The sequence below is a fragment of the Vitis vinifera genome, chromosome 19, assembly GCF_030704535.1.
Source record: "Vitis vinifera cultivar Pinot Noir 40024 chromosome 19, ASM3070453v1".
Taxonomy (NCBI): Eukaryota; Viridiplantae; Streptophyta; class Magnoliopsida; order Vitales; family Vitaceae; genus Vitis; species Vitis vinifera.
Window position 1 is genome coordinate 923,948 of NC_081823.1, and position 56,635 is coordinate 980,582.

The window sequence follows — 56,635 nt, forward strand, 5'->3', positions numbered from 1 at the left end:
TCCAGTTATGGAGGAGGCCAGCACTAGTGGCTGGGAAAGAAACAAATTGATGAGGGGTCCAGTCCAGTTGGCCAGGCGGGGTAGAGCTTAGAAAGTATCTGCTTAAATTCCTAAATGGGATGAACCAAAGTGCCATCCTGGGGCCAATTTGCAGGCATCTCATGTCATCATTGTTCCCCTTGACTGGACTTTAATTGGACACCATAGAGTAAGGCACTCTTTCAAGAGAGATTTCGGTCAATAGGAGAGTGGAAAGGGTGTTCAAAGACGACATAACCCTGTAGCAGTATTCCCATTACTAGAATCACAGGGGCATTATAGTAGTGGTGTGGCCCACACTTATCGTCTTTGTCTACAAAGCACTTCAAATTTTGTACATTACACTTCATTAGTAGTAACAGACACCGAAAAAGCAGAAAAGGGGAAGTGGAGTGGAGTGGAGATGACATGCATCCCATATAACAATGTCAAAAAACATACAAAAGGTAAATGGTAAAGGAAGTCTACTCTATCCAAATTTGACAAAAGGTTTAGCCATTGGGGTACATTCCAATTCACTAGAGTTGTTGACAATTACTTTCAAAGGCAAACCGGGCAACAAAGGCAGCCAATCCATACATGTATATCAGTTCTTTCAATAAAATTTGGATTAAAAATAGGAAAGAAAACACATGAAAGGGTTGTGAAACCACCCCACACTTTGAAGGACTATATATGATTCAAAAATAAATTAAAAAAAGGAAAGGAAAAAAAAAAAGGAAGGGAGAACAACTCCCGAACTCACCTTGAATCCCCTCTGTTACTCTTTTCTGGAACATCATAAATATGGACTCTCTTTTTAAGAGAGAGAGAGAGAGATGGATAGCATTGAGCTTTTTCACTTATTCAATCCCTTATCTGCAAAACAAATTGTTTAATTTAGTTAAAAAGGAATGGTCCCTTTTATTTGATAACCAAGATTCTAATCAAATATCTCTGTCAATGTACCTGGTCCTCGAGCTCCCAAGAGTGAGCTCTAGATCATCTGAGCCACACTCCTCATGGATCCTCTCTCCTTCCCATGGCTTCACTAGTCCCACTGTGTTACATCCAAATGCAAACTCATCTGAAATTACTTCAGACATTGGAACATCTGCAGTATGATCAGAGCCTGCTGCAATTGCAGGTGAGCATGTTCCACTTTGCCCTGGAGTCCACATGCGAGAACCACTGGCACTGGCAAGCATTTCTTCCTTGAAGCCAAATGGGTTTGAAGAGACAAGGCTGAATGTGGGAGAAGTTGGCCCACCTTGAGGGATTCGAATCCCAGCAAACCATTCTGAATCAGGAAGGATCTGACGGCCAGGGCTTGGTGGTGTCGAAGAGGGCAGGAAGGAGTAGTGGGCTCCAGCCCATCCAGGGCGAGCTGATTGGTCGTCCCAGTCGGTTTTGATTCGGGGAGTCCGAGCAGTTGGAGAGCTCAATGGAGGAGTAACTGGAGCACTGATGGAGCCACTATGGATGTATAGATGGGGAAGCTTGGAGGAAGAGGCTGATGAGGATGCAGATGAGAGATTTTTGAGCCATGGTATGAGGGAATTGCCATCAGCATTGGGATTAGCAGCATACGATGATGAAGCTGGGCTAGGGAAGGAAGAGGAGGCTGGGCTGGGGTTGTAGGAAGCACAAGGGCTTGGGTGATAAGATGAGCACGGGCTTGCTGATGCGGATCCACCCACAATGTCCATGCGTTCAACAGGCTTGCATCCCTGCAAAAACCTTGAAAAGATGATTATTGCATGAAAACCAATAGGCTTTCTAGGATGGCCCAGCAACTTGACTGGCATTTGCATAAGGTCACAACAAAAGTTCCGTGACTAGCAATCATATTTAAAAATTAAGTACATACAAGATAACAATGATGTTTCTTCAGCCCTACGTACCCAAAGTTTATGATGAGTTTCCCCTCATCTAACTAGAAACTCTCCTCCAGCTTTTCTCATGATCATATTAAATGGGTCTCTGCAACCAAGAATTGTGTCACCTCTTGCTTTTTTTTCTTCAAATTGATCATAATCTCCTTGCTCATCAATTTCACATGCAGAGAAATCCATATATTTACAATCTGCACTCAACTCCCCATCAATTTCAAATTGACTATTTAAAGAGCACTTCCTTGGCTTATACTTAGTAGGTTGATTGTTTCTAATAATACCATAATGTTTTGTGCACAAAGCTCCTCATCTCAGCTAAACTTATGAACACATGTTTCTAAATTTACCAACACCTTTCTCCACTATCCCTACCTAGTTGATTGTCATGTTCTAGAACCTTTTCTTTACTACAATAATTGTTCCTTGAAATATAAAAATCACCCAACTCTAATTTCACAGACAACATTAGTTCTAATTTCACAGACAACATTAGTACCAGCCGCTTCCTACCCAGTGATTAACAAGCTGAGACCATAAAATGTCACTCTGAACCATATACCACCTTAATTTTGGTTATGGCTTAGTCGCCCTCAGTATACAATTTAACAGTTGTGAATAAAATTTTCAAAAGGACAGTCTAGGGCACAGAAGGGGAAAAGCAGCTGATGTGGTCCATACTAAATAAACATCTGCAGATTGAATCATCCATGGGGAATTAGCTAGTTCATGTGTGGAATCCAAATTAATGACACAGAAAAAACACTTATTTCCCTGTTTCACACAATGCGACAAATTAGAACTTCACCTGTAAGGATGTAGAAACCTCTTTGTTAAAGGGTCAAGATGTAGCTACCTCCCCAACCAGTGACAAGCTCATTTTTCCAGGCAGTATCATGAGATGTAATCTGTGGTTAGCCATTGTCCTAGCATTGTAGCTAGTAATGGCAAACCATATTATTCTCGGATCAAGTGCAAGCCATGTAATGTTGACTATAATAATATCATTCTCCAGTGGTTTTGGGACGGATAGGAAGTCCAGAGGCACAAAATTTCTATATAACTACATACTCCCTAAGCCCCCTAATAAAGAAAATGCCTCAACCCCTACTGCAAATAACATACCTCTCATCCTCAAGGGTCACACGTTTCACCTTGCTGTGTGAAACATGGTATAGTTACCCAACTAGTTTGACAAAAAACCAAACCAACTTAAGCGGTATTACACTTTAGATTAATGACATGATAATGGTTATTTTGTTTCTAGGAAAGGAAAAAAGGAAAGGGCCACAAATGGATTTTCTATTTAGAGGGCAGTTTGGCAGATATTATGAAGTTGTGTCCTAAAATACATGGATAAGAATCAGGGAATTGCAATAACTAGCAAAAGAGGAATTGTGTAGGATTCAGACCCATGAAAGCACAACAAAAAGCACACCGGAACTCTTCTACCGAAATCAGAAAATCACTAAAATGGCTTTCACATCAACCGATATTCTAACTGGAAACTTTAAATAAAGGGGTGATTAATCAATTAATTAATAAATGCTCTTGATAAATGCAACTGCTTTCCACAAAAGAAGAAACTATCACGAGAGGAATGCAGTGAAGAAAGAGGGATCCAAAATAGAAAACAAGACTGAGCCATAACTGAAAAGGGTTGGTTGCAACAAACAAAGTAAGACTTCATAAAAAGGATGATACCGGGACTCAAATATCGGAGAGAGAAAAAGTATTGAACTGCCAAAACCACCCTCTGATATTCCAGGATTTCCGTATCATGAATTGGTGATTCAGAGGGACATTTGGTTGAAAACAGAGGGGCATTTTCGTCTTCTCCGGATCCCTTTCTCACTCTCTCTCTCTGCCATTCCAGACTCTCTGGGACTCGCAGTCATCGAGAGAGAAAACAGAGAATCTTTGGCTTCACGCCAGACCAAAAGATGAGAAAACAAAAACAGAACCCCCAAGAGTCCCCACCAGATCTAAACGTACGCCGGTGAGATAGAACTAAACTCTAAAAGAAAAAAAATAAAAATCTATCAGATCAGCAATCAGCAAGAACAGAAAAACATAAACACAAGAAAACACTGCCGAAGAGAAAAAGTGGGACACTAAAGTGAGCCACCGTACCCGTGCAACCTAGCGCCAGCGAGGAGCACGATGCACCGGATCTAGCCCATCCCTAACCCCGCCCAATCGCCACCGGCCACGGGAGCCGTAAGCCCTAGATAACGTGCGCCGGGAACAGGCGGGGAGCGAGTTTCTCCTCCGTGATCAGAATTATCCGCGCGATGCTAAAGTGCACTTTCAACAGCGCAAGTTAGTGCGGACGAGGCTAGACTCCTCCCGAGATCAGAATTCTCGGCGCTGATACTAACGTGTGCCGAGGACGGCTTCAATTAAAGGGAACAACGACGCCGCCGGCGGCCGGTCCCCGTCCCCTCAATCGAAATTCCCTGTGCGGATGCTAGCGTGCGCACCTAAGCGCCGGGGATCCGCCTCGGTCGAACTAGAATCTAAAATGCGCACGTAGGGGACACAATAGCAGTACCACACACCGCAAGCAGAGACGAGAAAGAAAAAGAGGTTATACGGAGTATTGAGGGCGTACCTTCCGGTAGGTGGTGCCGTCGGGCTCGACGGTCCATCCGGCCTCGTTGCAAAGGGCTTTGAGGACTTCGTTGTTGTCGCAGTGCTTGGGGAGCTTGTAGTTTCCGTACATTCTCAGTCCGGCGAAAATCTTCGCCGCGATGGCCCTCCTCCGCCGCTCTCTCCTCTTGTTGTTCTCCCTCTCCTTCCATGTCGGCAGCCTCGCCCCCGACGTCATTCCGACCACCCACCACCCCCCAAAGCGACACCGTTTCCACCTCCAAACCCTACAAATCCCACCAAAACGACGCCGTCCAGCACCACAACAACCACTCTCAATCCGCTTATTAGCTCCTCCTACCTGGCAATTATCACCAATACGAGCGACGCTTCAAGGAAAAAAATTCAGAAGTTGGCGCTGGAGGAGGAGCGATCAGATCTCTGTCCCCGGAGGAGGAGCAGCTGTAGCCGGAGAAGCGCCGGTGAGGGGGTAAAATGGGAAATTAGAGTAATTATGAGATGGGCGGATGAGTGTACAAATGGAGGAATTTGTGTGGAATGGTCAGCTAAATATATCAGAGCTTTACAATTGCCCTCATGTAGTCGATAATTTACTAGTTTGCCACTTTCTCAGGAGGGAGAAAGAGAGATGCACTTACGCCAGAAGAGTTCCTGGTCAAAGTTCGCTGTCTTTGATTATATATATAATATGTTTATCCAATGACAATATATATATATATATATAATTAGTTTAATTTTTTTTGTTAAATTAAAATTAATATCTAATTCATTAATATTTTAAAATTAATCATTTTTATTTATTATTTAAAATTATTTTCTATTTTTATACCTACTATTAAATTGTTGTACCAAATATATTTAATTTACTTAATAATTTAAAATAAATTAAATTGATTTATCAAATTTTCACTTAATTCTAAAAAAAATTCATTTCTTTATGAAATTTTAGAAATTAACCCATTATATATATATTAATTAAATTATACGATAAAGTCCAAGAAGAGAGCTACCCTGAATTAATCAAAAGTATGGAAAATAGTACATTTTGTCATTTTGACTCCTCTAGATATGGTTTCCAGCAAAGTTTATTTAACATTATTGCCAAGAAAAATCCACCTTTTGACCATCACAATAGCATGGTATTATTTTCTTATCTTCCAAACACCCCAGCGGAGAAGAAAAAATTCAAGAAGATTATGAAAATTTACCATTTAAGAATAGCCATGAAAATGGGGTAAGGAAAATAAAATAGTGACCTTCAAAGCTTAAAAATCCACCAATTTGCTTAATGGTCTAAAGATGAATTTTTAAATTATTTCTCCAATTTGCCCTTTAGGTGTGCCAACATGAAATCATATTTTTAAAGCTTTTAAAATGATCAAATCTTCATAAATTATTTTTAAATGATAAAAATTATCCTTATATTTTTAGGGACTCATGTGAAAATGTAGGGATAATTTTATAATTTATTATATTATGTTATTATTTATTTAATATTAAAATAAAATAATAATTTACTTTACCAGCCTATAATAAATAAATAAAAATATTTATACGTAAAATAAAAGTAATAATACAAAAAAAAAAAAAGATAATGTTTATTCTTTTATAATCATTTTTTAAAATATGTATAATTAAAAAAGATGGGAGGGTAGTTTAAACATTTAAGCGAAAACCAACACATGAAAAAACAACACGTTAAAAAGGTATCTGAGAGCGCATGAGTCGATGAGTGAGGGTGACGTATTCATGACACGTGGCAGATAGAGAGAGCGACACTTTGTAATCGTTTGGTGGGGGTCTACGGTGAAGACCCTGGGGCCAATGACAGGGGAGCAACGCAGGTGTCAAGGTCCAGCACACGTGTGAATATAGAGGGCCTCACACCACATGATGTGAAGTTCTCCACTGCCTCCCCCTCACGTGTCCCTGACCGTGACACAAAAACGATGGGCCAAGCCCATTGATGAAAAAGAAAGGTTCTTATGGGGCAACAGGTCATGAATGGCCTTCATGGCACAAGCCCATTTTGAAATCTTGAACCTTGGGCTTTGTTTTTGGGTCATAGTGGGCTTAGCCCAATAGGCCTGGAATAATTGGGAAATTTGGTTAGATATCATCTGTTTAGATCTGATCTTAGAAATTTTGAGCCCCAGCCCAATCCTAGCCTCTCGAATCTTGGGCTTTAATTTTAGGTCTATGTAAGCTTAGCCCAACAGACCTTGATAATTGGGCCAGTTAGCATCTCTTTAGTTCAGATCTTAGACATTTTGAGAGCCCAAGCCCAATCTTGGCCGTTTTTCAGCTCTATGCAGGCTTAGCCCAAAATCATAAATTTTATGTTCACACGCTTTTAAGGCTGCAACCGAGATGTAGAAGTCAATCAAAGCTCAATCCTACCTTACTTTAAGACCTAGGTTGGACATTTTTATCAATAAAAGTATTTATTTATTTATGCGATAAATATATATAAAATAAAGATAATGTAATGTCATATGGTGAAAAAAAATGTTTTAGAATAAGTATCCAAGTGGATATGCTTCCTATTTTCCGTTTTTAAAATTAAAAAATAGTAGTAACTTTAATATAAAATACAAGAAATTTCAAAGGCTCGTACCGAAAAAGTAATGGTTTTAAAAATTTATTAAAAAAAAATTATATCAAAAGATTTTGCTATATGAAATTTAATTTTTTTAAAGAATATATAAGGTAAATTTATATTTTTTATATAAGATGTTTTACTTTTTATATAAAATTTATTATTATTATTTATTTTAAAATAAAAAAAATAAATAAAGTATCTAAACGAAACATTGTTATATTCAACATTGTTTAGTTACATTCAATGAAAAAATGTATGCATAATTTGATATTTTTTTTTATTCATTTTTATGATTGGGCCAAAATTATATGCTATTTTATTGTTTTATGTATAGTTACACATTTATAATATTTTATATTTAAATTCAAAAATCATAGAATATGCAAAGAAATGACTTTAATCTAATAGCATTTGTAAAATTAGAAACATTAGAAATAACAAAGGATGCAACAATTATAATTATGAAAAAAAGATGTTATTGATTTATATATTAATTTTTATTGTTCCATAAAAGTCAGATTTACTAACATTTTATTACAAATGAAGTTTGATGTCTACTGTAATTTCCTTTTTATTATCAATTTTCCATTAGCCTCATTTATATCATATTACTCATCATAAAAATTAGATATTTCTATAACATTTTTGGTACATGCTTAATTTTTTATTTTTTTTAAATACCATGCCACAATTGATTTTTCTTTTAGTTTAATTAAAAGTGATTTTCTTAAAAGTTGCAATCACAGCTCATACAGACTAGGATAAAAGTTGATATATAGTGAAATATATAGCTACCAAATTATTAAAATGCTAAAAATGAATGTTAAAATATGTCATTTATGCAAGGTTTCTCTAGAATCGCATAAATGTAGTTTGATCTTTCTAATTCTAATAAAATGATTCATTTAGATCGTGGCTTGAATATTAAGACAATTATACACTCATATATCATATGATACCATAAAAATACTGACATTACAAGCATAACATAACATTGAGTCATCTTAAATAATATTTTCAAAGAAATACAACATTATAATTAGACATGAGATTTAAAAAAAAAAAAGTCTGAAACTTTTAGTGTCTTGCAAATTGTTCATAAAAGGATCAATATGCATATACAAATGCATTTTGATGTCATGTTGCTCAATCAAGAATCTTCTGAATTGATTTCACATCGTCTTAGTCATCATTTACCTAACATCAAAACACCTATCCAAAAGATAAAAATTGTGTTAAAACAAATATATTGGAACTCATATGCATTCTCAACAAAATAATAAAATAAAGATAATAAAATGTATCAATATACTAGTTCAAGCAATTTAATATATAGAATATTATATTGATATAATCATACATGTATTAAATGTTTGGATCAATGTCATTATAAGATATTTTTTCCATAGTGTGGTTTAATCCTTATGTCATATAAAATAAAAACTAATAAAATGAAAATAAATAATCACATCAATATAAGCATCTTAAAACAATGTCAATATTTATAATAATTTTCAAGGTAGAGCCACTTACACATCTTCAGAAAGAATATCTTGTACATCATATATGAAAGTAGATGATATCGGCAACTGCATTAAACCAGAAACAATAAAGAAGTTTTAGATAATGTTAACTTGATTGAACAAATATTTTCATGAAGTTACCATTGATTTCAAATTCCATTAATTAGTACCTCTACGAATGTATTTCATATATAAAATTTATTTTATAGAGAATTATTAAACACATTTATATAAAATATTTTTACCTAAATCTCTTTAAAAATTTAATTTTGTAAATGGAATAAATTTAAAGAAGTACAAATTGACAATATTTAAAAACAATAGTGATTAAATGTATTTTCACCAAATTAATCTTAGGTGTTATCGGAGAAATTAATCCATTATATAAAATGATACTAACCGTAAAAGGATTCTCGTCCGTTTGAAACGTAGTAAAGGGTTCAAATATAGATTTGGCATGAGGTGTGTTCCATTCCAACCCATCCCACCACTCTTTTTCTCCTCTGATTTGTTTGAGGGGCGGTGTTGAAGCTCGTCTTTCTCCACTACCATCGTTTATTTGCACAGAAAGAGGAAGCCTTCTAAGCTCTGGGCAATTCCATACTGTAAGTTGTAGAGAATCACAAGTCATTGTTCCCTTCCATATGCTCTTCAATTTTGGTAGATTTTCCAACGTCAAACTCTGTAAGTTGGGGAAATAGAGGATGAGATTATGCCTTTGATTAATGACTTCTTCTTCTTCTTCTTCTTCTTCTTCTACCTCTGCTGCTACTATTAGATCCTCCATTTGTCTGCAATTGCCGACATCAATGCTTTGAAGGTTTTTGAGGTGGTACTTCACTAACTCAGGCGTGAACAAGTGCTTGAGATTGTCACAGTAACTCACGTACAAGTGCTTGAGACTGGAACAACGTACAATATCGATTGGTCTCAATTTGAAGAGAACCCTTAAGCTTGGCAAATCCTTAAGAAACAACCAGTTTAATGAGGCAATGCAGTCCTCTACCGACCACAAGTATTCTATCCCCTTGCATTTTGATATCAAACATGCTTTTAAATCTGTCGCCATCTTGAGGGATTGAGAAACGTCCAATAAGCCAGTGGGAAGATGGCATTTTTCTATCTTGAAAAACTGGACATTGGTAGGGAGCACAAGCTGGTAGTCATCATTGTCTTTTCCTCCTTCCAGATTACATGACTTCACTATTACTTCTTTACAAAATTCATTTTTTTTTCCTCGAAAAGTTCCAAATCCATTTAATCCAACACAATAGTGAGTAAGTCTTCGATAGTGTTCTGTTCTCATGTAGCTATTGAAATTGTGTAGACCGGAAAACTTGACTTCAACGATCTCCAACTTTCTCAACCCACTCAGCTCCTCCACTCTTACATCCGGAAGTCTTCGATCATCAAGTCTTAGACACTGCAGTTGAACAAGATTGGAAAAAAGATTGGAAAGAGGATTGGAAAGAGGATTGGAACAGTAGGGAGATGAGGACCAATGAAAATGTTTAAGGTGGACCAATTTCTCTATACCTTCAGGTATTGTTTCCATTTCATTGCTACAGAGATTCAACTCTCTCAATTCTTTAAGCTTTGCCAATGAATCTACCCGATTTAATTTTGGACAAAAACAAAGAATTAGAGCTCGAAGTTTCACTTTGTCATAAATAGAATCTGGTAGGAATGCAATGTTTGTGTATGACAGGTCTAGAACTCTAAGGCCCAGCATGTGCACAAAGAAGGAATTTGGAAGACCTTTATCCAGAGTAGGCCGAAATGGATAAGAATACATGTTATTTTGAAGAAACAGGGTGGAAAGCTTAGGCCAGTTTGGTACGAACATCAAAGTTGAAAGCTTGCGAATTTGCATTAATGAAACTCTTTCTACACTATTATTTGACCACTCTATCTCGCTTGGGAGATCTTCTAGATTTCTTACGATTTTCACCATGAATCGAGAATTCTTTGTTGATATGTTGATAGCCATGTCCCTGATCACATCATGCATCTTTACATATTTTCCATTCTCACATCTTTCCAACAAACACACATTTTCAAGTTTGTCCAATATAGCATGCCCTCTATCACGCTCTGCTTGCCAACTTCCCATTTCTTCTACCAACCCCTCAGCAATCCAGTATCCGATCAAAGACACTCTCCTAATCTTATAATCTTCAGGAAACAATGCACAGTATAATAAACATTCTTGAAGTTTTTCATTATTCAAGCGATTGTAGCTGAATTCCAATATTTTAAATACATCATTTTCCATGTCGATTGTGTGCCCTTTAACATGTTCCCTCAACTCATTCAATGCATTCCTCCATCCAGCAATGCTATACACAACACTCATACTTCTAGCTGTAGTGACAATGGCAAGAGGCAAACCGCCACATTCCTTGATAATATCCTTGGCTATTTCTTCTTCTTTTTGACTCAGTGCATTGTACCGCTCAAGTGTTTTGTTGAAAAGCTCCCATGCTTCTACCTTAGAAAGTGGTTCCATTTTGATAATTTCTTTGCATCCCATTCTTAGGCACACATCCCTTGATCTGGTGGTTATGATTAGTTTTCCTCCATCAACTCCAATTGGAATTCCAACCTCCCGTGGGACATAAACTTCCCATACATCATCTAATACAAGAACAAATTTCTTTTTCTTCTGCAATGCTTCTGATAATAAAGCAGCTCTTATCTTTTCATCTTCCTCTTTTGAGAAATCTAAATTTATTTTTCCAGCAATAGCATCCTGCAACCTACGAATGCTGGAGTCTTTTGATACAGTCACCCAATAGACATGGCCGAAAGTGTCCCTATTTTCCAAGAGCCGATTGTGAATATGAGTAACGACAGTTGTTTTGCCAATCCCTCCCATTCCCCAAACTCCAATGCTTTGGATTTCACCTTTCTCTAAGCATGTCCAAATGTTCTTGGCTGTAGTTTCACCTATTAGCTGTGCTGTTAACAATGCATTTCCTTCATCTTGATGTACATCAATTAAAATCCCATTAGGAAAATTCCCCAACTCAAAAATCTCATCTACCTTTTTCATATTCGCTTCAAATTGGCTTAGGAAACTGAATCTTGAAAAATATCTTCTCTCTCCAGCTTTTTGTTCTATCTGTTGTGCATCGTCTTTTACAACTTGCACTTCTATCAACCAATTTTCAACTTCTCTCTTCGCCTTCTTTCGACGGTTGTACTGTGCATCTTCTAACTCAGTATTGATATCTTCTTCTCGACACTCGAGTCTTTTCCTTTTCTCTCTTAGAGTAGTGAGATTCTCGTTAACAATTTTGTGGTAGTTGAAGTAATTAGAAATGGATGACCACATATCTTTCAATAGCTCCACATACTCCATTGCAAAATACAACCTGATTATATTAAATTAATGTATCATAAATATTTAAATTAACAACATATATCATTAAAAAAACCTCAACAATAAAAGTAACAACTTTTGAGCCATATAAAACTACCACTAAGATATAATAGTCTTTAAGCTTTTTCTTTCTTTCAATTGATTAAATTGCCTTAAATTCTTATTTGATATATAATTCTTTTGAAAAAGAATTCTATATGGTACCAGAGGGTGTGAGCAGTTCTATAAAAGTTTGGAAATGAGGTGTGAAGTTCAATTGTGCAATTACAAGACTCTTAGCCTAATTCATACTTCAAAAATTCAATAAAATGATTATGAGCATATACAGATATGCCATAACTACAAATATTGCATTCTAAAGACACTTACATGGATATAAAATTCTTGAAGAATATCTTGTATTAAAAAAAATTAGCACAACTAAAAGCCTATATATTACATAATGTCACGTGAGAATAAGACAAGTTCTTTTTAGATTAAAAAAAATGATTTTTTTTAGATAATAAAATATCATTTAATTATCTGGATTTTATTTTTTTTAGCTATTTTTAAAAATATAAAAATTTTGAGAAATTAAAGGCAATCCAAATATTATCATGGCAACTCCTAGGGAAGAGGCAAGCCCTCCAAGGACACAATTCAAAGTTAAGAAGGTGAGGAAAAGTGAAAAAGTGTATGGTTTGTTTTCAAAATATAAACCTTCTTTAAGTTTTTAAAGATGTTGGAATTGTTCAAAGAATTTTTAAGATTTTCAAAGTTTGTTCAAAATGTTAAGATTTTCGAAACTTCAAGTTTCAAGTTTTAACTTTCAAGGTTCAAATTTGTAAAAAAAACTTCTATTATAGATTAAGTCATTAAAGTTTTTAATCGACAATCTCGAAAAAACTTAGAAATTCAAATACCACGAAGTTTTTTTCATTTAAAATTAAGCTCTCTAAGCCTCAATCACATCTTTTAAATGAATCTAAGTCTTAATAAGATAGATTCAAACATTCAAGTGATGACTCAAGACTAGGCTAATACCAAATAAGTCTTCAAATCATTAATACTCTTATTAAATCAAGAGTCAGGCCTGAATCTAAACCTAATGCTAAAGTTAAGACTTAGAAGTCGTTTGGTAAAACAACTTAATTACTTAATAATTTAGTTTAAATCATTAATAGATTAAGTCATATTTGATAAAATAATTTAATACCAGAACATAAAGTGAAAAATAATTTCAAATATTAAGTCAAAATAGTTTACTTATTTTTAATGGGTATTTGGTAAACCAGCTTAATGATTTAATATTACGTAATAACCTAATTTAAGTTATTAAATAAATTAAGTATGTTTGGTAAAATAACTTAATACCACAATTTAAAGTAAAAAATAACTTTATATATTAACTATTATTTATCTCAAAACTTTTTTTACCTCATTTACCTATGTTTAGTGAAAATATATTTTACGACTATGACTATATTCACAACTCATCTTTTATAGTATATATTTTTGTAGTTATATCTTGTTTCTAAAATACTTTAAATATGAATGTTTAAGAAATAAACTTATTATGTAAGATTTATGAAAATATAAATATTAATTAAAATTAATAAAGGTAAATATGTTAATTGATGATTTAGAATAAAATTCAAGTTAACTTTACCAAACAACTCTAATATTTAACATAACAAATAAGTAATAAGTTTTAAGTCAATAACTTAAGAAAAATTTAACTTAAAGTCAATTTAAATCATCAATATTTAAGAAGTTTTACCAAAGATATTCTTAATCTCAAATCTCCTTTGCCTGATGTATCCGTGTTTAGTGAGAGTATTATACAATTATAGATTAGAAATTAAATAAAATTATTATCTATAATTGAAAAAAAAAATATATGGGGGTCAGATTAATTTATAAAATGAAAACAAATAATAATCACCTTCCCCATGGTTGTGTGATTCTTGCATAATCCAGCAACTATGCCACCAGGCCCACCACTATGCGCACTACTGCCCAGTCCTATGTGCCCTTGATCCAATTTTTTAATCCAAGTCTTCATTTTAATATTTTTAGACTATGTTTCATTTTTCATTCTTACAAATTATTTAAAAAAATAAAACAGAAAAATGTTTAAAAACGATTTTATTTTATTTTATTTTATTTTTTTATTTTTGTAAAGTTTAGGTATCATGGAAAAATATAAGAAAAAATAATAAGAAACATAATTTTTCTATATATAACAAAATAAGGAATTTTTTATTTATTTTTTTTCTTTCATTATATATTTTTATTTCCATTTTCTTTCTTTCTTTATATATATATATATATATTTTTTTTTTCTGGTTTTGGTTTTTGTGGAGTTCCATATATTTATTTTTAATACATGGTTTTTGGAATATCTCATTTCTATTTGAAGTTCAAATGACTTCTATTTAATTAAATTTTTTATAATAAAATAAAATAAATTGAACATTATTTAATGGAATTTTTCTTTCATAATGTTTTGTATATTGAGACTTAATTTTTGAAAAAATTTCTTCAATGCAAAATATCTCTCCTTTTTTTTTCCTCCCAACTTTATTCAAAAATAAAAAATAAAAAAAATCCAAAATCCAAATTACTTCTATTTTTGCTTTTATTTAAGTAGAAATAAGAGAAAGAGATTGCAAAAGATGATATTTTAGTTTTTGTTATTAAAGCAAAATTTTCTAACAAAAATTCTAAGCATTTTCTTCAAAAAAAAGAAATAAATAAAACCTCATACAAATAATTGATTTTAACTATTTTTCTTATTTTTTGATAAGTTGATTGCATAAATAATTATATAAAATAAAAGTTATTAATCAAGAATATTTTTATAACTGTTCTAATTGGTGAAGGGAAAAAATTTAAAAATGAAAAATGAAAAATGATATTTACAGTCTATTCCGAATAGGTAGATATGTGAGAAAGAGTTGAGCATACTTAATGGAGTTAAAAACTTTGTATTGAATGTAAAATACTAATACAATGAAGATTGTCCTTGTATAGATATAAAGAATAAAAAATATAAGATATTTCTCGTCTCTAGAACAATTATTTCTCATCCGTAAAAATAAAAATAATTCGATCAAACCATATTAAAAGTCTATGTAATTTATTTTTTTTAGTATATTTATGTTATTGTACTAAACTCATGATGCTGAAGTTTCCAATATCCCAACATAATTCTTAATAGCATTCAATGATTCTAAAGGTTAAACCCAATTATAATCATAAAATATAATTTGAACAACTTGGAATGAGAAAATTAAGCAAAAAAATAAAATTGAAATATAAATAAAAATAAATCTGACCTTGTTCTGATGTTCTGATGGAAGGAAAGAAGATTAGGGCAAAGGGTTGAAGGAGATGAATTATCTGTGTGCTGCAATATTAAACAACAAGTGGTGAAAATCACATAATCCCCTTTGGAATGAAGTGTGTAGCTTCAAAATACATGGGCACATGCTTCAAACCGGAAAATGAAAGCTTTCTTAGATGAATTCAAAGTAAAACTGACCTTGTTCTGAGATGAATATCAGAGAGATAGAAACTTGATGCCAAAGAGATGAACTTAGTCTCAATGACTACAATATTGAAGGATATGTTGTATGCAAGAGGAGACCTTCCAAGTAAAAAGTCATCATCGAGGGAATATTCAATTGCATTATTGATGAGGTGCTTTAATGTACAGACAAAACTTTTTCATAAAATGATATCACTATAAAACAAACTAGTACTAACTTGTCTGAAAAGGTAGGAAAAAAGAGAAAGAAATAATGGAGAAGTGGGGAAAAGGTAGGAGACAAGACAAAAAATAAAGGTGAAGTGAGAAATCATCCTACTGCTTTTGGAATAAAAAAAAAACCTAAGAGGCTTCGTAGAAGACTACCTTTGGTAGTGGGAAAATAAGAAATTCGACCCAAGAAGATAATGATATGATTGAAGAAAGCAACAAAAGATGTGGGGTTAGGCTGTCCCTTCATTTCTTCCTCTATGACTTTCTTCTCTTTTTCCTCTTCTTTTCCCTTTTTATTTATTTATTTTATTTTATTTTATTTTTTAATATGGTGTGAACTGTGAACTGTGAACTTCACTGCTGGGCCATTGATGAAAAAAGGTTCTTGGGGGGGGAGTTGGTCATGCCTAATCTTGGCCTCTAAAACCTTGGGCTTTGTTTTTGGGTCTATGTAGAAGTAGCCCAACAGGCCTGGAACGATTTAGTAATTGGGCTGGGTAGCACATCTTTGGTTCGGATCTTAGAATTTTTGAGAGAGAGGGACCGGAAAATAAATGGATAAGAAAAATTAAAAGGAAAAAAAAAACGTTTAAAAATAAATTTAAACTTTAAACCAAATAAATTATGCGTCCACATGCTTTTAAGGCTGCAACTCGAATGAGTTGGCCGGGTTGGAAGTCAATCAAAGCTCAATCCCACCTCACTTTAGGTTGGACATTTTTATTAATAAAAATATATATTTTTATTTCATATATTAAATATATGAAAATAAAAAAAACTGTCATATGATTTAAGCGTAACAAAAGGTCTATATATTACATGATGTCACATGAGACTAAGACAAATGCTTTTTACATTAAACAAAATAATTTCTTTTTTAAATAATAAAATATTATTTAATTATCAGAATTATATTTTTTGGTTATTCTTAAAAATATGATAACCCAAAAATATGCAAATCCCAAAAAATTACAGGCAATCCAAAAATTATCATGGCAACTCCTAGGGAAGAGCCAAACCCTCCAAGGACCAATCTTCAAGCTGGAATGAGAAAAATATTGAAGTTTCCAATGCCATAACATAATTTTTAATAGCATTCAATGATTCTAAAGGTTAAATTAACCAATTTTTTTTTTTAAAAAATAAAATTGGAATAGAAATAAAAATAAATTCAACCTTGTTTTTAATTAGATGATTGATGGAAGGAAATAAGATTCGGGTTTATGGAAATGAATTATTTGTCTGCTGCAATATGAATCGACAAATTATGTGCATGTAAACAAATATGAAAATCACACCATTGCCTTTGGAATGAAGTTCCTAGCTTCAAAAAATTATCATTGTGGGAATCATTCAATTACTTTATTGATATTCAAAAGATGGGAATCACTTTAAATTAAAGAAAAAATAAAGAATGAAGAGAGTTAACTTTTTCAAAAGATGGAAATTGCTTTATTAATAAAATAGCATTACAAAATAAAGAAGTATTAACTTTTTGAAAAGGTGGGAGACAAGATTGGGAAACAAAAGTAAAGTGAGAAATAATGCATGCTTTTGCTTTTGGTATTAGTAAATATTTATATTCATTTGATTTTTATTTTATTTTTTTATTCTTCCATAAAGGCAGATTTACTAACATTTTATTTACCTTTTATGCAAAATGAAGTTTGAATTCTAATGTTATTTCCTTGCTATCATCAACTTTATATTAGCCTAATTTATATTATATTACGTGGCTCATTACCTCATCATAAAATTTAGCAAGATTGTCCTAGAACATTTTTTTATATTTGCTTAAAAAAAAAAAAATTAGAACGACGAGGTATGACATTAAATATTAAAATAAGGGTAAAAATATTTAGAAATAATGAAGTTTTTTAAAAGAGTGATTGAAAAGAAGAATTTTGATTTTAGAGTTTCATATAAGGGCTTCACATGACAATTAATTTGTTTAAATGGAATTTTATTTATGCAAAATACAATATTTTCATGTCATTTAGCAAAAAGTCATAAATATTATTTTAAGTGATTAGTCTTCTCGTATGAAATAAAATATTTTTTCATTTGTTTTAATTTGGGTTGAAATAGTGAAAATTTAGTTATAATTTTTCATATACTTTCATCTTACTATATCGTATCTCAATTTTTTCTTGTTCTTTTGGTAAAATCAAAAGTACCCTTTGAGGGTATGGTAAAAGGATTATCTTTGTTAGATGCACTAATGATAGACCCTAAATAAAGGAAAGGTGGATTTAGATTGATGAGCTTGTTAAAAGAATAAAAATGAAAATGATCAAATATACCATTTAAGCAAGGTTTCTCTAAACCGCTATGAAAAAAAAATGATCAAATATCTCTATGACATATTTTAATTTTGGTAGATTTATCAACTCCAAACTCTCTAAGTTGGGAAAACGGAGGATGAGATTATTTGTTTCATTAATGTCTTATTGTTCTTCTTCTACCTCTGCTGTTGCTACTACTATTAGATCCTCCATTTGACTGCACTAGCGGACATAGATGGTTTGAAGGTTCTAGAGGTGGTATTTCACTAACTCGGGCGTGAACATGTGCTTGAGACTGGAACAACTTATAATGTCTGTTGGTCTCAACGTGAATAGGACCCTTAAACTTCGCAATTCATGAAGACACGTACAGTGCATTTACTGAAGCAATGCAATCTTCTTCCCACCACAAATATTCTATATATCCCCTTTCATTGTGATATAAAACATGCTTTTAGCTCCATGGCAATCTTGAGAGATGGAGCTACATTCAATAGACTGGTAAGAAGGTGGAAATTTTCTATATACAAGAGCTGGATATTGCTAGGGAGCACAAGTTGGTTGTCATCATTGTCTTTTTCTCCTTCCTTCAGCTCACATCCGCATTGTCCTACTTTACAAAAATCATGTGGTTGGAACTGATGAAAAAAATATCCCATTCCATATAGGGGGAAACGATAGTAAGTCTCTGGTAGTGTTGTGTCCTCATGTAGCTATTGAAATTGTGCAGACTGGAGAATTTGACAGAAAGGATCTCCAACTTTCTCAATCCAATCAGCTTCTCTACTCCTACATCTAGAAATCTCATATCTTCAAGCCTTAGACACTGAAGATGGAGAAGATTAGGAAGAAAATTGGGAAGAAGATTGAGAAGATGATTCAGATGTGCCCACCTTAAATTGTGTGAGATCCAACTGAAATGTTCAAGGAGGACCAATTTCTCTATCCCATTAGGTATTGCTTCCATTCCACTCCAACTGAGGTCCAACTCTCTCAATTCTTTGAGCTTTGCCAATGAACCTACCTACTTAATTCTTCACAATGACAAAGAATTAGAGCTCGAAGATTCACCATGTCACAGATAGATTTGGTAGGACTGCAATGTCTGTATATGACGAGTCCAGAACTCCAAGGCCTAACATGTGAACAAAGAAGGACTCTGGAAGACCTTCATATGTACCAGGTCTACTTTGAAGAAATGACTTATAAAGCTTGGGCAATTGAAGATTAGGCTACTGGGGGGTTTGAAAAAACAAGGTATCAAGCTTGGGGCAATTTGGTACAAACTTCAAAGTTGAAAGTTCCCTACCCATTAACTGAACTCTTTCTAGATTATTTGACCACTCTAGCTCGCTTGGGAGATTTTTGAAATTTCTTCTGATTTTCACCATGAATCTAGAACTCTTTATGTTGATAACCATGTCCCTGATTATCATGCAATTTTACATATTTTCCATTCTCACATCTGTCCAACGAACACACATTTTCAAGTTTGTTCGATATGACATGCCCTCTATTATGCTCTGCTTGCCTACTTCCCATTTATTCTACCAACCCCTTAGCAATCCAATATCTGATCAAAGATACCCTTCTAATCTTATAATCTTCAGGAAACAATGCACAGTACAACAAATGCTATTGAAGTTTTTCATCATTCAAGCGATTGTAACTGAATTCCAATATCTTATATGCATCATTTTCCATGTGAATTGTGTGCTCTTTGACAAGTTCCCTCAATTTATTCAATGCATTCCTTCATTCAGCAATGTCATAAACAACACTCATACTTCTAGCTATAGTGATGATGGCAAGAGGTAATCCAACGAATTCCTTGACAATATCCTTGGCTATTTCTTCTTTTTTTTGGCTAAGTACGTTGTACTACTCAAGTGTTTTGTTGAAAAGCTCTCATGCTTCTTAATGTATAAAAGAATCTATTGATCTAATCATGCTTGTATTGGATGTTTGAATTAATGTCATCAAAGAGATAGAGACGATTTTTCCATCATACATATTGTTTAATCCCAGTATTATATAAAGTAAAAATTAATGAAACAAAAATAAAGAATCACATCAATATAAGTATCTTAAAACACTGTGAAGTTTATAATAATTTTCAAAGTACAGCCACTTACACTTCTTCAAAAATTTCTTCTATCTCCACAATCAAAAAACCCCTTGGGGCTACATTAGACCAAAAAAATAAAAAGATATAATGGAGTCAATTACACTTCAAAAATATTGTCCATAGTCTCACTCCAACGACTTGTGACCCCAATTGTTTTTTAGCCACCTCATGAAACCAAAAAATAAAAATAAAGTGTTAGATTATCTTGACTTTGTACTTGATCAAACAGATTCTTCATCAAATCCATGTATATAAAATAAAAAATTATACTTACTCTGAAACCTTTTCCTTGTACAAAGGAGTTGAAAAACAGATTTGGCATGAGGATGTGTCCCATTCCACCGTACCCGTGCAATCTAGCACCAACGAGGAGCACGATGCACCGGATCTGGCCCATTCCCAACCCCGCCCAATTGCCACCGGCCAAGGGAGTTGTAAGCCCTAGATAACGTGTGCCGGGAACAGGCGGGGAGCGAGTTTCTCCTCCGTGATCAGAATTATCCGCGCGATACTAAAGTGCACTTTCAACGGCGCAAGTTAGTGCGGACAAGGCTAGACTCCTCCTGAGATCAGAATTCTCAGCGCTGATACTAACGTGTGCCGAGGACGGCTCCAATTAAAGGGAACAACGACGCCGCCGCCGGCCGGTCCCCGTCCCCGCAATCGAAATTCCCTGTGCGCATGCTAGCATGCGCACTTCAGCGCTGGGGATCCGCCTCGGTCAAACTAGAATCTAAAATGCGCACGTAGGGGACACGATAGCGGTACCACACACCGCAAGCAGAGACGAGAAAGAAAAAAAGGTTATACGGAGCATTGAGGGCGTACCTTCCGGTAGGTGGTGCCGTCGAGCTCGACGGTCCATCCGGCCTTGTTGCAAAGGGCTTTGAGGACTTCGTTGTTGTCGCAATGCTTGGGGAGCTTGTAGTTTCCGTACATTCTCAGTCTGGAAAAAATCTTCGCCGCGATGGCCCTTCTCCGCCGCTCTCTCCTATTGTTGTTCTCCCTCTCCTTCCATGTCGGCAGCCTCGTCCCCGACGTCATTCCGACCACCCACCACCCCCAAAGCGACACCGTTTCCACCTCCAAACCCTACAAATCCCACCAAAACGACGCCATCCAGCACCACAACAACCACTCTCAATCCGCTTATTAGCTCCTCCTACCTGGCAATTATCACCAATACGAACAACGCTTCTAGGAATAAAATTTAGAAGTTGGCGCTGAAGGTGGAGCGATTAGATCTCTGTCCCCGGAGGAGGAGGAGCTATAGCCGGAGAAGCGCCGGTGATGGGGTAAAATGGGGAATTAGAGTAATTATGAGATGGGCGGATGAGTGTACAAATGGAGGAATTTGTCTGGAATGGTCAGCTAAATACATCAGAGCTTTATAGTTGACCTCATGTAGTCGATAATTTACTAGTTTGCCACTTTCTCAAGGGAAAGAGAGATGCACTTACGCCAGAAGAGTTCCTGGTCAAAGTTCGTTGTCTTGATTATATATATATGTTTAGGGAAAGTTAGGTTTTAGGCTCCTGATATGGAAAATATATGGTTTTGAAACCCAAATATATAAAATATGAGATCTCACTATTAATATGTAAAATAATATTGAAAACGCGCACTATTTCCTGTTTATTTTTCCTCTTCCCAAATTGCCCCTAACATACAGGTAGAGCACAGCGTGTGTCCATTGTGGCACTAACTTGTTAAAAACCACGGCTCAATTTTTATGCCTTAAAAGCAAATATAAACAATTAAAAAAAGAGTCGAAAACTCATTTTTGATCTGTTTCTGAACCATACCAGGTAGTAGAGACCAGACTTTGCAATCAAACATCTTATTTGATGCGAAGGGACAAGCCAAGGACCAAACAAATAGAGGAGAAAACAAAGTGTTGAGGAGAAGATGCCACAGAAATCAAAAGAAAGTGAAAAGGTGTGAGTCACTTGAATTTCTTAAATAGCTAAAAACAGGTGTCTTACCTATTATGGCTCTTCATGATGATTTATTCTTTTGGTGAGACTCTAGGTTGTGATAAGCATACAGGCAAAAGAAGAACAACCATTCAACAGTTCCACTCGACAAATCCAATGCAAGGTATAGCAAAATATAACAATCACAAAGGAAACAAGTTATTATGTGATCTACCAGTAAGTAAGAGAGACCAGAGAACATGGGAGTACACTATTGAAGAGCCGCTTGGAACACTAGTCTACTCGTAATAAGCAGAAATAGTGAAATAGTTCCAATTAAGTTATAAGATGGTTCAAAACCTCATAAAACTAGATAAGAACTTCCAGTTATCTTCTAGTTTTAGCAGAAACTAGAGGAATCAGTCTTCCAACTATAAATAACTGTGAAAACCCTTGAGATTTCAGATAAACAATAGAAAGAATCCCAGATAGAGATGGTGTTAAAATATGTCAACAAGTCTAATTACAAGAATATTCACATACTCCAACATAACTTGTCAAGCATATGATACTCATAAACTGTTTTAATTTCATACTATAAATGATAATAAAAAAATGCACTAGCATCTCTCTCTAAACTTCATAAAGCTGCAGATAACAATAGGAAAATTAAAGATGTTTGAATTAAATTTATGGGAGCAACAGCCTAACAGGAGAACGTATAATTCTTAAAAAATGGATTAAAGATCAATCTTGTGTGTAATAATATCCTTTGTTTCTGAAGCTCTGGATGGATGGGGCAAAGTGCTTTCAAGATTATCCACTGTGATGTTATTTGATACAATCAAGGCAAGAAGACCAGCAGAATTGTTTATAATAAGTTTTGGTATCATACTATCATGGAGTTTCTTCTAGAGACAATTCAACATAATTCTTCTTAACGCATTACAATATAGGAGTTTAAAGGGTTCTCCCCATCATGAAAGTAGTCACTTCAAATTGACAACCAATTCGAATCAGCTCCAATATCAAAACAACCAATCCACAAAAAACCCAAGTGCCATTCCATCCATATACCAAAATAAACCTTCAAATCCATTTGAAGAAATCATTTCATCCAAAACCCACTTGTAAAAACACATCAAACTCAACAAAAAAAACATACCAAAAAATAATCCATCAACCCCAAAAACCCCAAATCAATTTCCCTTGTTGATTGATTGATTGCAATAGTATTACACAGGCTTATCATTTTGTCGCCCTAGAAAATGAAATGCCCAAGTTCTCAATTGAGTGGAGATTTCAAAACATTGAAAAACCTAATACCCCAAATTCCAATATTTTTTGTTCCTTCTCCCACAATTCTCATCAACCAAACGGAGAATGACGAACGTATCAAATTCTCTATTGATGGGAGATTTCAATTTTCTTGTTTCCCAAACAATGCCCAAAACTCCAAAATTTCCCTTTTTCCCATACTTTCCTACCATCAAACAGACAATAACCAATCCAAGAAACCACCTAAAGAGGAGAAGAAATGCGCACATATACACACTCACCTGGTGGATTGGTGGGTACATGGAATTGGTGCACACGGGGCACTCAAGCAATTCATGAACGCTGGTCGCCGGAGGAACGACGCCGTTTTGAAGAGGCTTCGACAAGAACTGATGAACCACATGATTATGATTGAGATTGTGATGATGGTGATGAAGGTGGTGGATCACCTCCTCTTCCATGCCATCCGATGACGATACACACTCAATAGTATCCAAGTCCATTAACACACGCCCAGAACCCCTCTAGAAATTTCAAAAAACAAAAAAAAAATTCCCACAATTTTCAATATCTTCTTCTCTCTCTGCAATTTTTCAGTCAGTTTCTCGCGTTTTCTTTCAGGATAGAGAAAATGAGATAGATAGAGAGAGGAAGATGGAGAGAGAAGGTGGATGGATTTCCGAGAACCAAACAGCCTGATACATTCGTGGCCATCCCTTTACAGCAACATGTACAGACAACTGAAGCATCCGTTGTGGAAGAGCCCAATACACCTAAAGTACCTCCCACAGAAGAGCTCAATGCTGCCACTCAGCTAGTCACCAAGCATTCCAAGGCCCAGTCCAACTCGGGCCCACGCAGGCCCAGAAAACCACCAACTTGGATGAACGACTACGTCGTGTAAGGAAAGGGACGTGAAGCTCTGGTTTTATCTTTTGGTTTGTTTTTTATTTTTCCTGCAATTTACTATTTTTGGTTGTAACCAATTCTGTTAGAGGGTTGTGCCGCTTTGGTTTTGATTTTCCCAAGAGAAGGCATAAAACTCTCGGAGGAGGTCGGCATGGAGGAGGCTATGAGATTTTGGATCTGAACTTTCTCTCTTTTCCTTATTCTTCTTTTTTCTACTCAACCTTTTCTCTGTTTTCTCCCTTCTTCGTTCTGGAGATATTGGAGCTGACACTCGCTCGAAGAGTGCCCTTGTGCTAACCGGTCATTTTGTAGGAAGAACGTATCAATTGGTGCTTTCATCGACTCCTTTGATGGCGGACTCGGATGTGCTTTCAGCGGTTAAGGCTTTGCAGGATCAATTTGAAGCTCGATTTGAGAGCCAAACGGTGTCGTTTCATCAAATACTCCAACAATATATGTCTACTGTTGATTCGCGACTGGAGGAGTTCCGTTCTCAGTTTCGTGGATCGTCGGGATCGTCTGCGGGTCTTCTGGGTCCTCCACCGGCCCCGCCGCCTATTACTGAGATGGGTGCTGGAGGTAATGAGTTAGCCACTGCCTTACGTTTTATGAAAATGGAGATTCCGAAGTTTAACGGAACCGATCCCCACGGGTGGGTATTTCGCGTTGAGGAATTTTTTTATTTTCATGGAACACCTGAGCCGCTCCGGTTGCGGATTGTCTCCTTCCATATGGAAGGTCCGGCAGTAGGTTGGTATCAATGGATGAAGGCCAATAATCTGTTGTCTTCGTGGAAGGCATTTTTACTCAGTCTGAAGCACCGTTTCGGAGCTTCCCTCTATGAAGACCATCAAGGTAATCTATCTAAGCTCACTTAGACTGCGACTGTGGCGGAATTTCAGTCGGCCTTCGAGGACCTGATGAATAAAGTCACGGGAATTTCTGAGCCGTTGTTGATTAGTTTTTTCATTACCGGCTTGAAATCGGATATTCGTCGTGAGCTACTTTTCTCACGGCCATCCACGTTGATGGAGGCTTTTGCCTTAGCTCGAGCCTATGAAACTCGCTGTGAGGAGATCAAGCAGAGCGCTCGCCCTTGGCATAAGTGGTCCTCTTCCAATGCTGCCAACACGTCCACGGTGAGTTCCACTAGACAGCATGTTGTAACGGCCGTTCCGACGGGCCCGTTTCAGACAACCACCCCCGCTCCGGCCTCACCACCGACAACGATCGGGCATAAGCAAACACCACCCATTGCTCCAGCCCCTGCTCTACCTATTCGTCGCCTCACCCCTACTGAGTTACGAGAAAAGCGCGAAAAGGGATTATGCTATAATTGTGACCAAAAATATTATGCTAATCATCGTTATCGCAGCAAATTTTTGCTTCTTTTGGGAACGGATGATATTGATGAGGATATAGATGAAGATGGTGTGGCGACCGAACTGACCGAGGACTTGGTCACGGGCGACATTTCTAGCCTCAATGCCTTGGCAGGCCAAGGTAATCCTCGCTCCCTGCGTTTAGTTGGTGAGTTTGGGTCTCATCGCTTCCATGTGCTCATCGACAGTGGTAGTACTCACAATTTTATTAAACCGGCTTTGGTGGAGCGTTTGGGCCTCCCTATTCAGCCAACTCCTAAATTTCGAGTTTACATTGGCAATGGAGATTATTTAATTTGCCAGCACACTTGCCCCCAAGTTGCTTTGACGTTGCAAGGGAATGTGTTTCCCTTAGATCTTTTTATCCTGCCAATTGAAGGACCTGACGTCGTTCTTGGTATTCAATGGCTGCAACAATTGGGTCATGTTGCCCATGATTATGCAACCCTGTCAATGGAGTTTTGTTGGGAAGGGCGTCCGATCATTCTCCATGGGGATTTGCACCAGTCCTCTAGCTTGATTACTTTTAATCAATTTCAGGCACTGATCCACAGTTCAAATGTCCACAGCATGTTTGCCTTGCAGCCACTAGCGACAGAAGAGTTGGAAACTGCCTCTTTGGTTACCAAAGAGAATACACTTATTTTTCCCAATACCTTGCCCGTGGCTATCTCTACTACTTTGCAGAAATTTCGTGACCTGTTCCTTCCGCCAACAGGCCTTCCCCCGCACCACACCATTGACCACAAGATCCATCTCATTCCTAATTCAAAGCCAGTGAATGTTCGTCCTTATCGATATCCACATTTCCAAAAAAATGAGATGGAAAAATTAATTCGAGAGATGCTTGATCAAGGTATAATTCGGCCAAGTCAAAGTCCTTTCTCCTCTCCGATGTTATTGGTTAAAAAAAAGGATGGTACCTATCGCTTTTGTGTCGATTATCGCGCTCTCAATGCAGTAACGATCAAAGATAAATTCCCGATTCCAACCATTGACGAGCTTTTGGACGAACTAGGAGGCGCTACTATTTTTAGCAAACTGGACCTCCGGGCTGGTTACCACCAAATCAGGGTACATAATAGGGACGTCTATAAAACAGCATTTCGGACTCATGAGGGCCACTACGAATTTCTTGTCATGCCTTTTGGGTTGTCGAATGCCCCATCCACTTTGCAAGCCACAATGAACCAGTTGTTTGCTGCATTCTTGCACAAGTTTGTAATCGTTTTTTTTGACGATATTCTGGTTTACAGTACTACTATTTCTGAGCATGTTACTCATCTGGAGCAGGTTTTGACTTGCCTTCACAAGGGTAGTTTTTACGTCAAGCTCTCCAAATGCCACTTTTGCCAGGAGACAATTGAGTATCTGGGACACATACTTTCTGCTGGCGGGGTACGTGCCGATCCGCAAAAACTCGATGCCATGATGAAGTGGCCCATACCCCGCACCTTGAAGCACCTCCGAGGTTTCCTCGGCCTTATTGGCTATTATCGGCGGTTCATTCACGGTTATGCTTCAATCGCGGCTCCGCTCATGGATTTGTTACGCAAAGACGCTTTTAATTGGACTCCGGAGGTTACCGTGGCTTTTGATGCCCTGAAAAGTGCAATGGTTGCAGCGCCAGTTTTACGGTTGCCAGATTTCAATGAGACCTTCGTGATCGAGACTGACGCGTCTAATGTGGGAATAGGCGCCGTTCTCATGCAAGCAGGTCACCCAATCTCTTATTTCAGCAAGAAATTGGGTCCGCGCCTACAAGCTTCATCAACATACCTCAAGGAACTTCACGCCATTGCTGAGGCAGTACATAAATGGCGCCAATACCTATTGGGCAGGTTTTTCATTATCCGAACGGATCACAAAAGCATCAAAGAATTATTGCAGCAGGTGGTACAAACTCCAGATCAACATATTTATATCCGGAAGTTGTTGGGCTACCATTTTCGGATCGAATATAAGCCGGGGCGTGCTAATCAAGCTGCGGACGCTTTGTCTCGGGTCCATGAAGAGGAATTGGAACAGCCTGCGCTATCCGCGCCTTCATGTCTGTCGTTCTCGAGCCACCCCTCCTTAGAGTTTTTGACCACCCTTCGTCAAGAAAACTCTACACTCTCGGACTTAGTCTCCCTTCATCAACAGTTCACGACGGGTTCCCTCTCTTCGGACTATTCCCTTCATGATGGCTTGTTGTTCTTCAAGCATAGATACTACATCAGCCCCAACTCTTCCTTAAAGGCCCTACTGTTGCACGAGTTTCATGCTACCCCATTCGCGGGTCATGGTGGAGTAAAACGTACCTTGGTTCGCTTAGCTACTCTTTTTTATTGGCCACGCATGCGGGCAGATGTGGAGCAATATGTTTCAGCATGCTTAGTTTGTCAACAGACGAAGTATTCAACCCAAGCACCAGCTGGACTCCTCCAGCCACTCCCAGTTCCTTCGTTGGTATGGAACGAAGTCACCATGGACTTCATTACCAACCTGCCCCCTTCCCGCAATTTTACAGTTATCATGGTGGTGGTCGACCGTCTCACCAAGTCAGCGCACTTCGGGGCTTTGCCAACTCAGTTCACAGCCGCCAAATCAGCGGAAGTTTTTGCGGCAATTGTGGTCAAGATTCATGGGTTTCCGAGTTCGATCATATCCGATCGCGACCCCGTCTTCATGAGTAAATTTTGGCAGACACTCTTTCAGCTTAGTGGGACATCCTTGCGCCATAGTACGGCTTACCACCCACAAACGGACGGGCAGTCCGAAGTCGTCAATCGGGGACTAGAGCAGTACTTACGTGCATTCACGAATGAGAAACCACACTCGTGGATCTCTTTTCTCGGATGGGCTGAATTTTGTTATAATTCCAGTTATCATAGTGGACTAAAAATGACTCCTTTTCAGGCCTTATTCGGACGTCCCCCTCCGATCATTCCAGCTTATACCCAATGCTCTACTTCAATCCAAGCCCTCGATGAGGCACTTGTGGAGCACGATGCCTTGCTCCGTACCTTGAAGGAGAATCTACGTTAAGCTCAACACCGGATGACGCAAAAGGCCAATGCACATCGGCGCGACCTGCAGCTTGAAGTAGGAGATATGGTTCTTGTTCGCTTACAACCGTATCGGCAAACTACCGCAGCTCATCGTCCCTACCAAAAATTGGCCAAACGGTATTATGGACCGTACCAAGTGCTTGAGCGGATAGGGGCCGTCGCTTATCGTTTAGCATTACCTAGTGGCTGCAAGATCCATCCCGTGTTTCACATATCTGCCTTTAAGCCTTTTCGAGGACCCGTTCCTGACGAAGTTTATCCATTCCCGACCGAAACTATGGGCATCCATCCTCTATTAGTACCAGCGGCTATTTGTGCTATTCGAACGATTCTCCGACAGGGAAAAGAAGTCCAACAAATTCTAGTGCAGTGGACCGCCAGTGACCCTGAGAACGCAACCTGGGAAGATTTTGTCGTATTCTGCAGACTTTACCCTGATTACCACCTTGAGGACAAGGTCGATTTTCATGGAGTGGGGAATGATACATTCGTGGCCATCCCTTTACAGCAACATGTACAGACAACTGAAGCATCCGTTGTGGAAGAGCCCAATACACCTAAAGTACCTCCCACAGAAGAGCTCAATGCTGCCACTCAGCTAGTCACCAAGCATTCCAAGGCCCAGTCCAACTCGGGCCCACGCAGGCCCAGAAAACCACCAACTTGGATGAACGACTACGTCGTGTAAGGAAAGGGACGTGAAGCTCTGGTTTTATCTTTTGGTTTGTTTTTTATTTTTCCTGCAATTTACTATTTTTGGTTGTAACCAATTCTGTTAGAGGGTTGTGCCGCTTTGGTTTTGATTTTCCCAAGAGAAGGCATAAAACTCTCGGAGGAGGTCGGCATGGAGGAGGCTATGAGATTTTGGATCTGAACTTTCTCTCTTTTCCTTATTCTTCTTTTTTCTACTCAACCTTTTCTCTGTTTTCTCCCTTCTTCGTTCTGGAGATATTGGAGCTGACACTCGCTCGAAGAGTGCCCTTGTGCTAACCGGTCATTTTGTAGGAAGAACGTATCACAGCCCCTCAAAAGGAGGTTCTTTTCTTCTTTCTTCTCTCTATCTGTTTTTGTATCGAGTTTCCCCAAATTCAACTTCCGGTGACATGGAGAAGGGGTGGCTGCTGACAAGGATGCATGGAGAGGTATTTTCGAAAATATACATGAAAAGGAAATAATTTTTTGAAATAGTGGACATATCTTGGTTATGCGAACTTGAAATTTAAAAATAATATTATTAGGAAATGGGCTCCCAAAACACAACTTTCTCATATGTTTATCTGACAAAAAATAATATATATATTAGTTTAATTTTTTTGTTAAATTAAAATTAATACCCAATTCATTAATATTTTAAAATTAATTATTTTTATTTATTATTTAAAATTATTTTCTATTGTTATTCCTATTATTAAATTATTGTACCAAATATATATAATTTACTTAATAACTTAAAATAAGTTAAATTGATTTACCAAATTTTTACTTAATTCTAAAAAAAAAAATCATTTATTTATTAAATTTTAGAATTAACCTATTATATATATATATATATATATATATATATATTAAGAGCTTTGACCCAAAATAGTGCGTTTTAAAAAAAATTCCAAAAAATAAAGTTGTTTTGAAAATAATGTCTGATCTAATGCGTCTGTGCCACATAAGCTGCCATGTCATAAAACCGTAGTTGGTGACTACGGTTTTATTTTTCTAAAATAGTTAGAAAACTTTAAGTTTAAAGCCGTAGTTGGTGACTACGGCTTTGACTTTTTTTAAAAATGGTCAAAGCCGTAGTCATCAACTACGGTTTTAACTTTATATATATTTATATATAACTTAAAATTTTTTAATAAAAATATTATATTATTTTGATTTTAAATATACTTATTTCATTATTTTAAAAATAATAATATACGAAATTAAATAATTGATATTTTTAATTTGATATAAAAATATATTTTTAAATTTTATTAAAACAATAGGCACTATATTTAATATAAATATAATTAATTAATTAAAATAAAATATAATAAATTATATTTATTTAAAATAAATAAATTATAAATGCCTATTTAGAAAATAAAAAAGTGATATAAATTATTAAATTAATTAATAATTTTTTATATATTATATATAAGTGGTATATAATACCTCTCTCTCACACACACACACACATATATATATATATATATAAAAGTTTAATTTAAGTTTAAAATTTATCACATTTTTATTTAAATATATAAATAAATTTTATTAAAACAATTGACACTATATTTAATATAAATATAATTATTTAATTAAAATTAAATATAAATAAAATATAATAAATTATGTTTATTTAAAATAAATAAATTATAAATGCCTATTTGGAGAAAAAAATAATATAAATTATTATATTAATTAATAATTTTTTTATATATTATATGTAAATAGTATATAATATCACATACAGATATATACATATATATATATATATATATAAGTTTAATTTAAGTTTAAAATTTAGCATATTTATTTAAATATATAAATAAATTATTATCATATCGATATAATATTATAAACTTAAATTAAAATATGATAAATTTTAAACTTAATTGAACTTATATACATGTGACATTATATACCACTTACATATAGTATATAAAAAATTATTAATTAATATAATAATTTATATTATTTGTTTTTTAATAGGCTTTCATAATTTATTATATTTTATTTATATTTAAATATAATTAACTAAATATATTTATATTAAATATAGAGTATATTATTTTAATAAAATTTAAAAATATATTTATATCAAATTAAAAATATCAATTATTTAATTTCATATATTATTATTTTTAAAATAATAAAATAAGTATATTTAAAATCAAAATAATATAATATTTTTATTAAAAAAATTTAAGTTATATATAAATATATATAAAGCTAAAATCGTAGTTGGTGACTACGGCTTTAAACTTAAAGTTAAAACCGTGGTTGGTAACTACGGTTTCTAATCATTTTAGAAAAATAAAACCGAAGTCACCAACTACGGTTTTATAATATGACAGCTTATGTGGCACAGACGCATTAGATCGGACATTATTTTCAAAACAACTTTATTTTTTGGAATTTTTTTTTAAAACGTACTATTTTGGGTCAAAGCTCCTAAATTAATCAAAAGTATGGAAAATTGTACATTTTGACTTCTCTAGATATGGTTTCCAGCAAAGTTTATTTAACATTATTGCCAAGAAAAATCCACCTTTTGACCATCACAATGACATGGTATTATTTTCTCATCTTCCAAACACCCCGACAAGAAAAAATTCAAGAAGATTATGAAAATTTACCATTTAAGAATGGCCATGGAAAGGGGAGGAAAATAAAATAGTAACCTTCAAAGCTTAAAAATCCACCAATTTGCTTAATGGTCTAAAGATGAATTTTTAAATTATTTCTCCAATTTGCCCTTTAGGTGTGTCAACATGAAATCATATTTTAAAGCTTTTAAAATGATCATATCTTCATAAATTATTTTTAAAATTATATTTTAACATATCAGATAAATTATAAAAATTATCCTTGTATTTTTAGGGACTAATGTGAAAATGTAGGGATAATTTTATAATTTATTATAATGTATTATTATTATTTATTTAATATTAAAATAAAATAATAATTTACTTTACCAGCCTATAATAAATAAATAAAAATATTTACACTTAAAATAAAAGTGATAATACAAAGATAAATAAATTTTTAGATAATGTTTGTCCTTTTATAATCATTTTTTAAAACATGTATAATTAAAAAAGATGGGAGGGTAGTTTAAACATTTAAGCGAAAACCAACACATGAAAAAGCAACATATTAAAAAGGTATCTGAGAGCGCGCGTGAGTCGATGAGTGAGGGTGACGTATTCATGACACGTGGCAGATAGAGAGAGAGAGAGAGCGACACTTTGTAATCGTTTGGTGGGGGTCTACGGTAAAGACCCTGGGGCCAATGGCAGGGGAGCAGCAACGCAGATGTCAAGGTCCGACACACGTGAATGTAGAGGGGCTCACACCACATGATGTGAAGTTCTCTGTTGCCTCCCCCTCACGTGCCCCTTGACCGTGACACAAATTTGATGGGCCAAGCCCATTGATGAAAAAGAAAGGTTCTTGTGAGACAGCAGGTCACGAATGGCCTTCATGGCACAAACCCATTCTTGAAATCTAGAACCTTGGGCTTTGTTTTTGGGTCAAGTGGGCTTAGCCCAATTGGCCTGGAATAATTGGGAAATTGGGTTAGGTATCATCTGTTTAGATCTAATCTTAGAAATTTTGAGCCCAAGCCCAATCCTGGCATCTCGAATCTTGAGCTTTAATTTTAGGTCTATATAAGCTTAGCCCAACAGACCTTGGTAATTGGGCCAGTTAGCATCTCTTTAGTTCAGATCTTAGAAATTTTGAGAGCCCAAGCCCAATCTTGGCCATTTTCGGCTCTATGCAGGCTTAGCCCAAAATCATAAATTTTATGTTCACATGCTTTTAAGGCTGCAACCGAGATGTGGATGGGTTAGAAGTCAATCAAAGCTCAATCCTACCTTACTTTAAGACCTAGGTTGGACATTTTTATCAATAAAAGTATTTATTTATTTATGCGATAAATATATATAAAATAAAGATAATGTAATGTCATATGGTGAACAAAAATGTTTTAGAATAAGTATCCAAGTGGATATGCTTCCTATTTTTCGTTTTTAAAATTAAAAAATAATAGTAACTTTAATATAAAATACAAGAAATCTCAAAGGCTCATACCGAAAAAGTAATGGTTTTAAAAATTTATTAAAAAAAAATTATATCAAAAGATTTTGCTATATGAAATTTAATTTTTTTAAAGAATATATAAGGTAAATTTATATTTTTTATATAAGATGTTTTACTTTTTATATAAAATTTATTATTATTATTTATTTTAAAATAAAAAAAATAAATAAAGTATCTAAACGAAACATTGTTATATTCAACATTGTTTAGTTACATTCAATGAAAAAATGTATGCATAATTTGATATTTTTTTTTATTCATTTTTATGATTGGGCCAAAATTATATGCTATTTTATTGTTTTATGTATAGTTACACATTTATAATATTTTATATTTAAATTCAAAAATCATAGAATATGCAAAGAAATGACTTTAATCTAATAGCATTTGTAAAATTAGAAACATTAGAAATAACAAAGGATGCAACAATTATAATTATGAAAAAAAGATGTTATTGATTTATATATTAATTTTTATTGTTCCATAAAAGTCAGATTTACTAACATTTTATTACAAATGAAGTTTGATGTCTACTGTAATTTCCTTTTTATTATCAATTTTCCATTAGCCTCATTTATATCATATTACTCATCATAAAAATTAGATATTTCTATAACATTTTTGGTACATGCTTAATTTTTTATTTTTTTTAAATACCATGCCACAATTGATTTTTCTTTTAGTTTAATTAAAAGTGATTTTCTTAAAAGTTGCAATCACAGCTCATACAGACTAGGATAAAAGTTGATATATAGTGAAATATATAGCTACCAAATTATTAAAATGCTAAAAATGAATGTTAAAATATGTCATTTATGCAAGGTTTCTCTAGAATCGCATAAATGTAGTTTGATCTTTCTAATTCTAATAAAATGATTCATTTAGATCGTGGCTTGAATATTAAGACAATTATACACTCATATATCATATGATACCATAAAAATACTGACATTACAAGCATAACATAACATTGAGTCATCTTAAATAATATTTTCAAAGAAATACAACATTATAATTAGACATGAGATTTAAAAAAAAAAAAGTCTGAAACTTTTAGTGTCTTGCAAATTGTTCATAAAAGGATCAATATGCATATACAAATGCATTTTGATGTCATGTTGCTCAATCAAGAATCTTCTGAATTGATTTCGCATCCTCCGAGCATCAAACAACCTATCCAAAAAACACCTATCCAAAAGATAAAAATTGTGTTAAAACAAATATATAGGAACTCTATATGCATTCTCAACAAAATAATAAAATAAATAAAATAAAGATAATAAAATGTATCAATATACTAGTTCAAGCAATTTAATATATAGAAAATTATATTGATATAATCATACATGTATTAAATGTTTGGATCAATGTCATTATAAGAGATTTTTTCCATAGTGTGGTTTAATCCTTATGTCATATAAAATAAAAACTAATAAAATGAAAATAAATAATCACATCAATATAAGCATCTTAAAACAATGTCAATATTTATAATAATTTTCAAGGTAGAGCCACTTACACATCTTCAAAAATATCTTGTACATCATTTATGAAAGCAAATAGTATCGGCGACTGCATTAAACCAGAAACAACAAAGAAGTTTTAGATAATGTTAACTTGATTGAACAAATATTTTCATAAAGTTACCATTGATTTCAAATTCCATTAATTAATACCTCTATGAATGTATTTCATATATAAAATTTATTTTATAGAGAATTATTAAACACATCTATATAAAATATTTTTACCTAAATCTCTTTAAAAATTTAATTTTGTAAATGGAATAAATTTAAAGAAGTACAAATTGACAATATTTAAAAACAATAGTGATTAAATGTATTTTCACCAAATTAATCTTAGGTGTTATCGGAGAAATTAATCCATTATATAAAATGATACTAACCGTAAAAGGATTCTCGTCCGTTTGAAACGTAGTAAAGGGTTCAAATATAGATTTGGCATGAGGTGTGTTCCATTCCAACCCATCCCACCACTCTTTTTGTCCTCTGATTTGTTTGAGGGCCGGTGTTGAAGCTCGTCTTTCTCCACTACCATCGTTTATTTGCACAGAAAGAGGAAGCCTTCTAAGCTCTGGGCAATTCCATACTGTAAGTTGTAGAGAATCACAAGTCATTGTTCCCTTCCATATGCTCTTCAATTTTGGTAGACCTTCCAATATCAAACTCTGTAAGGTTGGGAAACAGAGGATGAGATTACGCCTTTGATTAATGACTTCTTCTTCTTCTTCTTCTTCTACCTCTGCTGCTACTATTAGATCCTCCATTTGGCTGCAATTGTGGACATGAATGCTTTGAAGGTTTTTGAGGTGGTACTTCACTAACTCAGGCGTGAACAAGTGCTTGAGATTGTCACAGTTACTCACGTGCAATCTCTTGAGACTGGAACAACTTACAATATCGCTTGGTCTCAATTTGAAGAGAACCCTTAAGCTTGGCAATTTATGAAGACACAATGTGTTTAATGAGGCAATGCAGTCCTCTACCGACCACAAGTATTCTATCCCCTTGCATCTTGATATCAAACATGCTTTTAAATCTGTCGCCATCTTGAGGGATTGAGAAACGTCCAATAAGCCAGTGGGAAGATGGCATTCTTCTATCTTGAAAAACTGGACATTGGTAGGGAGCACAAGATGGTAGTCATCATTGTCTTTTCCTCCTTCCAGATTACATGCATTCACTGTTACTTCTTTACAACTTCCATTTAGTCGTGATTGAAAATGTCCGAATCCATTTAATCCAACATGATAGTGAGTAAGTCTTCGGTAGTGTTCTGTCATCATGTAGCTATTGAAATTGTGTAGACTGGAAAACTTGACTTCAAGGATCTCCAACTTTCTCAACCCACTCAGCTCCTCCACTCCTACATCCGGAAGTCTTCGATCAACAAGTCTTAGACACTGCAGTTGAACAAGATTGGAAAAAAGATTGGAAAGAGGATTGGAAAGAGGATTGAAACAGTCGAGAGATAAGGACCAACGAAAATGTTTAAGGTGGACCAATTTCTCTATACCATCAGGTATTGTTTCCATTTCATTTTCACTGATATCCAACACTCTTAATTCTTTAAGCTTTGCCAATGAACCTACCCGCTTTAAATTTGGACAATAACAAAGAATTAGAGCTCGAAGATTCACTTTGTCATAGATAGAATCTGGTAGCAATGCAATGTTTGTGCATGACAGGTCCAGAACTCTAAGGCCCAGCATGTGCACAAAGAAGGAATTTGGAAGACTATCTAGAGTATGCTGAAATGGACTAGGAAACTTGTCTTTTTGAAGAAACAGGGTGGAAAGCTTAGGCCAGTTTGGTACAAACATCAAAGTTGAAAGTTCGTCGCTTGGCATTAATGAAACTCTTTCTACATTATTATTTGACCACTCTATCTTGCTTGAGAGATCTTCCAGATTTCTTATGATTTTCACCATGAATCGAGAATTCTTTTTCGTTATGTTGATAGCCATGTCCCTGATCACATCATGCATCTTTACATATTTTCCATTATGACATCTTTCCAACAAACACACATTTTCAAGTTTGTCCAATATAGCATGCCCTCTATCACGCTCTGCTTGCCAACTTCCCATTTCTTCTACCAACCCCTCAGCAATCCAGTATCCGATCAAAGACACTCTTCTAATCTCATAATCTTCAGGAAACAATGCACAGTACAATAAACATTCTTGAAGTTTTTCATTATTCAAGCGATTGTAGCTGAATTCCAATATTTTAAATACATCCTTTTCCATGTCGATTGTGTGCCCTTTAACATGTTCCCTCAACTCATTCAATGCATTTCTCCATCCAGCAATGCTATACACAACACTCATACTTCTAGCTGTAGTGACAATGGCAAGAGGCAAACCGCCACATTCCTTGATAATATCCTTGGCTATTTCTTTTTCTTTTTGACTCAGTGCATTGTACCGCTCAAGTGTTTTGTTGAAAAGCTCCCATGCTTCTACCTCAGAAAGTGGTTCCATTTTGATAATTTCTTTGCATCCCATTCTTAGGCACACATCCCTTGATCTGGTGGTTATGATCAGTTTTCCTCCATCAACTCCAATTGGAATTCCAACCTCCCGTGGGGCATAAACTTCCCATACATCATCTAATACAAGAACAAATTTCTTTTCCCTTAGCAATGCTTTTGATAATAAAGCAGCTCTTATCTTTTCATCTTCCTCTTTTGAGAAATCTAAATATATTTTTCTAGCAATAGCATCCTGCAACCTACGAATGCTGGAGTCTTTTGATACAGTCACCCAATAGACATGGCCGAAAGTGTCCCTATTTTCCAAGAGCCGATTGTGAATATGAGTAACGACAGTTGTTTTGCCAATCCCTCCCATTCCCCAAACTCCAATGCTTTGGATTTCACCTTTCTCTAAGCATGTCCAAATGTTCTCCAAATTTCTTTTGGCTGTAGTTTCACCTATTAGCTGTGCTGTTAACAATGCATTTCCTTCATCTTGATGTACATCAATTAAAATCTCATTAGGAAAATTCCCCAACTCAAACATCTCATCTACCTTGTTCATATTCGCTTCAAATTGGCTTAGGAAACTTAATCTTGAAAAATATCTTCTCTCTCCAGCTTCCTGCTCTATCTGTTGTGCACCGTCTTTCACAAGTTGCACTTCCATCAACCAATTTTCAACTTCTCTCTTTGCCTTCTTTCGACGATTGTACTGTGCATTTTCTAACTCAGTATTGATATCTTCTTCTCGACACTCGTCTTTTCCTTTTCTCTCTTAGAGTTGTGAGATTCTCATTAAGAATTTTGTGGTAGTTGAAGTAATTAGAAATGAATGACCACATATCTTTCAATAGCTCCACATACTCCATTGCAAAATCCAACCTGATTATATTAAATTAATGTACCATAAATATTTAAATTAACAACATATATCATTAAAAAAAACCTCAACAATAAAAGTAACAACTTTTGAGCCTATCAAATTTTGATCACCTTATAAAACTACCACTAAGATATAATAGTTTTTAAGCTTTTTCTTTCTTTCAATTGATTAAATTCTTATTTGATATATAATTCTTTTGAAAAAGAATGTTATATGGTATAGAATAAGCAACTTTTGTAGGCTATACCAGATGGTGAGAGCAGTTCTGTAAAAGTTTGGAAATGAGGTGTGAAGTTCAATTGTGCAATTACAAGACTCTTAGCCTAATTCATACTTCAAAAATTCAATCAAATGATTATGAGCATATACAGATATGCCATAACTACAAATATTGCATTCTAAAGACACTTAAATGGATATAAAATTCTTGAAGAATATCTTGTATTAAAAAAAATTAGCACAACTAAAAGCCTATATATTACATAATGTGACATGATAATAAGACAAGTTCTTTTTAGATTAAACAAAATGATTTTTTTTTAGATAATAAAATATCATTTAATTATCTGGATTTTATTTTTTTAGCTACTTTTTAAAAATATAAAAATTTTGAGAAATTAAAGGCAATCCAAATATTATCATGGCAACTCCCAGGGAAGAGGCAAGCCCTCCGAGGACACAATTCAAAGTTAAGAAGGCGAGGAAAAGTGAAAAAGTGTATGGTTTGTCTTTAAAATATAAACCTTCTTTAAGTTTTTAAAGATGTTGGAATTGTTCAAAGAATTTTTAAGATTTTCAAAGTTTGTTCAAAATTTTAAGATTTTCGAAACTTCAAGTTTCAAGTTTTAACCTTCAAGGTTCTAATTTGTAAAAAAACTTCTATTATAGATTAAGTCATTAAAATTTTTAATCAACAATCTTGAAAAAACTTAGAAATTCAAATACCACAAAGTTTTTTTCATTTAAAATTAAGCTCTCTAAGCCTCAATCACATCTTTCAAACGAATCTAAGTCTTAATAAGATAGATTCAAACATTCAAGTGATGACTCAAGACTAGGCTAATACCAAATAAGTCTTCAAATCATTAATACTCTTATTAAATCAAGAGTCAGACCCGAATCTAAACCTAATGCTAAAGTTAAGACTTAGAAGTTGTTTGGTAAAACAACTTAATTACTTAATAATTTAGTTTAAATCATTAATAGATTAAGTCATATTTGATAAAATAATTTAATACCATAACTTAAAGTGAAAAATAATTTCAAATATTAAGTTAAAATAGTTTACTTATTTTTAATGGGTATTTGGTAAATCAACTTAATGCTTTAATATTACTTAATAACTTAATTTAGGTTATTAAATAAATTAATACTACAATTTAAAGTAAAAAATAACTTTATATATTAACTATTCTTAATCTCAAAACTTTTTTTTTTTATCTCATTTACCTATGTTTAGTGAAAATATATTTTACGACTATGACTATATTTACAACTCATCTTTTATAGTATATATTTTTGTAGTTATATCTTGTTTCTAAAATACTTTAAATATGAATGTTAAAGAAATAAACTTATTATGTAAGATTTGTGAAAATATAAATATTAATTAAAATTAATAAAAGTAAATATGATAATTTGATTATTTAGAATAAAATTCAAGTTAACTCTACCAAACAACTCTAATATTTAACATAAAAAAATAAGTAATAAGTTTTAAGTCAATAACTTAAGAAAAATTTAACTTAAAGTCAATTTAAATCATCGATATTTAAGAAGTTTTACCAAACATTTTCTTAATCTCAAATCTCCTTTGCCTGATGTGTACGTGTTTAGTGAGAGTATTATACAATTATAGATTAGAAATTAAATAAAATTATTATCTATAATTGAAAAAAAAAATGGGGGTTAGATTAATTTATAAACTGAAAACAAATAATAATCACCTTCCCCCATGGTTGTGTGTGATTCTTGCATAATCCAGCAACTATGCCACCAGGCCCACCACTATGCGCACTACTGCCCACTCCTATGTGCCCTTGATCCAATTTTTTAATCTAAGTCTTCATTTTAATATTTTAGACTATGTTTCATTTTTCATTCTTACAAATTATTTAAAAAAAACAGAAAAATGTTTAAAAAACGATTTTATTTTATTTTATTATTTTTTTTTTTTTTGTAAAGTTTAGGTATCATGGAAAAATATAAGAAAAAATAATAAGAAACATAATTTTTCTATATATAACAAAATAAGGAATTTTTTTTTCTTTCATTATATTTTTTTATTTCCATTTTCTTTCTTTCTTTATATATATATATATATATATATATATATATATATATTTTCTGGTTTTGGTTTTTTTGGAGTTCCATATATTTATTTTTAATACATGGTTTTTGGAATATCTCATTTCTATTTGATGTTCAAATGACTTCTATTTAATTAAATTTTTTATAATAAAATCAAATAAATTGAACATTATTTAATGGAATTTTTCTTTCATAATGTTTTGTATATTGAGACTTAATTTTTGAAAAATTTTCTTCAATGCAAAATATCTCTCCTTTTTTTTTTCCTCCCAACTTTATTCAAAAAAAAAAAAATCAAAATTCCAAATTACTTCTATTTTTGCTTTTATTTAAGTACAAATAAGAGAAAGAGATTGCAAAAGATGATATTTTAGTTTTTGTTATTAAAGCAAAATTTTCTACCAAAAATCCTAAGCATTTTTTCAAAAATAAAAAAAAATAAAAAAATAAAACCTCATACAAATAATTGATTTTAACTATTTTTTTATGTATGGTTAAAAATTTTGAATTATTTTTTGATAAGTTGATTGCATAAATAGTTATATAAAATAAAAGTTATTAATTAAGAATATTTTTATAACTGTTCTAATTGGTGAAGGGAAAAAATTTAAAAATGAAAAATGAAAAATGATATTTATAGTCTATTCCAAATAGGTAGATATGTGAGAAAGAGTTGAGGATACTTAATAGAGTTAAAAACTTTGTATTAAATGTGAAATACCAATAGAATGAAGATTGTCCTTGTATAGATATAAAGAATAAAAAATATAAGATATTTCTTGTCTCTAGAACAATTATTTCTCATCTATAAAAATAAAAATAATTTGACCAAATCATATTAAAAGTCTGTGTATTTTTATAGGTGTAATTTATTTATTTTAGTATATTTATGTTATTGTACTAAACTCATGATGTTGAAGTTTCCAATATCCCAACATAATTCTTAATAGCATTCAATGATTCTAAAGGTTAAACCCAATTATAATCATAAAATATAATTTAAACAACTTAGAATGAGAAAATTAAGCAAAAAATAAAATTGAAATATAAATAAAAATAAATCTGACCTTGTTCTGATGGAAGGAAACAAGATTAGGGCAAATGGTTGAAGGAGATGAATTATCCGTGTGCTGCAATATTAAACAACAAGTTATGCACATGTAAATAAAGGTGAAAATCACATAATCTCCTTTGGAATGAAGTGTGTAGCTTCAAAATACATGGGTACATGCTTCAAACCGAAAAATGAAAGCTTTCTTAGATGAATTCGAAGTAAAATTGACCTTGTTCTTAGATGAATATCAGAGGGATAGAAACTTGATGCCAAAGAGATGAACTAATTCTCAATGACTACAATATTGAAGGATATGTTGTGTGTAAGAGGAGACCTTCCAAGTAAAAAGTCATCATCGAGGGAATCATTCAATTGCATTATTGATGAAGTGCTTATAATGTAAATATTAAACTTTTTAAAAAGATGGGACTTGCTTTATTAGTAAAAATATCATTACAAAATAAAGAAGTATTAACTTTTTTAAAAATGTGGGGGATAAGATAAGAAACAATAGAGAAGTGGAGAAAAGGTGGGTGATAAGACAAGAAATAAAGGTGAAGTGAGAAATCATCCTACTGCGTTTGGAATAAAAAAAGAATATACATATTCTGTATGTATATTCATTTGATTTTAAGACCTATGGAAAATAAAATGCTTATAATAGGAATCCAGATTTAACTGGGAGATCTCTTCAAAGTTCTAATTTACTGGTAAACATATCTAATACAGTTTTTAGGCTGTATTGGTTATTGTTTTCTGGATTTCTATTATTATTTTGTTTTTGAATTTCTAAATATTTTTTAAAGTATTCTCTTTGAAGTTTTTTATCAAGAATATTTTCTATGAGAAAGTTTGACTCACTAGATATCATATTAACCTATTTGATTTGACAAAGACAATTTTCTACACAATCACAAGATGATTGGGAAGAAGAATTGGTTGACTCATTTGAAGAACTTTCTTCAATCAGAAGAAACTGGTTGTCATTAGATGTTTCCATCGGGGAATAACTAGATGAATCAGACTCAATTTTGATAAGGTTTATCATTTGCCTTTTGAGACGTTTTCCTATATCTAGTTCAATAATTATTTCTTTGATTTTGCAATTAGGAGCTATATGCCTCTTTTTGCCACATTTGAAACATTTAATGTCTTTTTCTTCCTTCTTTTTAGAGGGAAAGTTTTGATATTTTTTATGCTTCTTATGTTTGGGTTTCCTATAAAATGGATCTTTCTAATTAGATTTTTATTCATTAAATCTTTTATTTCTTCTTTACAATACTCAAGCAATTGAGCATTTATTTGAATGGGTCTTGCTTTAGTAGGAATTTGACTTTCATCAAATCCTTCAACATAAGGCAAGGAGACTTTATGTTTCTTTCTATTCCAAAAAGCATTGGGTATAGAAGAACATAAATGTGTTTCAATTTAGCTTTTTATCTTTTCAATTCTTGTTTGAATTTCTTTTTGTAAAAGATTTTCTTCTATTTTTTGTAATGTATTTCTTTTCCAAGAAATTTGATTTGTTGCTTTTTCTTTTGAATTAGATTTACTTGATTATTTAGACTATTCAATTCTTTTATATTTGGAGAACTAAGAAAGTCAAAGCGAATTTCTTGTCCTTCAAAAATAGTTTTGATTCCTTTTGCATTAACTCTAAAGGGATAAAGAAGACTAAGGAAGGGGGTTCCTAAAATCATTTCTTTGTTCATGTCTTTTACCAATAAAAGAGAAATTTTATAAGAAATATTTTTGTTACAAACATGAGCATTTGAAATTTTATAATTTATTTGTAAGGGTTGTTTGTTTGGCCCTATAGTTGTTTGAAGAGTTTGTTCAAAATACTTAACAGGAATTAATCATTCTTGGATATAGTTAATATCAGAACCAGAATCAACTGATGCGATAAACTCTTTTGAAAAATTAGGTTTGATAAAAAGTTTTATTTTGATATGCCATTTTTGAGTTATCATTTTCGTTATAATGTTTACAAACAATTGAGAAGATTCCCCTTCTTCTAATTGTGTATTCTCAATATTTTCAGTTTCTTCAACAATTTGATTTTTTCCATTTTCTAAGACTTTTAGTCTTATTTCTAAGTCTTCATTTTGAATTATCATTGAATTGATTTGAAGTTTTATTTCACTAATCTCATTTTGAAGGTCCTGTATTCCTATAGACCTAGGTTTACCGGTGAACTTCTCTAATACAGTTTTTAGGCTGTATTGGTTATTGTTTTCTGGATTCCTACTATTATTTTGTTTTTGAGTTTCTAAATATTTTTTAAAGTATTCTCTTTGAAGTTCTTTATCAAGAATATTTTCTATGATTTGTATGAGAAAGTTTGACTCACTAGATATCATATTAACCTGTTTGATTTGACAAAGACAATTTTCTACACAGTCACAAGATGACTGGGAAGAAGAATTGGTTGACTCATTTGAAGAACTTTTTTTAATTAGAAGAAACTAGTTGTCACTAGATGTTTCCATCGGGGAATAACTAGATGAATCAGACTCAGTTTTGATAAGGTTTATCATTTGCTTTTTGAGACGCTTTCCTATGTCTAGTTCAAAAATTATTTCTTTGATTTTGCAATTAGGAACTATATGCCTCTTTTTGTCACATTTAAAACATTTAATGTCTTTTTCTTCCTTCTTTTTAGAGGGAAAGTTTTGATATTTTTTAATGCTTCTTATGTTTGGGTTTCCTATAAAACGGTTCTTCTTTGAGTTTTGAATATTTTCTATTTGCTCTTTTCCTTTTAGACTTATAGAACTTTTCTTGTCTAACTAAGGGAGAAAGAGGAATGTCATACCCATATTGGGCATAGAACGATCCTAACTTTTTCTTATAAGATTTAAAGTCCTTTTTGATGGTAGCATTTACCTTAATCAATGAACAAAGGTTTAATGCTTCTTGGCTAACAAAGTTTGCTAGTTGGCCATAGGTTAAAGAATCATAAGGGATAATACCATTGTACATCTCTTTGATTCTTACTTGTACTCTTTGACTAAAAACTTTAGGTAACCCATTGAGAAAACGTTTTTTCCAATAGGGTTGGTTACAATATGTTCTTGAGTGTACTTTGGCAAAGTATACTTCCTTATACCACCTGTAATCACTCAATTTCTTACAATGAAGATTTTGAAGAATTTCTGAGCTTCGGGATTGGAAAGAGACTGGGTCTCTAAGGAAGTGTTTGGTTATAGCATAGATTAAGGTGTGAACTGAATTCTGGTTTCCTACTCATCTAGGTTATTTTGAATGAATCTTTTCTCCTCTTCAATGATAGCATTATCCCACCATCCTTTGAGTTGGCCTGTAAACCCTGTAATGAGGTGTGTAGACATTGTCTGGTCAGAGTTTCCTTTGGATTTGTAGGCTGTGGAGGCCATGATCATTTCTTGAAGAATATTTAAGACCTGATGATCACTAACGCCATCTATGTTCCATTCATAGATGTCATCCCCATCATACTTTGATTGGAATATTTGACTTCATTCTTCATATTGAAGATCAGGAGGTGTTGGCCTAGGATAATTTCTAGTCCTAGTTTGTTGTTTGAATTTATGTGCAATCCTATTTACTTGAGGATCCTTTTCCTCAAACATAGCCTAAATTTGTTCTAAATTTTTAGGATTGATTTTTTCTATCATATTGACAGACTTTGTATTTGAAGTTGACACTCTATTTGAAAGATCTAATTGTGCAATTTTATTTGTTAGAGTTTGCATCATGAACAGAAAATAAAGAAAACAATTCTTCTTAAATTTGAAAATCGATTAGAATTTTGAAGAAATCTCCCAGTTAAATCTAGAGGAGTTACAATGGTCTCACTTAAAACTCAGATAACTTTGACAAAGCTTCTATAAATTACTCAGACTTTCAAAAATAGAAGATGAAAGAGAAGATGAATATGATGCACCGTAAAAACTAATGTACTGTTGAATTTGAAATTGAAAATTTCATTCACAAAAATAAAATTTACAAGAACTTTGAAAGAACTGTAACTTACAATCTTTGAAGCAAGCTTAAAAACTTTGAGAGCTTTGAGCTTTCTCAATACAAGGCTTTCAGAGGGAAATCCCACTTGTTTTTCTCTCACTAGAATTCTCTCTCAAATTTTTGTGATGCCTTCAACTGAGAAATGGAGTCCTTTTATAGACTTTTTGAAGCAGATTTGAAGACATTCGAAGTTCGTGGATATGAAATCATTTCTAATCCATCGAAAGTCCTTTATTATTTTAAGCAGTTGTCTTTGCTTTTGAAAGACGATTTTTCAGCCCACCGAAATGATCCATAGTTTTGAAAAGTGGTTTGAGTTGTTCAACAACATGTCATTGTAATGAACTTCTGTCATACAGTTGTCCTCATTGTCATCAGTTTGAAATGTGAGGTTACCTATTCCTTGGGTTTTGAGATGGTTGAGTAGGTGACGGTCTTTTGAAAAGATGAGACTAGAATATCCCCAAAAATCTTGTGCACATTTGTCATGAGTGGAGTCTCGTAGAGAACCTTTGACAAGTAACCTAATTTGGCTCTTTTGAAGTGATTTGAAAATGGAATTTGAAGAAGTCTTGGATGCATCAACCCAAGGGTGTGTATGGCAGGCCATAACACATGTCTTCGTTAACATCCCCTAAGAAAGTAGAGGATGCAGTATCATCATCATCAAAACTAGAACAAAAAAACTGGGATAGTGTTTTATAAGCTTTTTTCTTTAAAAGTTTGAGATGTTTGATGAACTCCTTATCAGAAGGAAAAACAGTTCAGGATAAAAGAAAAGCATCAACGGGAATTGGAGATGGATCCTTTGAAGGAGAAGGAGTTGAAGTAGAATTTTTCCCTAAAATCCAATGGCGAATAGCAGGAAGCTGTTGAGTATTTGAAGGAGAAAAGTTTGACCACCATTTGACTTTGAATTGCTTAGCCAAATGCACAGGAAAAGGAAAGGGAATCATTTGAATGAAAACAAAATCCCAACAGAGGATCCAAGGAATTTGAAATTTTGAAAGGAAAAATAAAATTCTTGAACAAGAAGTTAGGGCCAAATGACTTCCATGTTCAATAAAATAAGAATATCCTTCCTAAATTTGAGGACAAATGATGCCCTGAACGACACCAAAAAATAGTTACCATTCCTGAAACCAATTTGGAAAATCATTTTGAATTTTGATTTCATCACCCCAATGAAAAAACCATGAATGATCAAAAGGGCGATAGAAAAAAATATAGAACTAAGCGTCTATATAATCATGATAATCATAAGAATTTGGCCTAAAGTTTTTTTAAAATGTTTTGTGAGTATCAGGAGATTGACCCCACGATTTGTGAGTAAGCACTTTGAAAATTTTGCATTTTGAATAATAAATTTTTGTAGAAGATTCATTTTGAATATGAGAAATTTCTATAGACTCAGTGTCCACCAGAATAAACTCATAAAATCTACGAGTTTTATCCAAATTGTTTTGAAGAAAATATTTTCCTTTGAAAAATATTTTTGAAAGTTTTGGTTTCCCAGAGTTTGAAATTTGAAAAGGTTCGAGAACCTGTACCTTCATTGTATGGGCCTTATCCACATACTGTTGATTTTGACTTGAAGAAATCCTTTGAGCAAAGGTTTGTTTGGGCTGGTTTGAAGGTAGATTTTCAAGAACTTGGAATCTGTTTAGACTTTGAGATTTGGGCTTTTCTTGTTGGGTCTGGGGCATTGCATAAGAGGCTTTTGTGGTCTTTGAGGATTTATATTTTTGAGAGCTCATTTTCCTTGTAAAATCTCACACAAAAGAAAATCAGGTAGAGAGAGCTCATTTTCCCTGTAAAAATCTACTTGATTTTTTTTCGCGTGAGTTTTTACAAGGAAAATGAGCTCTCTGATGATGATGATACTGCATCCCCTACTTTCTTAGGGGATGTTAACAAAGACATGTGTCATGGCTTGCCATACACACCCTTGGGTTGATGCATCCAAGACTTCTTCAAATTCCATTTTCAAATCACTTCAAAAGCGCCAAATTGGGTTACTTGTCAAAGGTTCTCTGCGAGACTCTACTCATGACAAATGTGCATAAGATTTTTGGGGATATTCTCGTCCCAGCTTTTCAAAAGACCGTCACCTACTCAACCATCTCAAAACCCGGGGAATGGGCAACCTCACATTTCAAACCGATGACAATGAGAACAGTTGTATGACAGAAGTTCATTACAATGACATGTTGCTAAACAGCTCAAATCCACAGTTCAAACCACTTTTCAAAACTATGGATCATTTCGGTGGGCTGAAAAACCGTCTTTCAAAAGCAAAGACAGCTGCTCAAAAGGACAAAGGACTTTTGGTGGATTAGAAATGATTTCAAATCCGCGGACTTCGAAGGTCTTCAAATTTGCTTCAAAGAGTCTATAAAATGACTCCATTTCTCAGTTGAAGGCATCACAAAAATTTGAGAGAGAATTATAGTGAGAGAAAAACAAGTGAGATTTCCCTCTAAAAGCCTTGTATTGAAAAAGTTCAAAGCTCTCAAAGTTTTTAAGCTTGCTTCAAAGATTGTAAGTTACAGTTCTTTCAAAGTTCTTGTAAATTTTATCTTTGTGAGTGAAATTTTCAATTTCAAATTCAACAGTGCATTAATTTTTACGGGGCATCATATTCATCTTCTCTTTCATCTTCTATTTTTGAAAGTCTGAGTACTTTATAGAAGCTTTGTCAAAGTTATCTGGGTTTTAAGTGAGGACCATTGTGACTCCTCTAGATTTAATTGGGAGATTTCTTCAAAGTTCTAATCGAGTTTAAAATTTAAGAAGAATTATTTTCTGTTCATCCTCGATCATGTATTTTGAGTGGGTTAGAGATTCCCAAGGGATCTCTACAAGTGTTTGAGTGGGTTAGAGTTCAAATGACTTCATTTTTTTATAATAGAAATCAAATAAATTGAACATTATTTAATGGAAGTTTTCTTTCATAATGTTTTGTATATTGAGACTTAATTTTTGAAAAATTTTCTTCAATGCAAAATATCTCTCTTTTTTTTCCTTCCAACTTTATTCAAAAAAAAAAATCCAAAGTCCAAATTACTTCTATTTTTGCTTTTATTTAAGTACAAAATAAGAGAAAGAGATTGCAATAGATGATATTTTAGTTTTTGTTTATAAAGCAAAATTTTCTACCAAAAATCCTAAGGATTTTCTTGTACCATCTAATTACCTTATTTCCTCCATGATGGAGAAAAAAAATTAACAAAAATAAATAAATAATAAAACCTCATACAAATAATTGATTTTAACTATTTTTCTTATGTATGGTTAAAACTTTTGAATTATTTTTTGATAAGTTGATTACATAAATAATTATATAAAATAAAAGTTATTAATTAAGGATATTTTTATAACCGTTCTAATTGGTGAAGGGAAAAAATTTAAAAATGAAAAATGATATTTATAGTTTATTCCAAATAGGTAGATATGTGCGAAAGAGTTGAGGGTACTTAATAGAGTTAAAAACTTTGTATTAAATGGGACATACCAATAGAATGAAGATTTTCCTTGTATAGATATAAAGAATAAAAAATATAAGATATTTCTCGTCTCTAGAACAATTATTTCTCATCCGTAAAAATAAAAATAATTCGATCAAACCATATTAAAAGTCTATGTATTTTTATAGGTGTAATTTATTTATTTTAGTATATTTATGTTATTGTACTAAACTCATGATGCTGAAGTTTCCAATATCCCAACATAATTCTTAATAGCATTCAATGATTCTAAAGGTTAAACCCAATTATAATCATAAAATATAATTTGAACTTGGAATGAGAAAATTAAGCAAAAAAATAAAATTGAAATATAAATAAAAATAAATCTGACCTTGTTTTGATGTTCTGATGGAAGGAAAGAAGATTAGGGCAAAGGGTTGAAGGAGATGAATTATCTGTGTGCTGCAATATTAAACAACAAGTGGTGAAAATCACATAATCCCCTTTGGAATGAAGTGTGTAGCTTCAAAATACATGGGTAGATGCTTCAAACCGGAAAATGAAAACTTTCTTAGATGAATTCAAAGTAAAACTGACCTTGTTCTTAGATGAATATCAGAGGGATAGAAACTTGATGCCAAAGAGATGAACTAAGTCTCACTGACTACAATATTGAAGGATATGTTGTATGCAAGAGGAGACCTTCCAAGTAAAAAGTAATCATCGAGGGAATCATTCAATTGCATTATTGATGAGGTGCTTTAATGTACACACCAAACTTTTTCAGAAAATGATATCACTATAAAACAAACTAGTACTAACTTGTCTGAAAAGGTGGGAAAAAAGAGAAAGAAATAATGGAGAAGTGGGGAAAAGGTAGGAGACAAGACAAGAAATAAAGGTGAAGTGAGAAATCATCCTACTGCTTTTGGAATAAAAAAAGAATATACATATTTTGTATGTATATTCATTTGATTTTAAGACCTGTGGAAAATAAAATGCTTATATTTCTAGAATATTTCTTATTTAAATACGAAATAAAATGTTTTATGCATTGCATTTTTCATAGACATCATAATTTTCAAGATTAAATAAATTTTTATTAATAATTTCTAAGAGTAGAAATATTAGAATAAAAGAAGATTGTAGAAAAAAATTATTTATTTATATTATTTATTATTTTAATATTCTCCAAAAATGAAATCAAACTTTTTGTATGATTAGAAAAGAATACTTAAATAAAAAAATAAAAAAATATTTGAGTCCAAAAAATAAATGCACATAAGAAAGAAACCTAAGAGGCTTCGTAGAAGACTACCTTTGGTAGTGGGAAAATAAGAAATTCGACCCAAGAAGATAATGATATGATTGAAGAAAGCAATAAAAGATGTGGGGTTAGGCTGTCCCTTCATTTCTTCCTCTATGACTTTCTTCTCTTTTTCCTCTTCTTTTCCCTTTTTATTTATTTATTTTATTTTATTTTTTAATATGGTGTGAACTGTGAACTTCACTGCTGGGCCATTGATGAAAAAAGGTTCTTGGGGGGCAGTTAGTCACGCCTAATCTTGTCCTCTAAAACCTTGGGCTTTGTTGTTGGGTCTATGTAGAAGTAGCCCAACAGGCCTGGAACGATTTAGTAATTGGGCTGGGTAGCACATCTTTGGTTCGGATCTTAGAATTTTTGAGAGAGAGGGACCGGAAAATAAATGGATAAGAAAAATTAAAAGGAAAAAAAAAACGTTTAAAAATAAATTTAAACTTTAAACCAAATAAATTATGCGTCCACATGCTTTTAAGGCTGCAACTCGAATGAGTTGGCCGGGTTGGAAGTCAATCAAAGCTCAATCCCACCTCACTTTAGGTTGGACATTTTTATTAATAAAAATATATATTTTTATTTCATATATTAAATATATGAAAATAAAAATAACTGTCATATGATTTAAGTGTAACAAAAGGTCTATATATTACATGATGTCACATGAGACTAAGACAAATGTTTTTTACATTAAACAAAATAATTTCTTTTTTAAATAATAAAATATCATTTAATTATCATAATTATATTTTTTGGTTATTCTTAAAAATATGATAACCCAAAAATATGTAAATCCTAAAACATTAAAGACAATCCAAATTTTATCATGACAGGAAGAGCCAAGCCCTCCAAGGACCAATCTTCAAGTTGGAATGAGAAAAATATTGAAGTTTCCAATGCCATAACATAATTTTTAATGGGAGAATTACCCAAAAGGGTAGGTTGGGCAAAACAATTACTAGAAAGGGTGGTATCTTTTAATAATTATTGGGGAGGACTTTAGTAAGCTTAATATACCAAAACTGTCCTTTAACTAAAACTTTTAAAATTCAAAGCATTTAAAGCACTTCACTTTATTTGTCAACACATTTATGATATATGGGTCCCACATTTATTGTAATTATTGATATTTAAATTTTAAATCAAAATTTTAGGCTTAACCCTTACAACTATATATAATTTGTTATTTAAATTTACTATTTAAAACAAAAATACTTTTAAAAAATATTTTCAAAATATCATTTATTGTTTTTTTACCTTTTTATTTTTATTCTAATTTTTAATTTTATGAAGAAAAAAATAAGTTTTATAATTATATAATAAAAATGATGATTTTTTCATATATATATTATAATTTTAAATTGATAAATTATGTTTTTGTATTAAATTTAAGGAAGATAAAATGTTTAATTTTTCATTTAGATTCTCTAAAATAATAAGAAAATGATAGAAAATGTTTAATCATTTTTTATTTTTATAATAAAATAATTTAAAAAAATTTATATGATTTTTTTTCCTTTGCATAGTATTTTTTTTTTAAATTTTCATATAAATTTTTTTTTCTCAATGTATTGAGTGGATGATGTTAATATATTTGATATGTTGAATATTAATAAGGTATAAAAGGTGATCCTTAATATTATTACTTTTATTATACAATACAATCACAACAAAAATATGTTATAATTACAATATAAATACACTTATATTACACTATATTACAATAAAACCTAATTAAGAAATTTATGAATTTTTTTATAAAAATGGTAATTTTGTATGATCATACCATATTTCACAACATATTTATATCATAAATAATTTTTGAAATCAAATAAAATACTAATTTGAATTCACGTAGTTTATATATATATATATATATACAAAAATTATTAAATAATTTCAAAACACTAAATAAATGTTGTTAATATATTAATACTATGTGTTAATACCAATAGGGTATGAATAAACATTTTTAAAATTATTACTTTTATAATGAAATATAGGTACGACATAAATACATTATACTTACAATATAAATACACTATCATTACAATATATTATAACATAATTTAATTTATTTTTATTTAATTTTTTCACGTGCTATATTACCCAATGAATAATTGTGAGTTATTCCATTTAATAGGTGTGTGTTAGTCAATTGAATATTTATATATTATTCAATTGATGAGTGCTCGTAAAAAATAATTATTTATTATATTATGATAACAAAGTTTTAAATTGTATGTTTTATATATAAAACGATATAATAACTTTAGGATATAGTTTTTATTTATAAAATATTAAAAATTATTTTTTTTTACAAGGTTCTTTAAAAAATCTCAATTTAAAAAAAATAACAAATTTTTAAATAGTTAATTGTTCAAAAGTGATAACAATTTTTTCAAGTTGAAAAATGTACCGTTAATTGCCTATCAACATGCACTTATCATCATGTATGGGTCCCACATCATTAATCAATATGTACTTATCATCCTGTATGGGTCCCACATCATTGACAATTTCAATTTATTTATAAATAATATAAAAAACATATTAAAGGGCAAAATTGTCTTCTAAAAGAGTGAGCCTATATAGTCATTATTTTTTCTAACCCACCCTTTTGGATAATTCTCCCATTTTTAATAGCATTCAATGATTCTAAAGGTTAAATTAACCAATTTTTTTTTTTTTTAAATATACAGTTTAAACAACTTGGAATGAGAAAAATAAGCAACCAAAAAAAAAAAAAAAATTGGAATAGAAATAAAAATAAATCCAACCTTGTTTTTAATTAGATGATTGATAGAAGGAAATAAGATTCGGGTTTAAGGAGATGGATTATTTGTCTGCTGCAATATGAATCGACAAATTATGTGCATGTAAACAAATATGAAAATCACACCATTGCCTTTGGAATAAAGTTCCTAGCTTCAAAAAATTATCATTGTGGGAATCATTCAATTACTTTATTGATATTCAAAAGATGGGAATCACTTTAAATTAAAGAAAAAATAAAGAATGAAGAGAGTTAACTTTTTCAAAAGATGGAAATTGCTTTATTAATAAAATAGCATTACAAAATAAAGAAGTATTAACTTTTTGAAAAGGTGGGAGATGAGATAGGGAACAAAAAGTAGAGTGAGAAATCATGCATGCTTTTGCTTTTGGTATTAGTAAATAACAACTCCACTGTATCTACAAATCCTAATATTTATATTCATTTGATTTTTATTTTATTTTTTTATTCTTCCATAAAGGCAGATTTACTAACATTTTATTTACCTTTTATGCAAAATGAAGTTTGAATTCTAATGTTATTTCCTTGCTGTCATCAACTTTATGTTAGCCTAATTTATATTATATTGCATGGCTCATTACCTCATCATAAAATTTAGCAAGATTGTCCTAGAACATTTTTTTATATTTGCTTAAAAAAAAAAAATAGAACGACAAGGTATGACATTAAATATTAAAATAAGGGTAAAAATATTTAGAAATAATGAAGTTTTTTAAAAGAGTGATTGAAAAGAAGAATTTTGATTTTAGAGTTTCATATAAGGGCTTCACATGACAATTAATTTGTTTAAATGGCATTTTATTTATGCAAAATACAATATTTTCATGTCATTTAGCAAAAAGTCATAAAATTATTTTAAGTGATTAGTCTTCTCATATGAAATAAAATATTTTTTCATTTGTTTTAATTTGGGTTGAAATAGTGAAAATTTAGTTATAATTTTTCATATACTTTCATCTTACTAAATCTTATCTCAATTTTTTCTTGTTCTTTTGGTAAAATCAAAAGTACCCTTTGAGGGTATGGTAAAAGGATTATCTTTGTTAGATGCACTAATGATAGACCCTAAATAAAGGAAAGATTGATTTAAGCAAGGTTTCTCTAAACCACTATGAAAAAAAAAATGATCAAATATCTCTATGACATATTTTAAAGATGTCATAATGTATTAACCTACTAGTTCCATAAATTTAATAAACAAAGAATATATTGAGGTAATCATGCACTTAGTGAATGTTTGGATCAATATCATCATAGAGATAGAGGAGATTTTCTCACCATGTTATTTAATGGAGAATTTTGATAAATCAGCTAACTTATCATACATTGGTTAATCTTTGTGTCATAGAAAACAAAAATTAATAAAATAAAAATAGATAGTCACGTCAATATAAGCATGGTCAGTGTTTGTAATAATTTTAAAAGTTAAGTTGCTTACACTTCTCCAAAAAAATATCTTCTAATTTGTTCATCCAAGGATGTGGCGGCTACTTTAAACCAAAAAATAAAAAAGAAGTGTTAGATAATCTTGACTTGGTGCTTAATCAAACAGCATATATATACACTAAATGATACTTGCCAAAAGAGGAGATTCTACGAGTTGCAATCTTTGATTTATAAATTGCGGTTGAAAAATAGATTTGGCATGAGGATTTGTGTCTTATTCCACCACTTAAGCCTTTTAAACTTTGGGTAATTAATTACCTGAATTTGTTGTAGAGAATCACAAGTCGTTGTTCCCTTCCATATGCTCTTCAATTTTGGTAGATTTATCAACTCCAAACTCTCTAAGTTGGGGAAACGGAGGATGAGATTATTTATTTCATTAACGTCTTCTTCTTCTTCTTCTTCTTCTTCTTCTTCTTCTTCTTCTACCTCTGCTGCTGCTGTTACTATTAGATCTTCCATTTGACTGCACTAGCGGACATAGATGGTTTGAAGGTTTTGGAGGTGGTATTTCACTAACTCGGGCGTGAACATGTGCTTGAGATTGTCAGTCACTAACGTACAAGTGCTTGAGACTGGAACAACTTATAATGTCTGTTGGTCTCAACATGAATAGGACCCTTAAACTTCGCAATTCATGAAGACACGTACAGTGCATTTACTGAAGCAATGCAATCTTCTTCCCACCACAAATATTCTATATATCCCCTTGCATTGTGATATAAAACATGTTTTTAGCTCCATGGCAATCTTGAGAGATGGAGCTACATTCAATAGACTAGTAGGAAGGTGGAAAATTTGCTATATACAAGAGTTGGATATTGCTAGAGAGCACAAATTGGTTGTCATCATTGTCTTTCTCTCCTTCCTTCAACTCACATCCACATTGTCCTACTTTACAAAAATCATGTGGTTGGAACTGATGAAAAAAATATCCCATTCCATATAGGTGGAAACGATAGTAAGTCTCTGGTAGTGTTGTGTCCTCAAGTAGCTATTGAAATTGTGCAGACTGAAGAATTTGACAGAAAGGATCCCCAACTTTCTCAATCCAATCAGCTCCTCTACTCCTACATCTAGAAATCTCATATCTTCAAGCCTTAGACACCGTAGATGGAGAAGATTAGGAAGAAAATTGGGATGAAGATTGAGAAGATGATTCAGATGTGCCCACCTTAAATCGTGTGAGATCCAACTGAAATGTTCAAGGAGGACCAATTTCTTTATCCCATTAGGTATTGCTTCCATTCCACTCCAACTGAGGTCCAACTCTCTCAATTATTTGAGCTTTGCTAATGAACCTACCTGCTTTAATTCTTCACAATGACAAATAATTAAAGCTCGAAGATTCACCATGTCATAGATAGATTTGGTAGGACTGCAATGTCTATATATGATGAGTCCAGAACTCCAAGGCCTAACATGTGAACAAAGAAGGACTCTGGAAGACCTTCATATGTACCAGGTCTACTTTGAAGAAATGACTTACAAAGCTTGGGCAATTGAAGATTAGGATGTTGGGGAGTTTGAAGAAACAAGGTATCAAGCTTGGGGCAATTTGGTACAAACTTCAAAGTTGAAAGTTCCCTACCCATTAACTGAACTCTTTCTAGATTATTTGACCACTCTAGCTTGCTTGGGAGATTTTTGAAATTTCTTCTGATTTTCACCATGAATCTAGAACTCTTTATGTTGATAACCATGTCCTTGATTACATCATGCAATTTTACATATTTTCCATTCTCACATCTGTCTAGTAAACACACATTTTCAAGTTTGTTCAATATGGCATGCCCTCTATTATGCTCTGCTTGC

General features: G+C 32.8%; 3 protein-coding genes across 9 annotated transcripts; all 3 read right to left on the reverse strand.

Annotated features, from left to right (window-relative positions):
- Positions 1-529: 529 nt before the first annotated feature.
- LOC100241756 (BES1/BZR1 homolog protein 4) lies at positions 530-5,204 on the reverse strand. The gene is made up of 3 exons (XM_010645795.3): positions 4,525-5,204; positions 988-1,748; positions 530-897 (listed from the first exon to the last, which is right to left on the reverse strand). Exons 1-3 carry the CDS (start codon positions 4,738-4,740, stop codon positions 894-896), a joined length of 981 nt encoding a protein of 326 aa, XP_010644097.1. The 5' UTR covers positions 4,741-5,204; the 3' UTR covers positions 530-893.
- Positions 5,205-8,042: 2,838 nt separating this feature from the next.
- On the reverse strand, positions 8,043-42,357 carry LOC104877486 (probable disease resistance protein At4g27220). Of its 4 annotated transcripts, none has more exons than XM_059735430.1 (5): positions 42,014-42,357; positions 15,354-15,424; positions 9,049-12,025; positions 8,659-8,714; positions 8,043-8,337 (listed from the first exon to the last, which is right to left on the reverse strand). In XM_059735430.1, exons 3-5 carry the CDS (start codon positions 12,010-12,012, stop codon positions 8,319-8,321), a joined length of 3,039 nt encoding a protein of 1,012 aa, XP_059591413.1. In that variant the 5' UTR covers positions 12,013-12,025; positions 15,354-15,424; positions 42,014-42,357; the 3' UTR covers positions 8,043-8,318. The 4 variants fall into 4 exon arrangements, with proteins under 4 accessions (XP_059591413.1, XP_059591414.1, XP_059591412.1 ...); XM_059735431.1 differs by having other exon boundaries at positions 41,970-42,357; XM_059735429.1 differs by lacking the exon at positions 42,014-42,357 and adding an exon at positions 15,560-15,715.
- LOC104877551 (probable disease resistance protein At4g27220) lies at positions 34,429-50,066 on the reverse strand. Of its 4 annotated transcripts, XM_059735432.1 has the most exons (6): positions 49,857-50,066; positions 49,651-49,721; positions 41,798-41,860; positions 35,442-38,419; positions 35,055-35,107; positions 34,429-34,723 (listed from the first exon to the last, which is right to left on the reverse strand). In XM_059735432.1, the coding sequence occupies exons 4-6, from the start codon at positions 38,202-38,204 to the stop codon at positions 34,564-34,566; spliced, it is 2,976 nt and encodes a 991-aa protein (XP_059591415.1). In that variant the 5' UTR covers positions 38,205-38,419; positions 41,798-41,860; positions 49,651-49,721; positions 49,857-50,066; the 3' UTR covers positions 34,429-34,563. The 4 variants fall into 4 exon arrangements, with proteins under 4 accessions (XP_059591415.1, XP_059591416.1, XP_059591418.1 ...); XM_059735433.1 differs by lacking the exon at positions 41,798-41,860; XM_059735435.1 differs by lacking the exon at positions 35,055-35,107 and having other exon boundaries at positions 34,496-34,723; positions 49,857-50,064.
- Between the last annotated feature and the right edge of the window lie 6,569 nt (positions 50,067-56,635).

What these genes read in the sequence shown, in the direction of transcription:
- LOC104877486 (XM_059735430.1), bottom strand. Translation starts at nt 12,012, where the DNA reads ATGGAGTATGTGGAGCTATTGAAAGATATGTGGTCATCCATTTCTAAT. An exon ending in CGGACGAGAATCCTTTTACG is followed by an intron (nt 8,715 to 9,048) that starts GTTAGTATCATT and finishes GGTTTAATGCAG; the next exon opens with TTGCCGATATCATCTACTTT.
- LOC104877551 (XM_059735433.1), bottom strand. Translation starts at nt 38,204, where the DNA reads ATGGAAGTGCAACTTGTGAAAGACGGTGCACAACAGATAGAGCAGGAA. An exon ending in CGGACGAGAATCCTTTTACG is followed by an intron (nt 35,108 to 35,441) that starts GTTAGTATCATT and finishes GGTTTAATGCAG; the next exon opens with TCGCCGATACTATTTGCTTT. An exon ending in CAAGATATTTTTGAAGATGT is followed by an intron (nt 34,724 to 35,054) that starts GTAAGTGGCTCT and finishes TCTTTTGGATAG; the next exon opens with GTGTTTTTTGGATAGGTTGT.
- LOC100241756 (XM_010645795.3), bottom strand. Translation starts at nt 4,740, where the DNA reads ATGACGTCGGGGGCGAGGCTGCCGACATGGAAGGAGAGGGAGAACAAC. An exon ending in ACGGCACCACCTACCGGAAG is followed by an intron (nt 1,749 to 4,524) that starts GTACGCCCTCAA and finishes AGGTTTTTGCAG; the next exon opens with GGATGCAAGCCTGTTGAACG.